The sequence below is a fragment of the Olea europaea genome, chromosome 18 (genome assembly GCF_002742605.1).
Source record: "Olea europaea var. sylvestris chromosome 18, O_europaea_v1, whole genome shotgun sequence".
NCBI lineage: Eukaryota > Viridiplantae > Streptophyta > Magnoliopsida > Lamiales > Oleaceae > Olea > Olea europaea.
In genome coordinates this window covers 4,145,900-4,196,416 of record NC_036254.1, presented here as the reverse complement: position 1 = coordinate 4,196,416, position 50,517 = coordinate 4,145,900, and the positions used below count along the sequence as shown (strand labels likewise).

General features: G+C 36.5%; 5 protein-coding genes across 7 annotated transcripts; 3 read left to right on the top strand and 2 right to left on the bottom strand.

Annotated features, from left to right (window-relative positions):
• LOC111367216 (protein MRG1) lies at window positions 1-10,364 on the top strand. Of its 2 annotated transcripts, XM_022987971.1 has the most exons (11): window positions 1-301; window positions 458-511; window positions 730-743; window positions 4,725-4,870; window positions 5,418-5,453; window positions 5,830-5,870; window positions 6,399-6,500; window positions 7,382-7,461; window positions 8,702-8,871; window positions 9,153-9,237; window positions 9,907-10,364. In XM_022987971.1, the coding sequence occupies exons 1-11, from the start codon at window positions 161-163 to the stop codon at window positions 9,995-9,997; spliced, it is 960 nt and encodes a 319-aa protein (XP_022843739.1). In that variant the 5' UTR covers window positions 1-160; the 3' UTR covers window positions 9,998-10,364. The 2 variants fall into 2 exon arrangements, with proteins under 2 accessions (XP_022843739.1, XP_022843740.1); XM_022987972.1 differs by lacking the exon at window positions 5,418-5,453 and having other exon boundaries at window positions 7-301.
• A 475-nt stretch (window positions 10,365-10,839) lies between these two features.
• LOC111367214 (probable cinnamyl alcohol dehydrogenase) lies at window positions 10,840-13,773 on the bottom strand. Of its 2 annotated transcripts, XM_022987969.1 has the most exons (6): window positions 13,560-13,766; window positions 13,346-13,462; window positions 12,997-13,224; window positions 12,395-12,834; window positions 11,929-12,279; window positions 10,840-10,948 (listed from the first exon to the last, which is right to left on the bottom strand). In XM_022987969.1, the coding sequence occupies exons 1-5, from the start codon at window positions 13,634-13,636 to the stop codon at window positions 12,080-12,082; spliced, it is 1,062 nt and encodes a 353-aa protein (XP_022843737.1). In that variant the 5' UTR covers window positions 13,637-13,766; the 3' UTR covers window positions 10,840-10,948; window positions 11,929-12,079. The 2 variants fall into 2 exon arrangements, with proteins under 2 accessions (XP_022843737.1, XP_022843738.1); XM_022987970.1 differs by lacking the exon at window positions 13,346-13,462 and having other exon boundaries at window positions 13,560-13,773.
• Window positions 13,774-18,555: 4,782 nt separating this feature from the next.
• LOC111367211 (probable cadmium/zinc-transporting ATPase HMA1, chloroplastic) lies at window positions 18,556-25,237 on the top strand. The gene is made up of 7 exons (XM_022987966.1): window positions 18,556-19,164; window positions 19,277-19,612; window positions 21,743-21,889; window positions 22,875-23,070; window positions 23,704-23,816; window positions 24,211-24,449; window positions 25,031-25,237. Exons 1-7 carry the CDS (start codon window positions 18,700-18,702, stop codon window positions 25,152-25,154), a joined length of 1,620 nt encoding a protein of 539 aa, XP_022843734.1. The 5' UTR covers window positions 18,556-18,699; the 3' UTR covers window positions 25,155-25,237.
• Window positions 25,238-39,367: 14,130 nt separating this feature from the next.
• LOC111367213 (probable cadmium/zinc-transporting ATPase HMA1, chloroplastic) lies at window positions 39,368-41,472 on the top strand. The gene is made up of 4 exons (XM_022987968.1): window positions 39,368-39,605; window positions 40,464-40,651; window positions 40,741-40,827; window positions 41,060-41,472. The coding sequence occupies exons 1-4, from the start codon at window positions 39,383-39,385 to the stop codon at window positions 41,225-41,227; spliced, it is 666 nt and encodes a 221-aa protein (XP_022843736.1). The 5' UTR covers window positions 39,368-39,382; the 3' UTR covers window positions 41,228-41,472.
• Window positions 41,473-42,343: 871 nt separating this feature from the next.
• On the bottom strand, window positions 42,344-43,982 carry LOC111367212 (transcription factor MYB44-like). Its single transcript, XM_022987967.1, has one exon. It carries the CDS (start codon window positions 43,748-43,750, stop codon window positions 42,611-42,613), a length of 1,140 nt encoding a protein of 379 aa, XP_022843735.1. The 5' UTR covers window positions 43,751-43,982; the 3' UTR covers window positions 42,344-42,610.
• Between the last annotated feature and the right edge of the window lie 6,535 nt (window positions 43,983-50,517).

Genomic DNA, 50,517 nt, shown 5'->3' with positions numbered 1-50,517 from the left:
CAAAACTGCTCTTTCTCCGCGGTACTTCCAATTTGTAGTTTGCAGCAAAACGTGGAGGCAAAGTAGAGTAAAATTTATTCGCTTCTTGTTATTTTTATCAGAACAGGAATAAAATTCCGTCAAAATTTTGGGGAAGAAAAAGTAAGCGATAAAAAAGATAATGGTGAGTAGTTCGAAGGATGAACCAGGGAGCGACGGCGAGAATTCCTCTGGAAACGTGCCGGAGTCCAATTCAGAGTGCATTTTTGTCTCAGGCGAGAAGGTCCTTGCCTATCACGGCCCCCGTATATATGAAGCCAAGGTAATGCCCTAAACCGACCCTCTTTAGGGTTATATTCTTTGTTAACTTGAAGGGCATTTTGTCCCGATTTCTCACATTATTTAAGTTTAATTAACTAGTTTTATTGGTGGTTGAATTTTATTTTTTTCCCGATCTGTTGCTTCTTTTGCCTGCAAGGTTCAAAAAGTAGAGTTTCGGAAGAATGAGTGGAAATACCATGTCCATTACCTTGTAAGTTGGATTATTGGCTTTTGTTTCTCCACTTTTACGAGTCACTGTTTTTGTTTATTTGTCTATCACTTTGTTGTGTATTGTCTGTTGTGCGTTTTCTGTGTCTACTGTAGACCAGTATGACTAGTTATGATTGTGTGTCACAGACTAATATGAGTAGGACTTTGCCGTTTTCTTCCTGTTATGTCATACTGAATGTATTCTGTTCGTTCTTGCAGGGTTGGAATAAAAAGTGCGTATACTGCCTCAGTACTTCAAGTGAATTCCGTTATCTGGATTCAATTTTTTTACTACTGAATAAGGACTAGAACCCATAGGTTATCCTTTCTTTCAAGTATTGATCCCGGTTTATGTATTTGGGTTCTCACATTGTTTGCTGCTTCGATGGAATTTTACTTACAAAACAATCTTCTAATTGTATTCATGAAAATAGAATCAGACATGTAAAGTAATTATCACTCATTGTATGAATGATGCATTAGGTAGGAACTAACATCATATTAACCTACAATAGTGACTGAACTGAGGGTAATGCTGAATACCAAATAACTAGAACATAATATATTTGTAATTTGACGGCAGGAAGAGATCAACTGAAATTAACTATAATATGTTAAACTAGAACCGTAATGAAGGAACATTTTGAAGTTTAAGATCTGAAATTACTGAAGAAAAAATGACAATTGTAAGAGAATGTGAGTGAATGACTTATCAGTAAGATAATTAGGAAAGATGCAAAGGTGTAGGCTAATATCTGAAAGTTGACTGCACTAGCACAGGAGAAGTTTACGGACCGATAAAGAAAAACTTTCTAAAATGTGAAAATTGATCATTAAAATTTAGTTTACCAGATACCTGTTCATAATATTACTATTGTCGTAAGTTGGTTTGTAATTATTATGACCTCCACTTGCATGGAGCAAGTTCTTGAATAAATGTTTTTTTTTTATTAGGTAATCAGATAATTTTATTCCTTAAAAGAGAGTACACGGGAGGTATACAATCATTTTAAGTATGAAAGGAACAACATGAAATTAGGCAACCCTACAACAGGATTTTTAGCCACTGCATTAAATCAAGTATACAAAGTCAAGTAAAATAATTATCTTATCTGCTCTGTTGTCTTTGTTTGATCTTCGAAACATCGATCGTTCCGTTCTCTCCATATGCACCATACAATGCATCCCGAAATAAGATTCCAGAGAAGTTTGCTATCCATATCGCGAAATTTTCTCCTCCATGCCCGCACCACGTCTTCTATACGCTTAGGTAGCACCCAATCCATTGATTGAGAAATCAAAATACTGTTCCAAAGTCAACGTACACCATCACAATGAATGTGATCAATCGTCTCTCCATCCTTCTTGCACATATAGTACCACTCGGTTACATAAAATCCTTTTCGTCGAAAATTATCCACCGTTGACACCTGCCCCCTCATAACTGTCCACAATGGAAATGCTACCCGTGGAGGCAATTTGCTTTGCCACGCCATCTTCCAAGGTAATGAACTCTCCACAAAGCCCAAAAGGGATTGAAAGTATGAGCGGACTGAAAAATACCATCTCGAGCCAACCTCCACCTGCTACAATCACCCTCTCCTACCCGAATTTGTATCTCATGCAGAGTTGTCAAAAACAACGAATGATCTTCCAATTCCCAATCCTGTAAACCCCTCCCAAAAGTAATATTCCAACTATAGTCCCCATTATGAATGTCTAATACATAGCAGCAGGCTCTGACGCAATGCGGTACAATGAGGGAAATCCCTCCTTTAACGGTTGATCGCCGCACCAACTATCATCTCAAAATCTAATATCAGTGTCATTTCCCACCACAAAATTTAGTTTGTCCCTAAAATTACTCCATCCCCGTCGGATATACCTCCACAAACTCACCCCATAGGAGCCACGACCCTCAACCGTACACCAACCCCCCTCCATCACACCATACTTTGCCCCAATGATTTCTCTCCAAAAGCTCTCCCTCTCCACTCCAAATCGCCACAACCACTTGCCCAATAAAGCCTTATTAAACAAAACAAGGCTCCTCACTCCAAGCCCCCCATCCTCATAGGCAAACAAATAGTACCCTAATTAACCAAATGGATTTTCCTCTCCTCCTCTAACCCTGCCCACAAGAATTCTCTTTGAAATCTCTCTCATCTATTTGCCACTGCAACCGGAATAGGAAACAATGACAAAAAGTAAGTGGGGAGATTTGAGAGAGTGGATTTAATAAGAGTAAGTCGGCCTTCCTTAGAAAGATACATATGCTTCCACCCTACTAACCTCCTCTCCATTCTTTCCATAATACCATTCCAAATATGTGTACTTTTAAACCGTACCCCTAGCGGGAGGCCTAAATATAACATGGGCAATTGTGCAATCCTACATCCCAATATGCCAGCCAACTCCTCCACGTTAGTGACCTCCCCAACTGGAATAATCTCAGATTTCCCCAAATTGATTTTTAATCCAGACACCGCTTCAAAACATAGGAGCAAACGACGCAGGTTCCTAAATTGTTCATCATCCGCATCACATAAGATCAACGTGTCATCTGCAAATAGCAAACGAGACACCTGCAATTGGTCAACCCTAAAGCCCCTTACCAAACCCTCTCCCACGGCTCTTTCAAACATCTTATTGAAAGCCTCCATCACAATAACAAAAAGCAATGGGAATAGTGGATCTCCTTGCTGCAATCATCTACTACTCCGAAAATAACCCTTCCGCGTTCCGTTGACCATAACTGAGAACGAAACAGTAGAAATACAGAACTGAATCCATTTACACCACTTATCCCCGAAACCGCACCTTCTAAGCATATACAAAAGGAATCCCCAGTTTACATGATCATATGCCTTCTGAATATCGAGCTTACATAGCATCCCGGGAATTCCCAAACACAATCTTGAATCAATGCATTCATTCGCTATAAGCACGGAGTCCAAAATCTGGCGACCTTTTACGAAAGCATTCTGAAACTTGGACACTACTTTCTCGAGCACCTCCTTTAATCTGTTCGCCAGGACTTTCGCAATAATAATGATAGGAAATTATTTTGGTAAAGGAGTTAAGGTTATTCATTTTTCAATCTTGTACTTGTATACTACTATGGACATTTTCTTTTCCAAAACGATCTTTAAAAATTTAAAAATTGTTTTATTGTGCATGTGATTTACCAACAAGTTGTTTGGTGTTAGATTTGCTTTTGTATGGGTTGGGGCCTGCTATGAGCCAAGTGAAATGAATAAATGAGAAAGGAAAAGTACATGTTTAATGGTGGCTAATGGTTTTGAGTCAACAAACCTATCTCGAGTCCCGTGCCTACTTAAGTGACTTCAAATGATTGATGGTAGAAGGAGTTTATGGACCTGTCATGATCTTAGCTTGCAACTGATTTTCCATTGCTGATCTTTGATGCTTTATGTTAAAGGAAACGTGAAAAAATGAAAGGATTTTCTTTATCTTCGAGTGTAGAGAAAAGTTTGGGAATTACATTTTTTCTATTCTCTCTTGTCAACTAAACTCTGTCACAATAATTCATCTTCTAGTAAAAGTATTAAGCGTGATATTTTAGTGAAAGTATTCTGTCACAATACATTCATTTTCTCTAGTAAAAGTATTAAGTGCGATATTTTAGTGATGATAGAAATTTCATTCATCTCGTGTTGCATGCTAGTAATGAAATTATCTGTTTCTTGTAAGTGAACCTATACAAATTAATCCCGTATATTTAAGGATTGACTGAGCTTTTCGATTTGAAGTACTGCATACAAGAAATCTGAATAGGAGCATAAAAAAATCCATTGAGAGGCTTTGATGTCCCTAAAGTTTGTCTTGGCGTTCTTAGCCCTTGATGTGGACCATGCAGTGCATTAATAGGTTATAAACCAGCAATTGGATAACCTATAACTGATATTTGTACTTAGTTGGATAACCTATAACTGATATTTGTACTTAGTCACAAATTTGAGTAGACCAGCTCCTCATCCCGATCCTTTCATGTATTGAGTAAACTTCCAATTTTGTGGTTGGAAATTCAATCAAGAGCCAAGCAATGATATCCTGCCATGACAAATAATTTACTTTGGATTTAATAATTACTTTAAAAACCAATGAAGTTATTAAGCTGCATATTGAATGTTGTTGACGTCAAATAATCCATACAGAATTACTCACTGATGCCCTTAATATCTTGTCAATAGTTGGGATGAATGGGTAGGCATGGATCGGTTGATGAAGCATACTGAAGAGAATGTTTTGAAGCAGCAGGCCCTTGATAAGAAAGCTGGTGTAGACAAGAATGCGAAGTCATGGCGTTCATCACAAGTGAAACCAAAAAGTTCATCTGGTATGCCCTTTTGTTTCTCAATTTGATATTATATACTCAAGAAGTAGAACTTATCGTTCCAAAGTTAAGTAGCAGCCTTCTTCCAAAAGGAATGCCTGTTCTAGAATACCACCTAACCATCCCTGATATTGGTGGTTGTTCTGTGGATTATTGTTTGTGGGAGTTTTTATTTGCAGCCAAACAAGGAACTGAGAATGATAACTGCCTTCTCATTTTTGCTAGATTTCTTTAGGTGGAATACTACTGAACTTTGCCAAATATAACCTGTTGGGATCATTGAATTTTCAATGATAATAATGTATATTTGGACAGTACCCAAAAGGAATAAACACTAAATACTAGCTGTCCTCGCATATGTGCACTACCTCTGCCTCTGGTGAGAGTGTCAGGAATTTAGAAACTATCCTTTTTCTGCTGAAGGGGTAATCAAATTTTCCCTTTTCCTTTTTTTTTTGGACAATGGTAATGAGATATTTCTTTATGATATTTGTTGATGGTTTGCATTTTTTTTCTATCTAAGTTTATATTTCTACACTGGATTTTACAGATAGTAAATTGGATAACGAGGAGACTAAGAATAATGGTATGCTGTTTTTCTGTTCCTATCAATTTACTTTCCTCTACATCTTCACTTCCACTTTCTATATCCTGTGGAAGATGAACTCGACTATTTTGAAACTTGCCAGTATGATTCTTTATCATGTAAATATGGGTCACTTTCTTTAATCTGCCTTAATTATTGTATTGTCAAAACTGTTACCATAGTAATTAGGCTAGTATTAAGTTCAGCCATGTGATTTTTACTGGTCATCTATTTACTTTTACACATAAAAGTGCATGGCTCAGTAGTCAAAGAATTGATCAATGATGATGGTGAAGATAATGGAAAACTTCTGGTTTTATCCTTTTTAGTTTCTGGTAGGGAAAATTACGATTTTCTTCTTGTGATGTTGTTGCAGTTTCAAAAGGGAAGAAGCGAAAGGCTGACTCGGGCATTGAGGTTTGTTCTGAGCTCTATTAGTACAAATAAATTTAATTTTCGTTTCTACATTTCAAAATATCTTACAATCAACAAACCTTCTAACTTTTAGTGGAGACATAAAACCTCTTAATGTAATAAAACGTAGTTCCCAATCATCAAAAAGCCTAATTAATAAATAACTCCTAATCATAATAATAACAAACCATTAATTAATACCAATAAACATAACTCCTAATCAAATTAAACACACCTAATTAATTAATGTAAAAACATTGAAATCATCTCCTATCTGTGTCAAGTGTTCATTGTATTTCATTGCATTATATTTGCCAAATTTCTGCTATTATCTTCTCAAATTGTTGAGTGCTCCATACTCTCTTTAATATAACTTTATAATTGCAAATTATGCTAACAGCTAGTTCTTTGCTTGTGGGAAGCATAAACTTCAATTGACTTTCATTTGCTGTGCAGTTGGCCCTTATACTTTGTTAAGATTGTGATTTTTTGTTGCTTATATAAATCCTAATCGTCTTTCTATTTTGATAGAAAAATAATTCAGGGGCAGAAAAACTCCTCAAAATCCAAATTCCATCTACTCTAAAGAAGCAATTGGTTGATGATTGGGAGTTTATCACTCAGCAGAATAAGGTACTTCACTACTTGTATAGGTTGCTGCCAAATCCATCCCACCACCCCAAATAAGAAAACACCAGACAATAAAGCAAAAACTCCCTATTTTCCAATTGGCTGACTATGCCATTGTTTGGGCTTCATTTTACTTTAACGCATTTTTCTCTTTCTTCATTTTCAAATACAAATTCTTCAATAAAATATTATTTCACGTAAACCCAAAACTTTTTCTTATTTTTTAACCTCACATTCTCCAAAAAAAAAAAAAAATTACTATTTCAAAATACATTTTTCCCAAAATCTCATTAAAATTGAGCCCAAACAAGGGCTATAATTCCCTGCCTAGTTGATGACAAATAATTTGTAATTGAGAGCACCTTGTTGGATATAGAATGTGAGCTGGGAAGAACGCTTCTGATTGGCATATGTCAATTAATAATGTTACTTTTGGATGGAAGAAATAAAATCCTAGAATGCAAACTGGGAAGTGCTTTTTTGATTTGCTAATGTCTGTTGAAATTGTTTACTTTTGAATGAAAGAGATAAATGCTTGTTCTTTCTCGTTTCAAATAAATTTTCTCGGTTTGGAGTGTATCATTTGTGGTAGAAGAAGTGTTGTACATAAATCTATTGAACTTATGTATTGTGCTAATTGATATGCCGTCTTTCAATTTTATTGGGACTCGGCTACAAGATCCTTTCTTGCTGGCACCTGGTTCCTTGCTCTATTGAAACTCTAGCTGAACACTGTTTCTTCCATCCTTGAAGATACAAAAGAACATGGGACTGTAGCTCATCTTTCTCCTAATATGGAATTGGCATGCTTTTAGGGATTGCATAAAATAATTATTATCTGGACTCATTTTATGATTGATTTCACATAAGCATTTCTCTTGCAGCTTGTAAGACTTCCTCGATCTCCTAATGTCGAAGATATTATTGCAAAGTACCTTGATTACAGGTCCAAAAAGGATGGCACGTAAGTTTCTATCTCTACATTTCTAAAGGATTGATCAACTTGTGAATTTTGTATTTTGCACGCTCTGTTTGAAATCTGTACTAGCTCTTCTAGAGGTCTGTGTTTATGACTGTGGCCAGGGCCTGTTATTTCCCATAAAGGAACAGGCCGAGCAGAAGATTGATAGCATGCAATTCCATTAGGATTAGGGTGGGTACACAAAATAAACAACCAAGTGAAGGATCCGGACATGGCTTTGCTGTGATAGTATCAATTTCTCTTTCGGTTCTTATCAAGAATATTTATTCAGCATCATTAGCAAAATCCAAATCAGATTAGAAACTGCTTTAATTCTCTTAAAATTTTGTTTATTGATCAACGTTACTTGTACCCCTAGTTGGTTCTATCCATGGTGCTTACTTGTGATGGTGAATTTTCGGCCTTACGCACCCTGTGTTAGAGATTGCTCTACAGCGCAGCTATGCATTCTTGCACAATTGGTATATTGGCTGCTTGTCGACTTGTAGCCAGCTTGTGTTTAGTTGGGCATTTTATTATGAGTTTAGAGCTTGCCTTTCATTGCTGATATGTTTCTTTTAAGTTATAAATATAATGAATAAAGCAATCTCCCTAAAATTCTTTTTGTCTAAACAATTTTCTCGGCCTGATTTTTTGGATATTTGTTAAAATATATGATCAGTTGTCACTTGTGAGATTAACACGCACTTTACAGGATATATTATAAATTGATCTTCGCCATCAGGATTGTTTTCTCTCATCTTTCTTCCCTTTTGATACAAAACTTGGAGAACAAACTGTTAAAGCCATATCCCTTCAATATATTGTTTGGCTAGATGTCTATGTACAGAAGAATGACAACCTTGTTTTTAAAGGGTTCGATGATATTCCAGTTAAGGGAAGACATGCTTTGTGGAAATTTAAGCATACTACTTCCATATGTTTCCATCAGGTATTTGGCATATTGGACACTTACATGGCAAACAGAACTTTTAAGTGGACGTAGTATCATGAAGTGATCTGTGTTCATAAATTTTTGTTTCCACGTTTTTCATTTGTTTTTAGACGCAGATTTTTAGCAGCGTTGGGAATAAATGAATAATCGTTTTTGCGCATTCCTGGTCCGATAAACTTACTTGTACTAGTAGCATTACATGTGCATGGTACTAATTGATTGAATATGGTTTTGGAATTCAAAAGGTTACTAGATGAGTGGTCTTTGATTACATTTTTGTAAATACAGGAAGACTGATGCAGTTGGAGAAATTTTGAAGGGACTGCGATGTTATTTTAACAAAGCATTGCCAGTTGTTCTTTTGTACAAAAAGGAGCGTGAACAGTACAATGAAGCAGTTTCAGAAAATGTCACCCCTTCAAATATATATGGTGCCGAACATTTATTGCGCCTCTTTGGTAAATTTCTATTTTGATATACTTTAGCAAGTTTGGTAAGATTTGTTATTTAAGAAACTTATTCCTTGTCTTATTATTTAAATGATGAACTTCCAATCTGTGTTGATGTGATTGACTTTTTTCTGTTGTGCAAGACGATGAACTTATCATAGTTCTACCTTTTCCAAAAAACATTTTTATCTTTTTGTCTAATTCCATTTTTTTATTGGTAAGGCTCAGGTGGTGGTGGTCTAATTCCAATTTTAGAAATACTGTGTTTATGTAATTTCTGCTATGTGCAGTGAAGTTGCCGGAATTGTTGGCGTATGTCAAAATTGATGAGGAGACTTTGATTCGGATGCAGCAGAAATTGCACGAATTTCTCAAGTATAAGTTCTATATAATTTCTTTCTGTCATTAAGTGCTTTCTTGGTCATGCTTAAAAGTAGCATTTTTATAGAAGTAGATAAAATAGGAGCCACAATTTCTGTGTGGGACCCACTATTTGTTTATTTTGTACTAATGTGGGGGAGTAGGAACTTTGGGTTGAATATGAGGTTCATCTTCATTGTTAGTCGTAGCAAAGCTATTGAAATTGATCAAAGGTCTCTTGCTTTAGATTGCTGCATTATTGGTGAGATAATTATACAATTATTTTGACGTGCGTCCTTGAATGTGTGCAGTTTTTTATCTTTGTTTCAGTGAGGCAATCAAGGGTCATGATATGGATTCTATTTTCCATTTGTTTCCTTGCATTCCCATGTATATATTATTTTTATTTTCTTCTATTACCTTTCATAAATTTTCTTGAGTCAGTTTTTGGCTGCCTGTTGTCTCCGCAAATGGACCCATGTCAGAAATTACCTGCCTTTAAGCAATCACTTAATTTACCATGTAATTTCTTTGTAGATGGGCCAGGTAGCCTGTCATTTCCAGCAAGTCTGTCCTATCTTCTGATATTTTGGAATGAAGGATATTGCTAAATCTCTATTTAAATCTGAATGACCTTTGAGTTAGCAACGCTTGACCTATATATTGGTGTATGTTTGAATGTAGGTTTCTGCAAAAGAATGAAAGCACTTTCTTTCTTGCTACATATGATGACCCTAAAATAATGGGAGGAAGTGGCAAAGGGAAGGATAACTGACTCAACAACTGGGTTTTCACATCAAATGCAATACTAGCTTTTATGTTTGGTAGCAGAAGCTTTGGCAGAGTTTCTTGACCGACCAGTATATGTTTGATAGTCTGCATGATAAACTGCCGATCTGTTGTTGCAATAATTGCTATTTATTTTCCTTTTTCCTTTTCATAATTTGCATATGTTTGTATACAATAAAAAGTTTTTGGTTATGATCCATGCTCTTTAACGATGACATTAGGTAAGTGAAAGGTTGGAATCTGTTAGCATCATATTAATTTCAGAACTGCTGCGCACTGTATCATATACTCTATAAACTTTGTTAGTCTTAAGAGACACCATCTGTGACAGATGATACCTACTTTTTTATGCATTTTTCATCTAACACCCACGCACTTTCGTTTCTGGAATTAGCTTGCGTCGCTTATACTTTGATGGTGCTATTGTGAATTCTGAATATAATCGGTTTGAGCAGCGCCCTTCTTCCTTTTTTCTCTCAAGATTGTCGAGAAATTTGTGGCATCTGTTTTAGCAGCACCCTGTAAAGCTGCACGCTGCATCACAGAACAATTCCTTTTGTGAAATGGTAAGCCAGCAGTTTTTTAATTTTCAAATTTCATAAATTACTCTTAGAAGCAGGAAAGCAATATTCTTTAGGCTGTAAATTTTGATAAGCTCCTACCCGTGAACTTATATCAAATAGATTGTGCAAGAGATCGGGAAAATGGATGGAATATTTGTGTTCCATTATGTTCTTGTTCTCCCTTATCTTCTTGTAAATGTGTTCTCGATTTTGAAATTTATTTAATTAACATGAAATTTCCTTTTCATTAAGTTGGACAAATGGAAATCAGAATATTAGATCCTTTTCTTTCAGTTGACATGAAGTTGGACAAATCACACAGCAACCTGAGAACATTAATTGTTATTACAATATCACATGGTTATGGAATCAACCAATAACTAGAGATGGCAATTTGAACCGTCAAAATCGAAAATCGCGGTTAACCAAACCGAATGGGGCGAAAAAAATCGAACCGATGGTGCAATGGGGCGGATATGGTTTTGATTTTAATGAATCGATTCGTAATGGTGCGGGTATGGTATTTACGTCGTCGAACCGAAACCGAACCGATTACCCGCTAAAAAAAAAAAAAAATTTGAATTGATAATGAGCTTTACACTACTTTTCTATCCAAATCAAAACAAAATCCCTCCCCTCCTCATTACATCTACCTGATTCATTCGGCCAGTCTACTTACCATTAGTCCATAATAGCATTAGTATGACAGTATATAAATGCAAATCCTACTCTCCACAACCACAAATTCACGCACGGCTCCATTGCCTCTATGGTCCAAATCGTCGTCGCCTCCGAAAATTTGTTACATTTGTTAGTCATTCTATTACTGTTGATCATGTAAAAATAGAGTTCGATATTTTTCTAGACGTGCCAATATTGCTAAGGATGAATAGGAATCAACTTTGAATGCTGATCTATGCTAGTAAGACTTGTAGGGAAGAATGCATCAAGTAACTTCGATGCACAACAATTAAGAATGAAAGAAAAGTTTAATATTATTATATTTATAATATTATTTGTTAAATTTGTATTTTACAATTGAAAATTAGGATAATGTTTGCATTTACGTTTGGAATATTGTTTGATAATGTTTGCATTTTCGTTTGGAATATTGTGTTTTTGTTTTCATTGACTTTTTTCAATAAATTGTTTTATATCAATTTGACGGATGAACTTATAAAAAATAATTTATTTTCGTGCTTATTAATCGAACCGAACCGTGCCGAACCGAGACAAAAACCGAACCGAATCGATTTACGTGGTTATGATGCGGTTATGGTATGATCAAAAATTTGGTGGTGCGGTTATGGTTTTTGGCCGAACCGACCCATAACCGGACCGTTGCCAACCCTACCCATAACTCTTTATTAAGATTGCTATCTGATGCCAGAATAGCGTAGTAAAAACCAATAGCACTGTTTTCTTCTCAGTATAGAGAATTTGACAAAGTTATTGTGTATGGAATAGGTATTTGAATTCAAAAATTGCATCATTGCCGTGCACTGTCACTCAAGATTGCTGCCGGCTACATCCAGAACAAACCTGTATCTTACATCATTCTTTTCCATTCTCTCAAATGCCTTGTTAACATAGGACATCTTTACAACCTCAATCATTGTCGTCATTCCTTTTCCTGCCCAGAAGTCTAATAATTCCTGCACGTCTTTCATGCTTCCTATGAAACTTCCTGTAACTGTCTTATTTCCTAGGTACATTAAACAAAATACAGTTAGCATAAATGCACAGATCAAAAATAACTTGTCATGTTTGTGTTTTTCGTAATTAGAAACTGATTGGTCTGATTATGTAGGACAACATACCAGCTATCATGACACCAGCTTGAATTTCAAGAGGCTGTTGGGGTGCGCCAACTAGTATAAACTTTCCTTGTGTTTTCAGCAGTGAAAGGTATGATTGCAGTGGGTGGAAAACTGGTACGGTGTCGAGAATGTAGTCGAGGCTGTTTGCAGCTTTCCTCATTTCATCCTCATCGGTACTCACTAAAAAAACATCTGCATTCAAATCCTCCATTGCTTCCTTTCTTTTCTTATTAGAGGAGCTTATCACAGTAACGTGATGCCCCATTGCCTTGGCTATTTTAACACCTAGATGACCAACTCCTCCCAAGCCCATTATTCCCCCCTGGACATTCTTATTGCTCCCCATCCACTGTTTTAGAGGACTATAAGCCGTCACCCCAGCACATAGTAGGGGTGCTGCCTGTTCCGGTGCTAGCTTTTCTGGAATCTTGACTGCAAACCTGAATGAGGCCTCATTTAAAAGTTTGAGCTATTAGGTAGGAGACTTACTTATTTAGTTATATAAAGTCTTTCTGTGATTGTATTTGTTCGCGTTCTGCAAATGCTTTAAGTGCCTGAACTTTGTGTTTGTGTTTTGTGTGATGTAAGTTATATGTGCACACCTCTGATGAACAACCATGTTTGAAGAGAATCCTCCGTGTGTTGGAGTTCCATCTTTGTAGATATCATTGTAGGGTAAAATTCTTTGACTGCAGTACTGCTCCAGATTGGACTTGCACAAAGAACATTCCCCGCAAGAGCCAACTATGCCGCCTACTCCTACTATATCTCCCAAACTAAATTTCTTAACGTCCGAGCCCAATTCGATAACTTCCCCAACCACTTCATGACTGAAAAATCCATGAAATAAGATCGTGTCAGCTTATGGACAGAAATTTATTGTGCACGAGTATGATAGGTATAAATTATATGAACTATGAAGCCATGTAATATTAGTCGTATGTTGCATACCCTGGTATCATAGGGTACTTGGTATTACTAATTAGTTCACCCCTGATCTGATGGAGATCAGTGTGGTCTATTCCACAATACAGAACCCTTAAAACCATGTCTTCGCTACTTGTATCCCTGTTCATAAAAACACATATCAACTTCCAGTTTTCCATCTTTTTCTATATTGATTTGAAGAAAGATTGGGAGAGGAGGTTGTTAAGCAAGAGACTACCTGAGATGGAATGAGTATTGAGAGAGATGACCAGTAGAGTCTCTAGCAGCCCAGGCATTGGCTTTTCTTCCCACCATATTATTCAGCTCTTCAATGTTTTAGTTTAGAAACTATTGGGATAAATTGATTTTAATGAACTGCGGCTTTAGGGGAGTATTTATATGGCAAACAAATTTCATTATCCGTCGCCTTTTGACAAACAAATAATTTAGGATGGACTGTTGTGGCAGGCTGTTGATGATCCAAGTTGATATTTGGTCTTCAATTCTTTATTTTCTTATTCTTTCAATCTTCTCAGCTTCTTTTATATTTGGTTAGGGTAAACTAGGTGACCACTAGCTGATGCATTCCTTTGATTTGGTAGTGGAATGGTGCTTGCTTTGTCATGTTTAAAACTTGCTTTTTTACTTTTGAAGTAAAAATTATAATTGTTGCGAAAGATCAAGATATCCTAAACATATGCTTGGTCATTTAATTCGTATGTTAACATGTTTGGTTCATTGAACTATATTTTGAAGTGATTAAAGAAAAAAGGAGAGTATTAATTTTATTCTCTTGTATCATTGAATTCTATTATTAAACATGCTAGTTGTGGCTGTGGGGTGGGAATTTGAAAGTCAATAACTGCTTGCACTTCTAACAGTTCATTGCACACGTCATACACTTGACATTATCTGGCTGCCGTGATTTGACTTAGTTTTGTTTCGAACTTTTAAATTAGAAATCATTGTTGTGTGGAATGGCTAGTAATTAAGGGTGTCTATTTGACTTGTTGACTCGAGTGGTCAGCGGTTTGATCTGGGAAAAGCTTAAGTTGGTCCGTGATGAGCAAATTTATTTTAAAAAAAAAATTAACTTGTGTATAACAATGGATATGGTAGTGATATAAAGCGATGGAGGATGACGATGATATATGAGGATGAGATGTTAGTGGTAACAAGATAACAATGATACTGTCACCTATCCCAAAAAAAAAAAAAAAAAGAAAAAAAAAAAAAATGATAATGCTTTGGCTATTGCACGTAGCTGGCTTGGCTATAATAAAATAAAAATAAAAAATCACAAGCCGACTTGGCTGGATAAGGTTCAAGCCGAAAGCTCTGTTGAGCCTAGATTTTTTGGTATAACAAAAGCTTGGCTTGGCCAGAGCAAAAAAATTGAAAAATAGATCGTACTATTTTTACTCGAATCGAGCTTGAGTTTTAAGTTTCGATTCGATTCATTGACATCCTACTATTAGTAAATCAAAAATTGCACATTGCTCAATTTGATAAAGTTAGAAATCAAGGATAGAGAACAACGAAGAGGCGCGTCTTGTATCGCAATCCATGTTTTCACACGGGATAAATAGTGTTTGTGGCTTCGTAATTTCACACGTGTAATCCCATATTACTCAATCAACCTCTTGAGAATAAGATGAGTCCCTATTTCGTAGAAATTATAAAATGGGTTTTTATTAAAATTAAAGTTAATAATTAATTTTAATCAGATATTTCATGTAATTCATAATTTTTTGATCTATATTTCATTTATTTTTATCAAAATTTATTAAAAAATTGATTTTAATATCCACGAAACAAGTGTTAAAGAAAAATTATATAACTACAAATGTTTTAATATTCATTTTTAAAAATAATGAAATTGTGGATTTTTTTCCCCAAAAATTTAATGGTAATATTTTGTAATCCCTGGAAAAAGTTTAGTCACAAAATGTGACTTTTAATAAAAGTTTGACCTATAATTTAATTAATCAGGTCATGATCACAATAATAAAAAATTTCTAATCATGATTACATAATAATAACAAATCACACAATGTTATGATCACAAAGACAATTTGCGGGTTACACTTAAAATACTATTGTCATAAATTATTTATTAGTAAAAAATTATCCAATTAATTGTCACAAACACTTTTTAGTTCATCCGGTCCCACTCCAATTGATGAAGACCCATGGTTGGATTAGTGGCCAGTCTGCAATGGTGGGTCTAGTAAATAATGGTTGGATGAGCAATGCCCTGCGTACAGGGCACTGTTCTACAGGGGGCTTACATGCTCCCTCACTGTAGCTACAGGTTGGTCCCACATTTAAAAAAAAATTGTGCAGGCTCCACCCTTGTGTCTGCCCTGACCGACCTCTGTAAATGCCCCCTGTACGTAAAGCATCTCCCTGGTTGGATTCAAGTTTTTGGTTCGCGATTTCAGAATCCTTTTTTGCAAATTATTGACCATACACAATGTTGTGGGACCAATTGAAAGTAGTAGTTGTGTTTTGGCAGTGATTTCGTTGATAGTAGATGGTGGTAAGTAGTGTTGCCAATGATCGTGGGTGACATTAGTTGTGGGGGGTGAAAATGGCGGGTTACGGTTAGGGGAAAAAATAGGGATGGTGGTGGATGTGGATTGAGGTGGGGGTCGGATGACACATAATTTTTGAAATAAAATTTAGGAAAATTGTAGCAACGGTCCCTGACCTTTTTAATTTTTATAGACTTTATCATAATTTTTATTTTTTGCCACTCAAAATCTCAAATCTTTCAAAAAGATGCATCTGAAGTTTAAATGGATGGAAAACCGTTAGTTGACCAAGAAAAGTGGCTTTGACTAAATGAAAGGGTTAAAATGGTACTTTGCATTTTTCTCCCATTAAATAAGTTAAAAAATAAATAAATAAACCATAAATAAAAAAATAAGAAAGAAAATGGGGCATCATAATCTTTCCCCACCCCTACCAATCCAAATTGCAGCAGCATCAGTGGTGGCTGATCGTCGTCCACCGACCACCACCACACCCCCACTCCCGCCTCCACCTCCATCCAATCAAAACAAGAAAATCATTCATGACCACCAACACCAATCTCCTCACCACCACCATTACCATTGCCAGTAACTACCCATTTTCAAACTTTAAACTCAACTCAAAAAAATCTGAAAATGCTTACATGGGATTTCAACATTAAATTCAACAACCCTACTCGAAAAATCCAAAAAGTTACTGCAAAGATTGTACTCTGAGCCCCAATCTGGTGGCTGTGAAGAAAATGGAAATTTGGTGAAAAAATAGGTGGCTATGAAGAAATTGTGAACATTTAATAGTAAAACCATTTTTTGAATATATAAACTCTCATTTCTTTCTTTGAGCCCAGAAGATAATGGTTGTGTGGGTGACGATGGTTGCTGCCTTTGGGCGACGTTGTTGACAATATGTGGGTGGTAGTGGTGGCCGGCCTTTGGGTGGTATTGTCGACAGTCAGTGTGCGTGGGAATGGAAAAGAGTAGAGTGGAAGGAAGAAGGGTTAGTTTTCATATTTTGGTTTTTTAATTTTATTTTTAACTTTTTTAATATGAGAAAAATACAAAGTTACCATTTTGCCATTTTTAATTTGGTCAAAATTGATCATATTTTGATTTTTTTGGTTAATTAATGGTCAAATGGATCCATTTGGATTTCAGATGCATATTTTTGAAAGTTTGAGACTGTGAGTGGCACAAAATGAAGATTATGGATAAAACCTGAAAAAACTGAAAAGGTTAGAACTGTTATTGCACTTTTCCCTAAAATTTATCATACATAATTATTGAAATACAAATGCCCATGTTTGAATCTCATTGGCCCCTATTAAATTCTATTTCACAGTCTTCTATAAAATAATATCACATGTAAATCAAAAAAAATTCTTTCTTTTTCAATCTCTCATTAAAAAAAAAAAAACACACTATTTCACTATTTTTCATTTCTAAAAATGGGGGCTAAATTACATTTTATTTTTCTATCTCTTATTTTCAAACACGCAATCTTCTATAAAATAATATTACAGGTAAATTGAAAAATTTTCTCTCTTTTTTAACCATTTGTTTTTCAAATAACACTATTCAACCCATTTTCATTTCCAAAAAATGGGTTCCAAACGGGAGCTTGAATCATTGGTTTCTTTGTAATCCCATACAATAACAAGGAAAATTTTATAAGCTTTGTTAAAGGAATTGTGAATACAAGTCGCTGTTTGACAATCATTATTTTCAAAATCTTTTTTGCTACACATTCATCTTCAACCACACATTTTCCTAAAAATCACTAATCAAAACTTCATTTTTTTTTTTTTCAAATAATGATTGTCAAATGAGGACTAAATAAGTAGTCATGTTTGAAAGCCTGTGTATTGCCAGCCTTCAAAGCCGTAGGAGAAACTTCTATTCGACTCAATTTGCAAGCCCAAAGTAGGGGCGTCTTTCAATATCAGGACATTGACGGAAAGAGCACTACAACTACTGAGACCTTCAATTGTAGTACAAATCTCTTTCAATTTCAGTACATTGACTGAAATAGCACTACAACTAGCAATTTGGAAACTTTCCTGAGACCTTCAATTTTAGTACAAATTTTGGATCTGGCTCCTAGAAAAAAGTGAGTGGTATTCTTATGAATTGACCAAGTTTTCAAATGTGTTTATACAAATTTTATCAGCTGGATTGTGTACTATCTTCTGTCAAAATTGAGAAATGAAATTTTATAGCTCGTTGGTGTTTTTTGAAGTGATGACCACTTTGAGAACTTGTTCTTCCGATCATAAACCAACATTAGATTGTGCATCCGAAGAGTTTTTCATGGTAGCTCTCTAACTCTCAAGTTGGAAACACGTTGTAGAAAGGACAACAGAAATATTTATCTTGCTTCTTAGAGAAATCTCTATTTTGTGGGTATCAGTGTATGGACAAATTCTTGTTTTTTAGTCTGTTGGAGTACATCTCGCGATTTACCTTCTTTATGATGCCCCAAGAACGGGGCTGTGGGGCCCTTAAGGTTGAAGTTCAACCTTTTTGTTGAAATCTTGATTTTGGATGAATTTTCGAATTTGATGCTGTGTTACTGAGTATGTTACATGGGGGCATTTATGTCACGAAATAAAGTTTTTAGACAAAATGACGATAATACCCACCATCTACCATCCACGCTACCCGTTTAGGACTGTTGGCACCACGTGTTTTATACATTACAATGTGCAATAGTTTATGAATGATGAAATGGTTTTTCAGAATGAGCACATGGTGTCATTTTACCTGTACAATTGCACTGAAATTCTTCAACAATGAAATCAAGGTACTGAAGCCTCAAATTGTTTACCCCCAAAATTCTCAATCATGGAAACCCTCCGTCTTCCCTCCAGCTTAATTATATCAAGAAACCCTTCACTCAACAGAACCAGAAGAATCAAGCTCAAAGTCAACCAAAATTTTCAAAATAGACACGTATTCTTAAGCTCCCTCGATTCCACCCCTCATTTTCCCGTCGTCAAATGCTCCACCCACGACCACGACCACGATCACCACCACCACCACCACCACCACGATCACCATCACCACGAACACGGTCCTAGCAATGACGGGTGTTCTGTCCGGCTCACCAAGTTTCAGGAAAATTTTTTAAGTTTTGCCAAGGCCGTCAAATGGACCCACCTGGCTAATTTCTTGAGGGAACATTTGGAACTCTGCTGCTGCTCAGCTGCTCTATTTTTAGCCGCTGCAGCTTGCCCTTACTTGATCCCCAAGCCAGCTGTCAAGCCGCTTCAGCAAGCCTTCACTTTGATTGCCTTCCCTCTTGTAGGGGTAATAATTACTTTAATCAGATAAATTTTCTGCACGTTTAGCTAAAGTGCATTTCCCCCCCTCTTTTTGCTTCCCTGAAAATTTTAATTTAAGTATATATTTGAAAATATAGGTTTCGGCCTTGTTTGATGCTGTAATGGATATTACGGGTGGCAAAATTAATATTCATGTACTTATGGCGCTTGCGGCATTCGCTACGGTGTTTATGGGGAATGCTTTGGAAGGTGGATTGCTTTTATCTATGTTCAATTTGGCTCACATTGCAGAGGATTATTTTACTGGACAGTCTAAAATTGATGTCAAGGAGTTAAAAGAGAACCATCCTGAATCTGCACTAGTGTTGGATGTGAACAATGGGAAGTTGCCGAGTGTCTCTGATTTCACATACCATGAAGTTCGTGTGAATGATTTAGAAGTTGGATCTTATATATTGGTCAAAGCTGGTGAGGTTTGTGTTTCATAAACTTGTGATCTTCACTGTTCGATTTTATGCAGAATATAGTGTCTAGAATTGCCCGTCACTTATGAAACACTAGATTATAGATGAGTTTATTGTGCTAATTAAACTCAAATTTTATGCTGCTTTATGTGATATTTATGTTGCTTCTATGCTATTTACAATTAATCCAGTTGAAGTAATGATTTCAGTAGATTGAGAATGCAATCATGAGTTTGCTTGATTATCATTTGGAGAATGCTTCTGTCACGACTAGAAAATATTTGTGTGAGAATTGTTTGTTACGTATTAGCCTTTCCCCTTTCATTTCATTTGTTAGTTTATGTAACCAGCTGATGTCCATTTCTGGTCCCTTTTCCACATACAAAATTTACGAATAAACTCCAACTTCTAACTCTCTTCCTCGACTTCAACAAGGCCACTTACTTGACAATCAGCATAATATTTGAACCAACAACTGAAAGATTATTTGTTGTAAAAACCTTTAGTCACCCTCTGCGCGTGCTAATCATGACAGTCAACAGTGTAAAAAAAAAAAAAAAAAAAAAAAAACGTGTTGTGCAAATTGTCTAATCCTTCTTAATTGTGGTGTAAATGCCTGAGAGTTCGTTAATTATATTTTTCTGAAAAAGGTTGTATGTGGTAATAATGAGAATTCTCTAAGCATGCTCTAAAGAATGTAATAATCATGGTATAATCTAAACTAATGAAAAAAATAATCGAAATGTCAAGAAACTATGATGATCTAATCTCTTGCAATTTTATCAGTGTGCTAGTTTTCTTGAGAACTAGTATGCTTATGCTGAACCTTTAACTTATTGCTCTAAAATATAACTAGAATTTGCAGAATAGAACATCAGTTTAATTGCCAAAGACTAGCCTTTTTACCCTGATATTGCTTCGATCCTTCACGAATATGCATAAAGTGGATTTTTCCTTTCTCAATGCATAAAGCTTTTTTAATTGACTGAAAGTAAACAGAATATGGTTTTATAAACAGAAACTGCAGATGATAATTTCTTTGTGGATGAGACTATAAGGACCACTTTTTGAAATGGAGTTCTAGAGAATATCATGAAATGAAAGGATTGAGATTTAGTCAAGAGTAACACTGAGTGCATGGATTGTTCTTTTTGTCAATTCAGGAATACTCTCAAAAAGTTAATAAGATTAAAAGTCATAAGATACCATTGTGAAAATTTTGACTCTTAAGATTGATTAGTCAGAGGGAAAGGGTTTTGGAAATGATGTAACACAAAGTATAAGGTCGGTCATTTAAGTGGATGTTGCTTCTGGAATTTTGGGTAATTGACTGAGACTAAAAGGAAAATTCTATTAGTCTGCTACAACAGTTGCAATCTTATACAGGCCTAATTTTGTGTTATCAAGAAACAATAAACACATAAGCTAGGTGTATCTTGGATATGAATGCTGACATTGATTGGAGTAAATCAAGGAGAGATATAGTGATAAGTACATTTGAGAGTTGAAAAAAGTTATACAGGGTAATTGATGATAAATTGCACGAGAGTACTAGTCAGTGCTAAGTTATTTCTTATCTGCTTTCTCTGAAGGAATTTCTATATTTACCTGTGCCAGTATCAGCTTTTTCTTTGGTGCTATTAAAGTGTTGAATTGTTTAACCTCCAAACATATACTTCACTTTGTGGACCGTAAATATGTTGTCTAGACGTTTTATTTTGATGATATGGGAAAGGAAGCTAGCAACTCTTTTTGTGGTTGGTAGTTCAACCTATTTCAGCTCTGTTTGATAAAGCTTGTTGAGATTATAAGTTGATGGGGCCCATGAAATGAGTGGTTAAAAAGTGGATACAAGTTGTGGGTAAATGAAATGTGGGGTAAAAATGTAGTTAGACCTGCTTATAATCTCAAAGGAATTCTGTCTACTGGAGTTCAATTTCTTAGTCTTACAATGTCATAGTTTAAAGATGAGTTTTCATGTAAATTTTGTTTCCTTCATTGGAGTTTCTTCTTATACAGAATATCTGAGAAATTCATGGCCCTGATGTGACATCTGCCATTTTCAGCATTTCTTGATTTTATTTGTTTAAAGATCATCTAAAATTTTTCATTCATAATGTTGGTTTTTATCATGGGCAGTCGGTGCCGGTAGATTGTGAAGTCTTCCACGGTAGATCAACAATTACCATTGAGCACTTGACTGGGGAAGTCAAACCCATTGAAAAGAAATTTGGGGAAAACATTCCTGGGGGAGCTCGGAATGTTGATGGTATGATGATTGTTAAGGTATGTAAATCATTCCCTCATTTGTTTAGAAACTGTCTTGCAACAAATCATAAAATTTTTAAAATTAAAAATGTTATGGAAGTATCAAATATGATTCATGAAGGTATTTGCATTTTTAGTTGTCAATTTTTTCAGTTTCATTGGATTGGCATAGGATTTCTGGAAAATAAAATGGTAAGCATGTAAAAATAGTTGTTCGCTTTTCCTGCAATATTTTCATGAAGTTTGCCTGACAAACCTTCTCTTTTGATTTTTATATCAATGAAAACTTTTGACTCCGAAAACTAGATGAATGTGGTTACCCTTTACATGCTTCTAAGTGAGCTGAATTATTCCTCAAATTGCTTCCTTAAGGTGACAGATAAATTGTAATTTGATGTAAAAAGCGTCATGTTCCATGAGTAATGTAAAAGATGATGTTGATTATTAGGAAAACAGCTACTATTGAAGGAACTTAGCAAGATTATTGTTTAATAGTAACTTCGCTGACAGATTGAAACGTAGAATTGCGTCTTTTATTTTTTGCTTAATAACTTTGGTTTGTTGTGATAATGTCGCCATTTTACAAGTAGGGGAAGGAATGACCATAGTCTAGGGAAGGCCAATCTCATGTCTTTTATTGTTCAACATTTCACACCATGTGGTTTCAGTACAGAAAATTGCTCATCACCTGCTGTCTGTCTTCTCTTTGCTGTTTGTATCATGCTTTGTCCACTGATATTGATGCTAAGTGGCGTGTTAAGCAGAGACTGCACAATTCATGTTAGTTTTATTGTTCATGTGATGGAAATTTCCCTTCCAATCACAGGATTTTAGTGTTTCAGTTTATGCTGGGAGATCCTTTGTTAAAATTGCATATCGTGTTCTTATTTTGATTCTTCATGGCCCACTTTTCATTGATGACTCCTGGATAGGATCACATTGGCAGTTCTAGTTTTCATTACTGCCCAGGATATGCGTTTTTGAGTTGTTAAATTCAATTTAGGCAACGAAGACATGGAAAGAGTCGATGCTGAGCAGAATTGTGCAATTGACTGTAGAGGCTCAATCGAGTAAACCAAGGCTTCAAAGATGGCTTGACAAGTTTGGCGAGCATTACAGTAAAGCAGTTGTAGTTCTATCCTTTGCAGTTGCATTAATGGGGCCATTGCTCTTCAAATGGCCATTTTTCAGTACATCAGGTATATTATGGATCTATTTCCTCGATCTGTCATTTATCTGCACATTATATACCCTATGACTTTCGCTGGTGTCTCCTGACTCCTGCCACCTGTCTCCAAATTGTTGTTGCCCTATTATCTTACATCTTCAATTTATACGGACTACTACTGGTCATACTTGCTATTTCGATGGATTGCCTGAGGTGGTGGAATACGGCACTAATGTTGGTTGTGTGGAGAGAGAAATGGGAGAGACTTTACACGGATTGAGAACTCATCCTGGGGGTCAGAAGTTTGACGCTTCTCTTTTTGTCTTTTTTTGGTGTGCACAATCTATCTCGGTGTGTTGGGTACATGGATGGATGCTTTTACTATATTAGATGCTCTTTAATTGTTCTGTACACCTTATATATAGGGTTCCTGCAGTTTGATTGCAATAAAGTCACGTAATTTATATGAACAAAAGGAAGCAAGTATAAAATAATTTGTTCTCGAAATAGATTGTTGCTTTTCACCTGAGTTTAAACTGCTCGTGCTTTCTATATGAATCTCCAGTCACTTGTCTATTTGTTTGTTGTACATGATACTAATGTGTATATTTTTAGTGGATCTTGTGATAATCTATATGCTTTGTAATTTTATTTATTCATTTAGTTTGCAGAGGATCAGTTTACAGGGCATTGGGACTTATGGTGGCCGCCTCACCATGTGCTTTGGCTGTAGCCCCACTGGCATATGCTACAGCAATTAGTGCCTGTGCAAGAAAGGTATTTATCTATCTTATTTAGGATGTTATGTATAGATCCTAGTTCGATTGTTCGTTATTGTTCAGTTGTTCATGGGTTTGTACACAAGCTTTCATAACTCAACAAATTACCTAATTGACTTGCCTAAATGTTGTGATGTGATTTCAAATCTATGAACATTTTAATGATGTCAGCCATTGTCATACAATGGGCATCTGGCTTTGGCTTTTTTCAAGTCATGTAGCAACAAACTATACTTTTACTGCTTTCCATTGGAAATTTCAGGGGGGAATGATGATCTGCAATATTTGGGGGAAAAAAGGGCCAGAATTTTTGTGAGAATGAACTTCGTAGAAATTGGCACTTTTGTCTGTTACTCCTTTTCTCCCATCATAAATAAATTTAATTTTGACAGGGAATCTTGCTTAAGGGTGGGCATGTTTTGGATGCTCTAGCATCGTGTCATACCATTGCATTCGACAAAACTGGCACATTAACAACTGGAGAATTTGCGTGCAAAGCAATTGAACCAATACATGGACATGAAAGCAACAGTGAGAAACAAATAGCTTCATGCTGTTTGCCTAGCTGTGAGGAAGAAGCTCTTGCTGTGGCTGCTGCGCTGGAGAAGGGAACTACTCACCCCATTGGAAGGTTGTTTTATTTATCTGGAAATATCTGTCATGAAATACCGTTCAGTTTGCTCAATTTTGATTTGCTAATAGTAATCAATTTCATTACAAGTCTATATATACAAACTCGAAGCTGAAGACTTGTGCAGTTGTTTTAGTTCATCTAACAAGAATACACAAGATGTCGATTCCTTTTTAAATAATTATTTCCATAACATGAATACACAAGAAGAGTAAGATGCACAAGATTGAATTTTGATAATATTTTTGCGTGGTGAAAACCTTCACTTGGTATTGCAAATTAACGCCTACAGACCTACCACCTGACATATTCTTCTAATAAATCAATCAGACTGGGTACCAGTGCTAAATTCGCTTTGGACAATAAAAATGAAAAATAGAGAAGGGGCTGCTTTTTTGTACATTGGTTCTAGTTTACTGACATTTTCTTGGTCATGTCTCTGCCTGATTTTTGTTGCGTGTTTAGGGAATTCATGGATCAGTTGAAATTCCTTGCACTGGAATTTTATGCGTTTGTGCTCAAGCATGGTGCCACTCAAGCCAATTTTTATAATTGAATTAACATCTTCTTTGTCAGTACAGAGCTGTTGTAGATCATAGCATTGGAAAAGATCTCCCTTCTGTTTCTGTTGAAAGTTTTGAAAACTTGCCTGGCAGGGGTCTTTTTGCAACAATTTCTTGCATTGAGGTACTGGATTTTATATAACTAGATATCTGTTTTAAGACCACTAACTACTAGTTTGTGATCTTGAAAGCTACTTCACTTGCATTGATGTAAAAATAAGGAAAAGAGTGATTGATCTGAGTGTGTTGTGAAAAATCCTGAAATTATGGAACTTTAATAATTGTATATTGTGATTGATATACCTTGTTTAAATAATAATTATTGGACAAGTTTTTTTCTTTCCTTTATTAGGAGATTATCTTTCCTTTCACATCATCATCTTCATTGTATTATAAGTTCATGTACATAGCATTGGATTAATCATTGAATAAAATACACAGGATTTATTCATATTATATTTCTATCTTTATGTTATCAGAGCCTACGTTCCGATAAACTATCTATCTATGGCGGATTCCATTGTCAATGACAAAGAATCAACCTTTGAAATATCTCAATTCGGAATAGAGACAGACTCTTCAATGTGCTGCCATGGACTCGAAAACTCCTCTTTCCAACTCATAGTTGAGAAACTAAATGGTCCTCATTTTTGTTGAACTAGAGTTAATCATTGGGCTAGATACTGGGTGATGGGTCCTCACTAGATGAGACCTGATTTGCAGAAGCAGATGGTTTGCCATGAAAGTCCCAACAATAATCAATGGAGTGACCTATATGACTGCAGTGAGTATATTTTCAAGGTTAATGATTTTGAGAATGACCACTGTCTCTAATATCTCATCCACCCTGAGAGCTAACGCCACGTCCTCTCCGATCGTTACGTCCATCCCTAAATGAGCTATACCTTGGGCAATAAAAGCAAACTATCTCCACTGGGTGTACTATATGAGAGAGTAGAGCGCTGAACACGAGAGAATGTCTCTACAAGATTGGGAAGCTCTTTTCCACCTAATATCTGTGTTTAGATTGCTTCAAACTCTGATAGAAGACCAATAAGGAATTTAACATTAATGTCTTCCTGCTATTTTTCCATAACCTTCAAATCAAGAGAGGTTGATGCACATTCCTTTCTTAGCACACAGCCAAAAGTCTATTATAATATTCAAAGAGATTAGAGGAGCCCTTCTCAAGCCCAAAGTATTGTTTACACGTCTCATAGATTCGAGTAATATTTCCAGTTCCAGAACGTATATGTTTGAGATGCTCCCAAATTTGTTTAGCCATAGACATATAGAGGGATGAAGGCCCGATATGAGGATCAATACTATTTATCATAGGTCCAATGATTGTGTTATCCTCTTCATCCCACAGATCGTTAAGAGTAGAATAAGTTTTTGTGAAATCACTTTCTGATGATTTAGCAGATGGCCTGTCTAAAATCAAGTGGTTACCCCGCAAGAAAACCTAGCATAGTAAGTGTATTTTCTTTCATTCAATTTTTCAGGCGCCATGAGTCCCTTTATATTGAACATTTCTATCTTGGCTGACATAATTCTATTTATGCAAACTAACTAGTACTTGAACCTTAGAGAATAAGGCTATTAATAATCAAAGACCCACAAACCCAGTAATTAGCTCGACAGTAAAACCAATAGTAATTAAACTAACACAAGCGGGCCCTAAAACAACTTGAGCCCGAATATAATACACCAAGGCAGCCCAAGGTCTAAAGGTAGGAAATTGATCTATTATAGGTCCAACTCACAAAAAACTCAGATGACATTAGAGTATGACTAACAATCATCGACGACTGGAACAAGCTTCCACAATCGAGGCGGACTCTAACATCAGATGCCACAAACAAGATGCGGCGCTAGTCCCAGAAGCTAAAGAACGGGACTGTAAATTCAAGATGTGACCATCGAAGACTCCGACTACGATGCACAGTGAAAAACACAAGGATGGCACCATCAACACACGAGGATAAACACGGGATCAAGAGTGAATATTATTGCTTTGATACCATGTTAGAATTATTGGCAAGAATTGAAGAAACACGAGAGAGAAAAGGGTTAATTTTTTCCTCCCTTCTACTTTTATTATATAGTGAAAACAAGAGTACAATTATGGAAACTGTATAAAAGTATGGAAAGATAATAAACCTATATCATGCCTAATCTATGTGAACCTTTATTAATTTATTTCCTTAACAAAGTCAAAATTGCAGATGTCTCACTCTCTCCAGTTGCAATAAAAGGGAGTATTCATATCTCTCATTCAATAATCCTCAAATCTGTTCTCCATGTATCGAAACTGTCTTGCAATTTGTTATCCATCAATCAACTGACAAAAAATTCTAATTGCTTTGCTAAATTTTTTCCTTCTAATTGTGTCTTTCATGACCTATCATCGGGGAAGACAATTGGCAGTGCTAAGTAATGTGACGAACTCTACTACCTTGATGAGATTGATGTGAGTAAACGTCAATAATCAATTTGCTAGTTGTGATTCTGCATTTGTTCATAAGAATGGTGAAAAAAAATTATGGCATTATAGAATGAGTCACCCCAATTTTCAACATTTGATATGCGTATTTCCTTCTGTATTTTCAAAAAAAAAAATTCATGATGTGAATGGGCAAAACATCAACGGAGTCATTCCCAATCTCCATATATAAAGCTTCTAAAGCATTCACTATGATTTACAGTAACTTATGGGGACCTTCACGATTTCCTAATCATACTCGCACAAAATGGTTTATTACGTTTATCGATGATCATATTCTAATTTGATGGGTCTATTTGCTAAAAGACAAAATTGTAGTTCGTTCAGTGTTTATCAATTTTCATTTAATGGTCCAATCTCAATTCTAAAAACGAATTCAAATTCTACGTAGAAACAATGGTACAAAATATTCCAACAATACTCGAAAGAACTATCTTCAAGAGAATGGGATAATTCACCAAAGTTCTTGTGTTGATACTCCCCAACAAAATGGGGTTGCCGAACGAAAGAACAGACATCTTCTTGAAGTTGCTCATGTCCTAATGTTTACTACAAATATGCCCAAGACATTCTGGGGAGATGTCATCTTTACATTGGCCTATCTCATAAATAGAATATCAAGTCGCATCCTTGCCAATTTTGCTCGATAATTTCTCCTTTGTATTGCCTTTAATTTATAGAATAGTACATGGAAATTATACAAGGGAATTAATCCCTGATTTTGTGCTCTATACAAGGTAATAAAATAAACTAATTTGCCTAATTTCTTCTAATAACCCCCCCTCAAATTGATGATGGTAAGTCCACTAGCATCAATTTGCTCACTAGAAAATTATGACGGAGGCGAGTAAGAGATTTGGTGAAAATGTCTGCAATCTGCTGAGTAGTGAAAATATGAGGAAGATCAATGAGTTTAGACTCATAGGCGTCCCAAATGTAATGACAGTCAACTTCAATATATTTGGTGCGTTCATGATATACAAGATTGTCTGCAATTTGAATAGCACTAGTATTGTCACCATGGGCGTAGGATGTGATTGTGAAACACCAAGTTCTATTAAGAGATTTGGTGAAAATGTCTGCAATCTGCTGAGTAGTGAAAATATGAGGAAGATCAATGAGTTTAGACTCATAGGCGTCCCGAATGTAATGACAGTCAACTTCAATATATTTGGTGCGTTCATGATATACAAGATTGTCTGCAATTTGAATAGCACTAGTATTGTCACCATGGGCGTAGGATGTGATTGTGAAACACCAAGTTCTACAAGAATACCATGCAACCACACAATCTCAATTTGCCTAATTTCCTCTAATACAACAAGGATCGAAGATCGATTACTGGTTATTGTACCTTTGTATAGGAAACTTGGTAACCTAGAAAAGTAAGAAGCGGAATGAAGTAGCAAGAAGCAATGGTGAAGTTGAATTTAGGACAATTGCTCAAGGAATGTGCAAGAGACTGTGGTTAAAGAAGCTCTTAGAATAACTACAAGTTACAGTAAAACTTTCAATCAAACTCTATTGCAATAATAGAGCAATTATAAACCTCTCTCTCTCAATCCTGTCCAGCATGATCGAACCAAGCATATAAAAGTGGATAGACATTTTATCAAATCTAAAGTTGAAGATGGATGTAATGACCCAAATTTTAAAGATTTAAGTCGTTACTAAAAGTTTCATTCAATAATTTAAATAAACATATAAAACATCACAACATGAAATTTTTGGTTCCACCAATAATAAATAAAACATACAGAAAGCATAACCAAATAAAATATGTGCCAAATTCTAAGTACCTTAATCCACATGATAATAAAACTAAAATAATGCTAAAAATAAAATCCATAGTCACGTTACATCGAATTATTTTTATTAAATTCCATAAATCCTAGTACCACGACTGCACCTCATTGCCTGCCAACCAATGACTTGTTCTAACTTGTGAAAAGTAGGGGAAAATGATAAATATATGGAAATACTTAGTAGAATATGAATAATGGTGCAATTTTGAATAAAAGATTTAAAACTTATGTTAAAATATCATACCATCATCATTTCTTTAGAAATCGGTAAGCGTTCAATAAATATGATATCTTTGATACCGAATGGCCATAGAATACAAAAATCAAAATCACGTTCTAAATTTATTTTCAACTTGCTGTTGTGTTTATAAAAATTATGTAGTATGGTGAAAGAATTCTGATTTTTTTCTAGGAAATGGATTTTGCATAAATGAATAAACATAGAACAATTGTCCTATAACAAGTGGAAGTCCAATTTACCTAAAACTTCCATCCAATTCAAATAAAACAACCAATTTAACTCAATCTCAACAACCACCGTGTGGTTGCCCAATTTCACAAGTCAAACAAAAGTAATAAAATAATATTTAGTGACAACTTCTTTAAATTTCAATAACTCAAGTTTCGCTTATTTGAATTAATTTTTTCTCAAGCATAATATACATGATTAATTACAAGCTATCCAAGGAGCCAATATTGATATACTTATATTTGCTTTATCGAAATTTAAATATTTAACTGAAATAAAATTGAATTATCATATATATCACTTTATCAATAATTAATTATTTTACCCAAGATAATATTGGATTTAATACTATTTATCTTAGTCCATCAACTTTCGAAAATTATAAAAATATAGCACATAGAACAAATAGTTTTATTCCATAAAATTTCGGGGCATTACAATGGAACTGTATGCGTGACCTATGTTCCTAACAAAGAACAAACTGTGGATATATTGACTAAAGGACTACCTAGACAACATTTCGATGATTTCATTTGCAAGTTGGAAATGATCAACATTTACGGTCCAACTTAAAGGGGAGTGAAGAAATCCCGAAATAATGGGACTTCCTTAATTGTATATTGTGATTGATTATATACATTGTTTAAATAATAATTAGTTAGGCAAGTATTTTTCTTTCCTTTATTAGGAGATTATCTTTCCTTTCACATCATCTTCATTGTATTATAAATTCATGTACATAGCATTGGATTAATCATTGAATAAAAATACATAGGATTATTCATATTCTATTTCTATCCTTAGAACTATTCATGTATAAAAAATGAAATGAATTATAGGAATAATAGGCATTCGAGTGGCCCGTCTCTCTCCATCAATTTTCCATTCCGTTTCCATGCTTAACTTATGCACTACACTCGCCCCTATTTTATCAATAGTAGACTACCTGGTTAAGAAAGGAAAGCGGGCTCAATCCCGACTTGGGAGCTATGCTTGGATCAGAGGTGGGCGGACCTTTACTCAACTTTTCAGGCATAAGATTGTGAAGTTTTACACTCTCATGAGGGGATCCAGAAATTGATTCAAATTACATGAATGAATAACACCATTCACACCCCACACACACATTCACTCTCCATGGTTTTAGTGTTGAATTTCTTCCGGAATATTTCCTAGACTATCCCCTTTTTTATGAACTAATAAGCTGGTGCGAAGAACCAAATGCCCGGCGCTTCACGTAGCTGAACTGTTGTTGGAATTGGTTGCCTTTTCCATGTGCTTATCAATTTCATGTTTCAACCAATCACCTGCCATTCTCTTATTGTATAACGGTATAACCACCAATTTTTGGGCTTTCTACATTTTGTCCTAATCTTTGCTCATCCAGCTAATAAAGAAATTTTCATCTTTGGTTCCAATAAGATTGAGGGGGTCACTTTTCAAAGGAAGACCTTTATCCCCTAATTATCCATCTTGGAAGCTTGCTGTGTGATTTGATAAAGAGAGAATATCGTGTCAACCTCTGTGTATTCATAAGAAATCTTGATTTCTTATTACTAAAAAACTGAGTTCAGGCGCTTTGAGTTCATTAATGCCTTAGAGATCCACTGTTCTCTAATATTTTCTCGTGGTAAGTTTTTCAAGCAATAGGATACCTTCTTAATGAGATTCCTCTACAAATTAAGTGGTGCTGTTTGGAAACGTTGTCAAAATTAACTGTTAATTGATTTTATGGTTGACTGATACATTTGGTTTTTTTTCATGGTATCATATGGTTCTTACGATATCATGATTGCTGTTTTGAATACGGCCTTACTTTGCTACAACCAATTGGATATATTGTTGGAAAATAAGGGGTTGGAGAAGAAACAATAACAAAATTATAGAAACAAAATGAATAGAAATCGCGAAACACGTCAAGAACGAATTTGAGGCTAGAACACGAGATCGTTGTCCTCAAACTATATTTTCCCCTCTCGAGATTGAATGAGATGTTTAAAGGTTTTGACAAACGGTTTGTAGGATTATATCAAGCTTTGTAAAGGATTTAACACCAAAGCACAATTGCAATCCTCAAAAACTTTAAGGCCCCGTTTGATTACACGAAATTTTCCATGGAACTTGGAATTCGAATTCCAACTTCCACTTTTGGCCTGTTTGATTGACAAAATTTTCCAGGGAATTGATTTTCCATGAATTTCTAGGTACAACACCTTAAAGCGTGATTTTCCACCTTTTTTTTCCTAGGGGATAGGTGGTTTTTGGTTTTCCACCTTATTTTTATTTTATTTTTTTTTTGCTTTTTTTATTTTTTTTTAATTGTTGGCAATGGGAACAAATTTTAGGAATAATTGTAAAAGAGGATATCCCTGAAATTGACAATTTTCACGTAAAACAAAGTCAAACGAACATCAAAAAATACTTTTACTTCAACATTTTTCACATGAAAAATTTATACAATCAAACACAATAATTTACAATTTCCATGAAAACAATTTCTAGGTAATTCAATTCCCTGGAATTCATTTTCTTTCCATGTAATTTTCCTACTTATAATCAAACGCACCCTAAGAACACAAAGGAAAATCTTGAATATAAATGTAAATCAATAGTTTAATTCAATATGGAATGATATATGGATCTCAAGATGTTTTCAATGATTCTAAAATAATATTTGTATTGATCATTCATCACCTATTTATAGGTCTCAATCAATGCATTATGAAATGGTGTCAAAACAAGATGAAAAGTGACAACTTTTAATCCAAAACGGCTCCCAAGTTTCAAATTGAAAAATCAGCCAACGGCTATTTTTTAACACTATGCGTGTGCATAGTATAAACCATGCGTACGCATAGTAGAAGCAAAATTTAATTCTGATTTTGCCAAAACACATCTCGCGTACGCACAAAATTAAGCCTGTGTGTACGCATAGGCAAAAAATCAAATTTTGCATTTTTCAATTTCTTTTGATTCTACCAATTCCACAATTGAGCCCAACAATAAGTTCATTATCATTCCATTGATTTTGAACAAATTTTCAACAATCCCTTACTTGTTCAAAATCAATACAATTACATATTCAAAAAGACGACACTTATGCATAAGGATTAGATATCTTTCGATTTGAATCTAACCATAATATAATTCAAACAAAGTAAAGTCGGAATTAGAGGTAGCATGAAAGCTTTGAACCAATTATTTCTTGTGACAATACCGATAAGAATGTACACATAAGTATCACGTGTTCTCAAGTTCCTCAACTCGCTTAGCGCTTTTATGGCTTTGCGCTCATCCTATTCAATGAACTTTTAAGAGAAACTCTAACTCTCTATTGAGGCGGCACCACTTTGAAATTCATTTAGGTGAAGTTCTTTCAGTATCTTTGTTACTTTTAGAGATACTTGTATTTTAGCACTGAACTTCATTAAGAGTTTTAATGCTCAACCCTCACTTCAATAACAACCAGCATTATTTAATTAGGATAGGGTCATTGCGGATTTAAATAATGCTGCAACTATCCACATATCGAATGACTTGTTGTTACTCTTTGAACCCGTGAATTACCTTTTGAGTAATGACAGGTAGGGTTGCCGTCATTAGTGGACCTTTTTAATTAAGTAGTTTCAACTCCATCCTACTCGAAGTAGACGCCACTATATCTTTATTTAGTCCTTTAGTTAAAAGATCTGTTAAATTCTCAATTGACCTTACATAATTTAGGGAAATTATTTCATCTTTGATTAATTTCCTTATGTAGTCATGTCTCAAACTCATATGTCTAGACTTTTCATTGTATACCTCATTATATGCCTTTGCTAACGTGGCTTGACTATCACACATGATAGGTATTGAAGAGATATTTTTCGATCCCAAAGGTATCTCATATAAGAGATTCTTAAGCCACTCAGCCTTTTTTCCGGTATCCAATAAAGCTATAAATTCAGATCCATGGTCGAGTGTGTTTTACTGGTTTGTTTCTTTGATTTCCAAGAAACAGCACCTCTTCCAAGAGTGAATATCCAACCCGAAGTGGATTTACTTTCACCTGTGCTAGATATCTAACTAGCATCGGTAAATCCTTCCAATATCGCCGGGAATTTAGTATATTGTAGGCCCAAGTTCTTGGTTTTCTTTAAGTATCCAAGAACTCTCACAATAGCCTTCCAATGATCATTACTCGGATTGCTAGTAAACCTACTAAGTTTACTTATTGCATAAGCAATATACGGTCTTGTGCATTGAGTAGCATACATAAGACTCCCTATAGCACTTGCATATTTCAATTGAGCAATCGCTCTTCCATCATTTTTTATTAATTTTGAACTTGGATCAATCGGGGTACTACATTCCTTTATGTTCAAATGTTTGAACTTATTTATCATATTCTCAATATAATGTGATTGACTTAGATAGTAACCCCCACTAGTTTTTGTGACTTTGATACCTAAAATGGTATCCGCCTGTCCAAGATCCTTCATCTTGAATGTGGAAGAAAGAAACCTCTTTGTTTCTTCTATTCCGTCCATGTGATTACTCATAATCAGTATGTCGTCAACATATAAGCATATAAATGTCACATAATCATCACAAACTTTAGAATATAAACATTTATCAACGCTATTATGTTTAAATTCGAATGATATTATTGTTAAGTCAAACTTTTCATGCCATTTCTTTGGTGCTTGCTTCAGACCATATAAAGATTTCACCAACTTGCACACTTTATGTTCATTTTCAGGTAGGGCAACTCAAACCCTTCGGGTTGTTCCATATAGACCTCCTCATTGAGATCTCCGTTTAGGAATGCCGTCTTGACATCCATTTTAAGAACATGCAAGTCATATATTAAAGTCAAAGCGAATAATATCCTAATCGATGTTATTTTAGCTACCGATGCATAAGTATCAAAATAGTCGATTCCTTCCTTTTCTTGATATCTTTTGGCTACTAATCTAGCCTTGAAGGTATTTAAGGATCCATCAACGTTGTATTTTTTCCTAAATACCCATTTGCATCCAGTAGGCTTGGATCCCGGTGGTAAATCAACAAGTTCCCAAGTATTATTGGACATTATCGAATCAATTTCGTCCTTAATTGCATCTTTCTAAAATGTGCTATCACGAGAAGTCATAGCTTCTTTATAAGTCTTAGGGTCGGTTTCTACTTGTAGAACAAAAGGAATTATTCTCACAATATTCAACTCATTTCCCTCTACTAAGTAAAAGGAGATAAGTTGAGAATCGATTTCATTCGATCCCAAAGACTTCTCAACTCGAATTCTCTTGTTTCTTTGTGGTTCACTAGATTCATCAACATCCTTAGAACATATTTCATCATGTGTTTCACTTGAGTTAGGGATATTTTCAAGATTTTTCCTCAATTCATTATCCGTAGATAACGAATCCTCAAAGAACTCCACATCGTTGGATTCCATAATCACATTGGACTCCAAATTTAGTAATCTATAAGATTTGTTATTGTTTGCATATCCAACAAAGGCACATTTAATGCTTCTTGAACCCAATTTAGTCATATTATGGTTCATGTTCTTGCAATAAACAAGACATTCCTACACTTTGAAGTATCCAATATTCGATTTTCTTCCTTTCCACAATTCATAAGGAGAAACCTTGGTATATTTTGAAGGAATCCTATTAAGTATTCTACATGCACTTAATAAAGTTTTACCCCACAAGTTAAATGGCGACTTAGCATGAATAAGTATGGCATTTATCATTTTTACAAATGTTCTATTTTTTCTTTCAGACAAGCCGTTTTGTTCGAGTGTCCTAGGTGCAGAATATTAATGAATAATTTCATGTTGTTCACAAAACAAATTAACATCATTGGAAAAGTATTCACCACCTCTATCACTCCTTAAAATTTTAATTTTCCTTCCTAGATAATTTTCAATCTCATTCTTGTATGTTTTAAACATGTCAAAAGCTTCACTTTTATGTTTTATCAAATAAACATATGTATATCTAGAAAAGTTATCTATAAAAGTTATGAAATATTTATTTTCACCTCTAGTTAACATACCATTAAGTTCACATATATTAGTATGAATTAATTCTAAAATACTAGAGGTTCTCTTAACACTTAGATATGGTTTTTTAATCATTTTAGATTCTACACATATTTGGCATTTATGTTCATTATTTTCATCATATGAGATTAAGTCATATTTTTTCAAGCGTTTCATTGTATTTTTACCAACATGTCCTAATCTAGCATGTTATAATGAAAATAAATTCACAACATAAGCAAAATTACTTTTATTCATTTCATTGTCAATGGTACATAATTTGACCATTCCTTCACACAAATAGCCCTTTCAAACAAATTTCTCATTAAGGGATAGTACAAGTTTGCTGGACTCATAAACACATTTGATGCCCAGTTTTCCCAATAGATTGCCACTAACTAGGTTCCTATTCATATCCGGGACATGTAGTACATTAGTTAGAGTAACGGTTTTTCCGGAAGTGAAGATAATGTCTACATTTCCTTTTCCAAACACCTTGAACCGCATCTCGTTACCTATTTGAATCTCTTTTTCTCCATCTACTTTTTGATAAGTTTTGAACAAAGATTTATCATATGATACATGTGTACCGTAGCACAAGTATCATACCATCACCCGGGAACATTTCCTTTGATTGTGTTTACTTCACTTATGGTGGCCATAATTTTGTCATCTTGGAGGGAATTCACTTTGGCCTCAAAGTTATTTTGTTTTCAGTGCCTACAATCCTTGGCATAGTGACCAGATTTTCCACACACAAAACAACCTCATTTTGTCTTCTTCTTAGACTTGTTAAAGTTCCTAGAAGGCTTCCTTTTGTTGGATTTTGCTGGCGGTTCTATTTTTTCCACAAATTCACAACATAAGCAAAATTACTTTTATTCATTTCATTGTCAATGGTACATAATTTGACCATTCCTTCACACAAATAGCCTCTTCAAACAAATTTCTCATTAAGGGATAATACAAGTTTGCCGTTTTATCACGTATTCTCGACTCCTCTTCGATTCGAAGATGCTTTTGCAATTGTTCCAAAGAATAATTTTCGGAACTATGCATGGTCTTCTTCTGGTATCCTTTCCAAGTTCCGGAAAGTTTGACAATTATAGCCCACTTGAAAGGTCTCCATTTTCCGGAAGTGAAGATAATGTCTACATTTCCTTTTCCAAACACCTTGAACCGCATCTCGTTACCTATTTGAATCTCTTTTTCTCCATCTACTTTTTGATAAGTTTTGAACAAAGATTTATCATATGATACATGTGTACCGTAGCACAAGTATCATACCATCACCCGGGAACATTTCCTTTGATTGCGTTTACTTCACTTATGGTGGCCATAATTTTGTCATCTTGGAGGGAATTCACTTTGGCCTCGTGTATTGGTGTATAAATCATACAAACGATCCGACAATGCATTCAAGATGTGGCCACGACAAATCAATTCATTTTCTTGGCCTTTGTCTCTCGATCTTGATTGCTTCAGATTCTCCATTCGTTGGTTCCGGCAAAGGAGCCAAATTTGGATCAAGAATATAAAAAAATTTCAACGCCGTTAGGAGGAATTTCAACTTGTCTTGCCACGGCTTGAAGTTGGTCCCGCCAAAACGATCCAATCTAACCAGATCTTGATTCATGAGTTTGATGGTTGCCATAGTTGTATCATTCTCCCGTATTCTCGACTCCTCTTCGATTCGAAGATGCTTTTGCAATTGTTCCAAAGAATAATTTTCGGAACTATGCATGATCTTCTTCTGGTATCCTTTCCAAGTTCCGGAAAGTTTGACAATTATAGCCCACTTGAAAGGTCTCCGGTATATCAATTTTCACCGCCTTTAATTTGTTGACAATCACTTGCAACTCATGCACTTGGGGAAGAAGAGGGATATTTTCTAAGAATTTAAAATCAAAATACTTAGAAATCAAAAATTTCTTTGTACCTTCTTCTTCCACCTTGTACTTACTTTCTAATGCTTCCCAGATTTCTTTCTCCGAAGTTGTATTGGTGTATAAATCATACAAACGATCCGACAATGCATTCAAGATGTGGCCACGACAAATCAATTCATTTTCTTGGCCTTTTTGTCTCTCGATCTTGATTGCTTCAGATTCTCCATTCGTTGGTTCCGGCAAAGGAGCCAAATTTGGATCAAGAATATAAAAAAATTTCAACGCCGTTAGGAGGAATTTCAACTTGTCTTGCCACGGCTTGAAGTTGGTCTCGCCAAAACGATCCAATCTAACCAGATCTTGATTCATGAGTTTGATGGTTGCCATAGTTGTATCATTCTCCATCGCAAAATATAGTTTGAGATTGTTGGAAAATAAGGAGTTGGAGAAGAAACAACAATAATATTATAGAAACAAAATGAATAGAAATCACGAAATACGTCAAGAACAAATTTGAGGCTTGAACACGTGATCGTTGTCCTCAAACTATATTTTTCCCTCTCGAGATTGAATGAGATGCTTAAAGATTTTGGCAAACGGTTTGTATGATTATATCAAACCTTGTAAAGGATTTAACACCAAAACACAAGTACAATCCTCCAAAACTTTAAGAACACAAAGGAAGATCTTGAATAAGAATGTAAATCAATAGTTTGACTCAATATGGAATGATATATGGATCTCAAGATGTTTTCAATGATTCTAAAATAATGTTTGTATTGATCATTCATCACCTATTTATAGGTCTCAATCAATGCATCACGAAATGGTGCCAAAATAAGATGAAAAGTGGCAACTTTTAATCCAAAACAGCTCCCAAGTTTCAAATTGAAAAATCAGCCAACGGCTATTTTTTAACATTATGCGTACGATTTCCAAAAAATGGAAAAAGAAATTTGCCTAATTTAAGATAAATTAATAATATAGACAAAATCAATCACCAACATCCCATAATTTAATCACATGATTATAGGGATTTAGTTACACCACAATTATAGGGATTTATACACATTTAAATCTTGGTCTTCAACACACCACTTCACCTATAGCTGAGCTCATTTTTTTCAATTGAAACCTAACATGTTCATAAGCAATTAAATGGGTAGCAGCGAGACTTGAACCCAGGACGTTTGCTTGTTTCGATATCGTGTTGAATCCCTTGATCTGAAAGTTTAGTTGTTGGAGGGGCATGTGTATATAACATTTAAACCTTGTTTTCAATAAAAAGCAATGAGAGTAGCGTACAAATAAGACTAGAGGGATATGATCGAATAACCAGAGCGAGGAGCATAGATTTTACATTCAGACATCATTCGTCGTGGTTGCTACTGTATTATCTGAGCAAATGATGCTTTCTCATTGTTTTTATTAATATGTAATTTCCATGAATTTGCAAGTAATAAATCCGGCCTAGTTTCCAGCACACAAATTTCCTACCTAAAACATGGGAATCAATGAAAATAACAAAATAGTAATGTCATATTGACATTTTTGTCAACTAAATGTTTTAAGGCCTTGTGAATCCAATAGCCCCTTAATCTACTACATTATTTTTAGATTCTTGCGTGTGAAAAAACTTTGAACTCTTTAACTTTATTTTTATATTTGAAATGCAGGTGACTTTATTCCATTTTGAAGACAAGCCTCGACATGGTGCTTCAGATGTCATAAAAGCGTTGCAAGATGATGGAAAGCTCCGAGTCATGATGTTGACTGGTGACCATGAGTCAAGTGCATGGAGAGTGGCAAATGCTGTGGGCATCAAAGAAGTTCACTGCAGCCTAAAGCCTGAGGATAAACTTTATCACGTTACTAGTATTTCCAGAGATGCAGGTGCAAATATCTGCATATTCAGTCCCTAATATAGTTGACCGTCAATTTTTTTTGCTCCCTCCATATTTAGTTGCAATAACTATATTCAAGTTTATAATCCCTCATCATGCATAGCAAGAAGCTGGCAACTCTTTTCTTGTGATGATGGTGTTTTGATTGGTGACAGTATTGGGGCTTGGTCAATGCTACCCCCTTTGTGACGAGGCACCCCTTCCACCCTTGTCATATTCCATACATCACACTAAATCTCTAACAATATTCAATTGATTTTCACTCTTATGAGATGAGAGTAATGCTAAGGGAACTGCCTACATCAAATAAAAGTGAAACTGAAACACCTGTCCTCTTAAGAAGGTTGGCTTTTAAGATGGAATATCATGTCTTAGTATGGTATCGAAGCCTAATAAACTCAAACGAACATTTGGATTCCATGATTGTTGTGCTCAAAAGAGACGTCATTTTGCAGGAGATTGTTAATGGTAATTTCCCCCGTCGATTAAGGACTTGTGTTTCTCCTCTTAACAAGGTTGACCTTTTAAGATGAAACTTTGCTGCTTCTTTTTTTTTTTTTTTTTTTAATTTAGTGCTATAATGTATAGCATATTCTATTTGTGTGACTGAGACTTCTTCCAGAAACATATAATCAATGAATAGATCCGTAATATCAACTTGCCTAATTTGCACTTGTAAATGTACTTGAGAATTACATTGCTCCATCATGCAATCTTTTTTAGCTGGACATTGGAAAGTGATGTCTTGTGTACTGTTAACCATGCATATCAATTGCTGATTACAAGCAACACATTAAAATAAATATAGAATACATAATGATGTTTATCTTTTGAATTTTTCGGGCAGGGGGAGGCCTTATAATGGTAGGTGACGGTATCAATGATGCACCTGCCCTGGCAGCTGCCACCGTGGGTGTTGTTCTAGTAGAACGTGCCAGTGCAACTGCTATAGCTGTTGCAGATGTGATGTTGCTGCAGGACAATATTTCGGGGGTTCCATTTTGCGTTGCTAAGTCTCGGCAAACGACTTCTTTGGTATGTCATTTTCCTTTTCTTTGTTTGTGTGTGTGTGTGTATTTTTTATTGTCCAAATTATTATAAATATTAATGCTCTTCACGTGCAGGTTAAGCAAAACGTAGCCCTTGCATTATCTAGCATTGTTGTGGCATCTCTTACATCTGTTTTGGGGTTTCTCCCTCTCTGGTTAGCGGTATGTTTCTTCTAAGAACATTATTTGCATGTGCATACTTCAATTTTCATTCCTTTAGGCTGTTGCGATTTTTCGTCTGGTGTCAAAGAAAATGTATTACAAATTCTATCAGCTAAGTAACTGCATAGGATATTTGTGATTGAAGTGAATTTTTTTTCCTATGTTAATAATCGTGTCAATTTACTTTGTACTCAAGGTCTTACTTTCTTCTTAACTTTACATTAACATGCAGGTTCTTTTGCACGAAGGCGGTACCCTTCTTGTTTGTCTGAACTCAATCCGTGCTTTACATACCCCAACATGGTCCTGGAGGCACGATATTCAGACACTGATTGCGAAATTAAAATCTCTATTTGAACTCTTCAAAAATCGTCGCACCATCCAAACTGTAACTTTGTAATTACACCATTTGCGATGTATTGTTGGTTTCTGGTTCTTGTACTGGTGAATGGATTGGGTTGAGTTCTCTTCAAGTATACCACAAAGCATTAAGTTCCTTGTTAAAAAGTTTTGAGGTTGACAGGGTTAATGTAGTTATTCCACCTGTAAATACCTCTATGAATTAGCTATTTTTTATGTTCGAAAATGACAATCCCATCAATATCGAAGTGAATAGATGCAGCGAACCTCTTATTATCATTATCATCATCATCATCATCATCAAAATCTCTGTTTTCTTGTTGAAGCTTCCACTTTAGAAGTCAAATTTGAACTTGAAATGAATTGTATTTTGGGTCATGCTATATGTACTCGGGCGATGACATGTCCGGTTACACTCCCCTCACAATAGGGGGGTCCACACATTTTTTTTATTCAGCACGGGCCCCATTTCTTGTGAAGGGCGTGTCAAGTCCTAGGTACAAATAGCAAAATACTTGTATTTTTACCTTTGGTGGTTCTTGAAAATTCTGTAATTAAGTTCAAATGAATCATTTCATTTTCAGTGGACAGGAGTCCCCAACCTTATTTTACTGCAGTTCTAGCATGGATTATACACGGAATGCCGACGGTCAATAGTAGTAAAAGATGTAGTTTGAAAGATGCCCCATTTAATTGGAAGCTGCCGATGCCCCATTTAATTGGAAGCTGCCCACTGATTCATCTGTCATTTTTTATTATAGTTCAGTCCATTTACTTGGACAATTTTATTTGACAATTTTGGTTGACAATTCATACTCAATAATATTACATTCTTCAATTTCAAAAACTGTTTTTTTAAATCAATATTCTGGATTTCAACAACACCAAGGTTGTCAAGCATCATTATACAATAGGTTAATTCATTTAGGTTTGTCCATAATATCCCTTTTGCATCCATTTTGTTTAGAAATTTCTGTCTGCCTGCATTTATAATTCATCCTCTCAATCACAACTACCTTCTATTTCTGCATTATCATTAACTTTGAACCAGAAACTAACAGTGCCTTATTTGTAACCAACAAGAATAGGAATAATCTTCAAAATATGTCACCAATACCACACATAGCAGCTACTGTAATCGCAAAACAAAACCAACTTTAATTTTGTTAAATGTAACTTAGAAAAACTAAACACGGGAAATGAACTTAGGCTTGATATATATATATATAATCTCATTTTCCTAAAGAGTTCTCTCAGAATGGGATGGATAGAAAAGATCCAAACTTTTTCCTTTCTCGCATCTTTCAACAACTATTTTTCTACCCATTTTTTTGATTCTTACTGTACACTGACCAAAATTATTTTCTGGAAATATTCGCTAATAAGAAACAGAGATAGTTTCTTTCTCCTCTCCGAAACTAAGCTAATCAACTCTACCGATTCCAATGCGATTCATGGCTGCATTCCTAAATCCTTTATCTGCATTTGCATTTGCATTTGCATTTGCTTGCTGCATGCACATCCCAATCTGTTGCTGCTGTTGCTGTTGGAAATATTGCTGCTGCTGTTGCTGCTTTTTCTGTTCTAGCCCCATCATGTAATTTCTAACCTCTGCTCTTATCATGCCCTGCATCACCGACATCAACTCTTCTGTAAATGGCACAAAAACCTTATCTTGCTGTTGTTGAATCTGCACCAGCGGTGATAGAGGTCGTGCCGCCTTAGAAATTGATCCAGGTGCCGTCTTTCGATAAGTTGGAGTTTGTGGTTGGATTGCAGTAGCAGTTTTAGCCTGTGGCAATGCTGCTGGAGCAGGTGGAGGCGGAGGCGGAGGCGGTAAGGCGGGCAAGAAAGGTGGTGGGACTGAGAGAAGCTGGAGGGAATTTTTTGACTGAATTGACTCAGGCTTGGAATTCAGTGACCGCAACGAGTCAACTCCAGGGAGCGACAAGCTTAGAGAAGTCGGAGGATCGTTACTCGATGACCCGGTTTCGACCGGAGATGGGAAAGCGACGCCGGCTCTCGCCAGCGGTTTAAAAACGCGAGAAGCCGACATTACCGGTAAACTTGACTCACTGGCATCCGACCCGGATGGGCTACAAGGATTCAAGTAAATACGAACACCTGACCCGGCACTCACGGATCTCTTCAAAGGCTGCTGGTTATAATTCATAAACTCATTATTTCCTTCTTCAGAACTCATAGAAGAGCACTTCCTTTTCAAGGTCGAGTTCCAGTGATTCTTGATCGCGTTATCAGTCCGACCAGAAAGGAGCCGGGCTATGGTGGCCCATTTGTTACCAAACTTAGCATGGGCCCGGATGATCGTCTGGTCCTCCTCAGAAGTAAAGGCCCGGTGCTCCACCTGAGGCGAAAGCTGGTTGCACCATCTCAACCGACAACTTTTCCCTGATCTCCTGGGTATGGACTTGCTAATCAAGGACCAGTTTCTGGGTCCAAGGCTTTGCACCAGCTGCTGTAAAAGCTCGTCCTCTTCAGGACTCCATGGACCCTTGATCCGATCCATATCCATTTTCTTACAAAGAGTGGTTGTCATCGCCATTTTTATCAAAACATCAAAAGATTAATTATTCTGGTGATGAAACTAGAGAAAGAAGACGAAGAGTGTTTAATATATATATGAGTGTGAGGAAGGGGATAGGAATGAGGTGTTGGACGGGCATCGCACCGCTTAAAGGAGGTAGTTTGTGGGATTTCATTTGGGATACAGCTGGAAAACTGACACGCAAACTCTGCACTGCACTTATTTAACACACTCTCCTCCTGTCTTTTCATTTAAAAAAATAGAATAATGCTATTTTCACGCTTTACTCTTCTAAATATCTCATTTACAGTTCCGCATAATGTTTTTATTTGTATTTAATGAAATGTATTTCATTGATCAAATTCATGAATCTCTATTTATTATCAATGAATGACATATAGTGGAATGGATTGAAGAATGGTTCGATCGAAAAGGAAAAAATAATAAACTATAGATTTGACGTTCGAGTTTTAATTTGGGTCCATAATAACTCACAATGTTGTGATTATGATGAATTTTAGTCATTCAAGTTCGTTTAAGACTTGAAAACTGCTTTTTAAAATTTAGTACTATTTTTGTCATTTCGCTTGACTTTAATTTTAGTTTTTTTAAACTAGGTTTTCATGTAAACCTTTACAAATGAAGGGTTAATTCTTCCTTTTTTGGAATAGTTTTAATTAATAAAATTTCATAAGTTATATTTTCACTCTCCGGTGGATTCTAGTTTTGGTATTCTTTAGGCCGGACGACATGGTCCAATTCGATACCAAACCTAAATTTTTGGATATTTAGTGAGTGAAATCGTTGGGTCCAAAATTTAATTATGGAATCATTCGAATTAGGTTCGATTCGGTTCGATTCTCAAGTTTCATACAGTAATTAAATTCTTTAATATTTACAACAACGCTACATTAATTCAACTAATGATATGTTCGATTTTAGCTCTTACAAATTGACGCAGTCCAGTCCTGTAATATTTTTAACTTATCTCTTTGTTGAGTCATTCATAGATTAGTTTATTAAAATCACAATAAGAGGAAGACAACGAACTCATAATAATGAAGAGAAGCACAAACAATCTTCCTATTTGATTTTTTCAGAACGACACTACAGTAGAATAAGATATTTGTGTAAAACTCAAGTCAATTTGATTAAATTGGGATTGGAGTGAAAATTAAAAATAGAAAAAAGTGAAAATTACACCAAGCATTACTTTAAAATTCAAAATTCTAAAATTAGTTCTGATGTTACCAAATACTGTTCCCGACGTATACAAACCCGAGGACTCTATTCCATCGATTTGTGTATCAGTATGCTCGGGATATATGTGCTCCGGATGTCTTTCACATGCCCGAGCTCTTGATCCAAGAGTTTGTAGAACGTCATTCGACGTGTCCTCGGGATTATGTCCTCGACATGTCCCTGGTGTCAACGACTTATCCAATAAGAAATTTATTCTGACTTAAACTCCTCAACCTATGTCTCCTATGCCCAAAAGAACTCTATTAAATAATTGGTATCCCAGTTATACCACAATTCAAACTCCTATCTCGCGTAGGACTCATTGGTATAAGATTGCAAAATCAAGCTGCCCTATTACAAGTGCACTACGGAATCCTAGTATGAACACACCACCTACCTCTATAAATACAAAGCCTTTGATCATTATTCAGGTACGTTTTACATAATTTTCAGTTCATAGCCTTACGCACAAATTCTCTCTCTGACTTAAGCATCGGAGGGGCGACGAGGACACACCTCGACGCCTTTGTTTCAGGTACCGGAAGATCTCGTTAGTGCTCATTATTAGTCGTCAAGCTCGAAAAATCAACAGGTACGATTTTTGGTAGTATCATTGGCGTCGTCTGTGGGAAGCGTTACCAAAAGTCATGGTAAACACATGTTTAGGTCTTCCACCAGCAAGCTCATCTGCTCCAAACCAACCTCCTCTTAAGGATATCCTTGTTTATCAAGAGGAATAATCAGAAGTGCCAGAGCCCCAGCCGGCAGTCGTCACTACCGGAGCCTTCGAAGAGCTCAGACAACAGGTCGCCACATTGACTCAGCTACTAAGTCAAAGGAATTCACATCCGTCACCCACACCGGCACCCCAAGGGGGTTTTATGGCTGATGCTCGAGCTCAAGCTTAGCGACATGTCCCTGACAATGGCGGAGCAGGGGCCTCGGGCATACCACATGTGACCTCGGCCTCGAGATCAGTGACCATGGAGTCCAGAGAACTCGCTAGGATTATTCAAGAAGGAATTACGGCAGGCCTATTTCAGGGCAACAAAGGGTCAACAAGATTCAGTCCTAACACTCCTTTTACTCCCGAGATTTTAACATTCCCCTTCCCAAACAGATTTAAGTATCCTAGGATCAAAGAATATGACGGGACCACCGATCCAATCAATCATCTTAACGTATACACGGACGTCATGAATCTACAGGTCGCACCGGATCAGGTGATGTGCAAGGCTTTCCCGCAAATTTTGACGAATGCTGCTAGGGATTGGTTCTCAACCTTAGAGCCCAACTCCATAGCCTCATTCTTGAATTTGGCGGACAAGTTCTCGCTTTCTTCACAAGCAGTAAACGCATCAGGAAGACAACGGATTCCCTCATGTAACTTAGACAAGGGCAAAATGAGACCCTACGTGACTTTATGACTAGGTTCAACAAGGAAAGACTTCAGATTCCCGACCTAAATATAACTGCAGCAGTTTCTGCCCTTACATATGCCATAAAGTGTGAGGCTTTCAAGATGTCGTTATCAAAACTCCACCAAAGACAGTGATCGAGCTTCTTACCCAAGCCGAGAAGTACATAAATATGGAGGAAACACTGAACCTGAGAAAGTTTGGACCATCCCATGATAGGGTCGAGCATAAACGACAACACGACCCGAACCGCCATCAAGAACCACCTCGGAGAAAACAGAGACAGGAGGTTCCCCCGACGTCATTCACGCGTTTAAATACGTCAAAAACAAATATATTGATGGATATCAAGGATATGAAGGAACTCAAATGGCCTGCCAGAATGAGGTCACCACCTGAATCCAGGGACATGAACACGTACTGTGAGTTCAATTGGGATCATTGGCATACCACGGAAAACTGTAAGGCCCTGTAACGAGAGATTGAAACCCTTATTAAAAGAGAACTCTTGAGTTCCTACGTCGGTAACGACAAACGACTGAGGAACGATCGTGGTAGGAAAAGAGCCCCTGAAGCAAAAAGGGATGGTCAACCCATTGCTGGAACCATCAATATCATCATTAGGGGTATTGTCTCGGGAGGAGACTCGAACAGTGGAAGAAAACAATATGCCCGACAATATACCTTGGCCTCTGGGATGCCTCATGGAAAGCTGGAGGATATTACTTTTGGAACCAGGGACTTGGAAGGTGTATCACTTCCACATGATGATGCCTTGGTCATCTCAGCGATTGTGGCCAATTTTGAAGTAAAGAGAATCTTGGTTAATAACGGGAGTGCGGTCAATATACTTTCATAAGAGGCTTTTGCCAAAATGGGAATCTCATCTCAGCAGCTCAAAGCGGTTAAAACTCCTTTCCAGGGGTTTGGGGGAGGAGTCATCACTCAAGAGGGTATCGTCGAGATTCCTCTAACTTTAGGTTCTGGCTAGAAACAGGTTACGGAGATGACATCTTTTCAAGTGGTACGTGTCTCAATGGCCTATAATGCTATCCTGGGAAGACCACTCCTGAACAAGATCAAAGCCATTGTGTCTACCTTTCACCTAGCCATGAAGTTTCCAACAAGTAATGGGATTGGGGTCGTGCCTGGAGACCAAGCAGCTGCCAGACAATGCTATGTTGCCAGCGTTCGGGAAACAAAGAACGACGCCATGCAAATCTCGAGGACAGAGCCCGAGACAGGGCAACAAGTCAGACTTGCTCCTGTCGAAGAATTGATGGAAATCGAGTTCGAGCATGATAAGAAGGTGACGAATGGTCGGGATCTTGACGTCACCCTAAAGACAGAACTTATTGGTTGCTTATCTCGCAACATCGACGTTTTTGCCTGGAAGGTTGAGGATATGCCAAGGATAGACCCCAAAATTGCAGTCCACAGGCTTAACATTAGCCTAAGGGCTAGACCAGTAAAGCAGAGGAAAAGACAGTCTGCCCCAGAACGTCGGGAGGTCATTCGCGAAGAAATTAACAAACTCGTCAGTGCTCAATTCATTCGGGAGGTCCAATATCCCGATTGGCTTTCCAATGTTGTTTTAGTGAAGAAGGTCAATGGTAAGTGGAGGGTCTGCATTGACTTCACAGATCTTAACAAAGCATATCCAAAAGATAGTTATCCCCTATCGCGGATTGACAACTTGGTGGATAGCACATCTGGACATAAGCTATACAGCTTCTTAGATGCATTTTCTGATTATCATCAAATCCTTATGGCCGAGGAGGATCAAGAAAAGACGTCATTCATGGCCGATTTCACCATATACTATTATAAGGTCATGCCTTTCGGTTTGAAGAATGCAGGGGCAACATACCAAAGGCTCATCAACAAAGTCTTTGCTAACTTGATAGGAAGGAATGTGGAAGCGTAAGTTGATGACATGGTGGTCAAGAGCAAATGGGTAGACCAACATATTTCAGATCTTGAAGAGGTTTTCGACACCTTGCGAAAGTACAGAATGAAGTTGAACCCAGCAAAATGTGCATTTGGCATAGCCTCGGGCAAGTTCTTGGGCTTTATGATCACTCACCGGGGGATAGAGGCTAACCCCGACAAAATAAAAGTCTTGGCATCTATGGAATTACCAAGGAACAAGAAAGAGGTACAAAGGTTGACTGGTAGGATAACAGCCTTGAACAGGTTCATGTCTTGAGCATCAGACAGGTGCTATCCCTTCTTCAAAGTCCTCAGAGGAAACCAAGGCTTTGATTGGAGTGAAGACTGTAAGAAAGCTTTTCAGGAGTTCAAGCAAACATTGGCATCTCCTCCTATTCTCACTAGGCCTGAGCCTGGTGACACCTTATTTTTGTACTTGGCCGTATCTCAAAACGCGGTCAGTGGGGTCTTGGTGAAAGAGGTTAACAGAGTCCAACAACCCATCTACTATATAAGCAAAGTCCTACTAGATGCGGAAACAAGGTATACTTTGGCGGAACAACTTGCCCTTGCCTTGGTGATAGCAGCACGAAAACTCCGGCAGTGTTTTCGGTCTCACCCTATTGTGGTGCTCACTAATCAACCACTTAGGCATATACTTCACAAGCCAGACGTCTCAGGAAGACTGATGAAATGGGCGATCGAGCTTGGAGAATTTGACATCAAATTCAAACCACGCCTATCTATCAAAGCCCAAGCACTAGCCGACTTCATTGCAGAACTAACCCCTAGGCCTCGGGGCCAGGTGACGGCTCAAGCATGAGCACTAATTTGGACACTTGGTAAATTTTTGTAGATAGAGCATCGAACTCCTCGGGCTCAGGTGCAAGGGTCATCATCATCAACCCTGACAAACATACGGAGATTCAATGCGCTCTTAGGTTCGAGTTTGAAACAACCAATAACGAGGCCGAGTATGAGGCCGTCGTTATTGCTCTGGAGCTAGCCCTTAGCCTTGAGCTCGAGTTCGTGAAGGTATTCAGCAATTCACAACTGGTGGTCGGACAAATTGAAGGATCATTTGAAAGGAAAGACGAGAAAATGAGTTTGTACTGCATGAAGGTTCAGGATCTTCAACGAAAATTCAAGAGTTGTGAAATTGCAAAAATTGCTCGAAAGGACAACGGAAAAGTTGACACATTATCCAGGCTTATGTTCATGGGGGTTGACAGCCTGGATAGAACAGTTTACATAAAAGTCATCACAGAACCCAGTATCAATCAAATCCCCGACGTAATGGACATTGACAACGAACCGTCTTGGATGGACCCAATCATAGAATTCATCACAAGTGGTCTACCAAGCGATGCCAGGTTGGCTAGAAGCATCCGAGCTCGAGCCCCTAGGTACTGCATGATCAGCGGTGTCCTCTTTCGCATAAGTATTACTCTTCCATACCTAAGGTGCCTTAGACCATCAGGCCCTTGCTGAACTTCATGAAGGTGTGTGCGAAAATCATCAAGGAGCCAGGGCCCTGGCCTTTAAACTCATACGATATGGGTACTATTGGCCAACTATGAAGAAATAAGCCTCAGAATATGTTAAGAGATGTGATAGGTGCCAGAGGTTTGGTAATGTTATCCATTCACCGGCCGAAGACCTCACCAACATTAACTGTTCGGCCTCGTTTGAACAATGAGGAGTTGACATCCTCGGGCCCTTTCCTATGGCAAGAGGTCAATTAAAGTTTGTTGCTATAGCAGTAGAGTAATTCACTAAATGGGCAGAGGCCGAACCTCTCGCAATGATATCGGAGCCCAAGCTAAGAGCCTTCACTTGGAGGTCTATCATTTGCAGGTTTGGGATACCAAAGGCCCTTATCACCGACAATGGCAGGCAATTTGACAATCAACAGTTTAGGGACTTTTGCTCAAACCTTGGGATTGATCACCGTCTGACTTCAGTTTCGTATTCTCAGAGCAATGGTCTGGCCGAGGTGACAAATCGAATCATATTACAAGACCTCCAAACAAGAATTGGTAATGATAGGGGTTGTTGGTCCGACGAGCTGCCTTCTATACTATGGACGTATAGAACAACTCATAGGACAACCACAGGAGAAACCCCTTTTATGTTAGCCTATGGCATTGAAGCAATGGTCCCGGTGGAAATTAGACTGCCAAGCCATAGGAG

Coding starts and splice junctions, on each gene's coding strand:
- LOC111367212 (XM_022987967.1), bottom strand. CDS start 43,750: ATGGCGATGACAACCACTCTTTGTAAGAAAATGGATATGGATCGGATC.
- LOC111367214 (XM_022987969.1), bottom strand. CDS start 13,636: ATGGTGGGAAGAAAAGCCAATGCCTGGGCTGCTAGAGACTCTACTGGT. Junction 13,463..13,559: donor CAATACTCATTCCATCTCAG/GTAGTCTCTTGC, acceptor TTTTATGAACAG/GGATACAAGTAGCGAAGACA. Junction 12,280..12,394: donor AGCTGGTGTCATGATAGCTG/GTATGTTGTCCT, acceptor TAATGTACCTAG/GAAATAAGACAGTTACAGGA.
- LOC111367216 (XM_022987971.1), top strand. CDS start 161: ATGGTGAGTAGTTCGAAGGATGAACCAGGGAGCGACGGCGAGAATTCC. Junction 5,871..6,398: donor AGGCTGACTCGGGCATTGAG/GTTTGTTCTGAG, acceptor CTATTTTGATAG/AAAAATAATTCAGGGGCAGA. Junction 8,872..9,152: donor ACATTTATTGCGCCTCTTTG/GTAAATTTCTAT, acceptor TGCTATGTGCAG/TGAAGTTGCCGGAATTGTTG.
- LOC111367213 (XM_022987968.1), top strand. CDS start 39,383: ATGCAGGTGACTTTATTCCATTTTGAAGACAAGCCTCGACATGGTGCT. Junction 39,606..40,463: donor TAGTATTTCCAGAGATGCAG/GTGCAAATATCT, acceptor TTTTTCGGGCAG/GGGGAGGCCTTATAATGGTA. Junction 40,828..41,059: donor TTCTCCCTCTCTGGTTAGCG/GTATGTTTCTTC, acceptor ATTAACATGCAG/GTTCTTTTGCACGAAGGCGG.
- LOC111367211 (XM_022987966.1), top strand. CDS start 18,700: ATGGAAACCCTCCGTCTTCCCTCCAGCTTAATTATATCAAGAAACCCT. Junction 19,165..19,276: donor TTGCCTTCCCTCTTGTAGGG/GTAATAATTACT, acceptor TTGAAAATATAG/GTTTCGGCCTTGTTTGATGC. Junction 24,450..25,030: donor ACTACTCACCCCATTGGAAG/GTTGTTTTATTT, acceptor TTGTCAGTACAG/AGCTGTTGTAGATCATAGCA.